We start from the raw sequence: 72,089 nt of genomic DNA, 5'->3' as shown, positions 1-72,089 counted from the left end.
GGCAACTGTGCTGCGAGTATCTAAGTAGTCGTCGTGCATGGATAAAATGCAATGTTTCAAACAGATCTGATGAATTCACCTACTTTGAAAAAGTGTGAGTTAGGAAGTTCTTTTGACACAAAGCGAAAATCTACAGTCAAGCGTCAATCAGCAGACAGCCGTGTGTTCTTTAGTCATGAGCCTGTTGTCAAAACGGCAGAAAAAAATGGTCACAAACGAAATATTGTTTCTACACTTAAAATGAACAAAGAAAAAATGAGCTAGCCTGATATAAGTCATGTTCATGACGATGCAAATGTAACGAGATTTCGAACTGTTCTGTTGCACACGTTGGGACTCATTTTATTTTTCTACAAAAAACATTTGCCATGACGGGAATCGAACCCGGGCCGCCCTGCGTTACAAGGTAGATGCCTATCCGCTAGACCATTTGGGAAAACTTGATATGTACACCCTAAGATATCTAAGTGTGATTTCGATGAGGTCTGTAGCAGAGGCCATAGAGCACAGCAAACAAATAATCATGTGTTTAAATATCCTTGTCGTTTTGAAAAATTACCATTGTCACCTGCACAGGAATGCCATGCGGCCAACATTGAAGAAATGTGCTTCTCAAATCTGTCATTAACACTGTTTTCCACACGCTTTTTTCATTGCATTGCCATATAATCAATTGGTCATTGATGCGTCACGAATAACGACAATGCGTCGAAAATTAAAGAAATGTAAACATGAATTATGTTATTACTGTCTAAGCATCGCAAAGCTGTATGCGTAAAGGCGTCTGACGTCACAGTGGCTTGCCTGAAACAAAGGAATTAGAGAAACATGTGCTTACAGGGGCGTCGAACCGCCTTCTCCCGCTGATGGAGCAAAGTTGCTACAGTGACAAAGACAAGCTCCGCGCTCATGGGCAATTTATATGAGGCAACTGTGCTGCGAGTATCTAAGTAGTCGTCGTGCATGGATAAAATGCAATGTTTCAAACAGATCTGATGAATTCACCTACTTTGAAAAAGTGTGCGTTAGGAAGTTCTTTTGACACAAAGCGAAAATCTACAGTCAAGCGTCAATCAGCAGACAGCCGTGTGTTCTTTAGTCATGAGCCTGTTGTCAAAACGGCAGAAAAAAATGGTCACAAACGAAATATTGTTTCTACACTTAAAATGAACAAAGAAAAAATGAGCTAGCCTGATATAAGTCATGTTCATGACGATGCAAATGTAACGAGATTTCGAACTGTTCTGTTGCACACGTTGGGACTCATTTTATTTTTCTACAAAAAACATTTGCCATGACGGGAATCGAACCCGGTCCGCCCTGCGTTACAAGGTAGATGCCTATCCGCTAGACCATTTGGGAAAACTTGATATGTACACCCTAAGATATCTAAGTGTCATTTCGATGAGGTCTGTAGCAGAGGCCATAGAGCACAGCAAACAAATAATCATGTGTTTAAATATCCTTGTCGTTTTGAAAAATTACCATTGTCACCTGCACAGGAATGCCATGCGGCCAACATTGAAGAAATGTGCTTCTCAAATCTGTCATTAACACTGTTTTCCACACGCTTTTTTCATTGCATTGCCATATAATCAATTGGTCATTGATGCGTCACGAATAACGACAATGCGTCGAAAATTAAAGAAATGTAAACATGAATTATGTTATTACTGTCTAAGCATCGCAAAGCTGTATGCGTAAAGGCGTCTGACGTCACAGTGGCTTGCCTGAAACAAAGGAATCAGAGAAACATGTGCTTACAGGGGCGTCGAAGCGCCTTCTCCCGCTGATGGAGCAAAGTTGCTACAGTGACAAAGACAAGCTCTGCGCTCATGGGCAATGTATATGGGGCAACTGTGCTGCGAGTATCTAAGCAGTCGTCGTGCATGGATAAAATGCAATGTTTCAAACAGATCTGATGAATTCACCTACTTTGAAAAAGTGTGCGTTAGGAAGTTCTTTTGACACAAAGCGAAAATCTACAGTCAAGCGTCAATCAGCAGACAGCCGTGTGTTCTTTAGTCATGAGCCTGTTGTCAAAACGGCAGAAAAAAATGGTCACAAACGAAATATTGTTTCTACACTTAAAATGAACAAAGAAAAAATGAGCTAGCCTGATATAAGTCATGTTCATGACGATGCAAATGTAACGAGATTTCGAACTGTTCTGTTGCACACGTTGGGACTCATTTTATTTTTCTACAAAAAACATTTGCCATGACGGGAATCGAACCCGGGCCGCCCTGCGTTACAAGGTAGATGCCTATCCGCTAGACCATTTGGGAAAACTTGATATGTACACCCTAAGATATCTAAGTGTGATTTCGATGAGGTCTGTAGCAGAGGCCATAGAGCACAGCAAACAAATAATCATGTGTTTAAATATCCTTGTCGTTTTGAAAAATTACCATTGTCACCTGCACAGGAATGCCATGCGGCCAACATTGAAGAAATGTGCTTCTCAAATCTGTCATTAACACTGTTTTCCACACGCTTTTTTCATTGCATTGCCATATAATCAATTGGTCATTGATGCGTCACGAATAACGACAATGCGTCGAAAATTAAAGAAATGTAAACATGAATTATGTTATTACTGTCTAAGCATCGCAAAGCTGTATGCGTAAAGGCGTCTGACGTCACAGTGGCTTGCCTGAAACAAAGGAATTAGAGAAACATGTGCTTACAGGGGCGTCGAACCGCCTTCTCCCGCTGATGGAGCAAAGTTGCTACAGTGACAAAGACAAGCTCCGCGCTCATGGGCAATTTATATGAGGCAACTGTGCTGCGACTATCTAAGTAGTCGTCGTGCATGGATAAAATGCAATGTTTCAAACAGATCTGATGAATTCACCTACTTTGAAAAAGTGTGCGTTAGGAAGTTCTTTTGACACAAAGCGAAAATCTACAGTCAAGCGTCAATCAGCAGACAGCCGTGTGTTCTTTAGTCATGAGCCTGTTGTCAAAACGGCAGAAAAAAATGGTCACAAACGAAATATTGTTTCTACACTTAAAATGAACAAAGAAAAAATGAGCTAGCCTGATATAAGTCATGTTCATGACGATGCAAATGTAACGAGATTTCGAACTGTTCTGTTGCACACGTTGGGACTCATTTTATTTTTCTACAAAAAACATTTGCCATGACGGGAATCGAACCCGGGCCGCCCTGCGTTACAAGGTAGATGCCTATCCGCTAGACCATTTGGGAAAACTTGATATGTACACCCTAAGATATCTAAGTGTGATTTCGATGAGGTCTGTAGCAGAGGCCATAGAGCACAGCAAACAAATAATCATGTGTTTAAATATCCTTGTCGTTTTGAAAAATTACCATTGTCACCTGCACAGGAATGCCATGCGGCCAACATTGAAGAAATGTGCTTCTCAAATCTGTCATTAACACTGTTTTCCACACGCTTTTTTCATTGCATTGCCATATAATCAATTGGTCATTGATGCGTCACGAATAACGACAATGCGTCGAAAATTAAAGAAATGTAAACATGAATTATGTTATTACTGTCTAAGCATCGCAAAGCTGTATGCGTAAAGGCGTCTGACGTCACAGTGGCTTGCCTGAAACAAAGGAATCAGAGAAACATGTGCTTACAGGGGCGTCGAAGCGCCTTCTCCCGCTGATGGAGCAAAGTTGCTACAGTGACAAAGACAAGCTCTGCGCTCATGGGCAATGTATATGGGGCAACTGTGCTGCGAGTATCTAAGCAGTCGTCGTGCATGGATAAAATGCAATGTTTCAAACAGATCTGATGAATTCACCTACTTTGAAAAAGTGTGCGTTAGGAAGTTCTTTTGACACAAAGCGAAAATCTACAGTCAAGCGTCAATCAGCAGACAGCCGTGTGTTCTTTAGTCATGAGCCTGTTGTCAAAACGGCAGAAAAAAATGGTCACAAACGAAATATTGTTTCTACACTTAAAATGAACAAAGAAAAAATGAGCTAGCCTGATATAAGTCATGTTCATGACGATGCAAATGTAACGAGATTTCGAACTGTTCTGTTGCACACGTTGGGACTCATTTTATTTTTCTACAAAAAACATTTGCCATGACGGGAATCGAACCCGGGCCGCCCTGCGTTACAAGGTAGATGCCTATCCGCTAAACCATTTGGGAAGACTTGATATGTACACCCTAAGATATCTAAGTGTCATTTCGATGAGGTCTGTAGCAGAGGCCATAGAGCACAGCAAACAAATAATCATGTGTTTAAATATCCTTGTCGTTTTGAAAAATTACCATTGTCACCTGCACAGGAATGCCATGCGGCCAACATTGAAGAAATGTGCTTCTCAAATCTGTCATTAACACTGTTTTCCACACGCTTTTTTCATTGCATTGCCATATAATCAATTGGTCATTGATGCGTCACGAATAACGACAATGCGTCGAAAATTAAAGAAATGTAAACATGAATTATGTTATTACTGTCTAAGCATCGCAAAGCTGTATGCGTAAAGGCGTCTGACGTCACAGTGGCTTGCCTGAAACAAAGGAATCAGAGAAACATGTGCTTACAGGGGCGTCGAAGCGCCTTCTCCCGCTGATGGAGCAAAGTTGCTACAGTGACAAAGACAAGCTCCGCGCTCATGGGCAATGTATATGGGGCAACTGTGCTGCGAGTATCTAAGCAGTCGTCGTGCATGGATAAAATGCAATGTTTCAAACAGATCTGATGAATTCACCTACTTTGAAAAAGTGTGCGTTAGGAAGTTCTTTTGACACAAAGCGAAAATCTACAGTCAAGCGTCAATCAGCAGACAGCCGTGTGTTCTTTAGTCATGAGCCTGTTGTCAAAACGGCAGAAAAAAATGGTCACAAACGAAATATTGTTTCTACACTTAAAATGAACAAAGAAAAAATGAGCTAGCCTGATATAAGTCATGTTCATGACGATGCAAATGTAACGAGATTTCGAACTGTTCTGTTGCACACGTTGGGACTCATTTTATTTTTCTACAAAAAACATTTGCCATGACGGGAATCGAACCCGGGCCGCCCTGCGTTACAAGGGAGATGCCTATCCGCTAGACCATTTGGGAAAACTTGATATGTACACCCTAAGATATCTAAGTGTGATTTCGATGAGGTCTGTAGCAGAGGCCATAGAGCACAGCAAACAAATAATCATGTGTTTAAATATCCTTGTCGTTTTGAAAAATTACCATTGTCACCTGCACAGGAATGCCATGCGGCCAACATTGAAGAAATGTGCTTCTCAAATCTGTCATTAACACTGTTTTCCACACGCTTTTTTCATTGCATTGCCATATAATCAATTGGTCATTGATGCGTCACGAATAACGACAATGCGTCGAAAATTAAAGAAATGTAAACATGAATTATGTTATTACTGTCTAAGCATCGCAAAGCTGTATGCGTAAAGGCGTCTGACGTCACAGTGGCTTGCCTGAAACAAAGGAATTAGAGAAACATGTGCTTACAGGGGCGTCGAACCGCCTTCTCCCGCTGATGGAGCAAAGTTGCTACAGTGACAAAGACAAGCTCCGCGCTCATGGGCAATTTATATGAGGCAACTGTGCTGCGAGTATCTAAGTAGTCGTCGTGCATGGATAAAATGCAATGTTTCAAACAGATCTGATGAATTCACCTACTTTGAAAAAGTGTGCGTTAGGAAGTTCTTTTGACACAAAGCGAAAATCTACAGTCAAGCGTCAATCAGCAGACAGCCGTGTGTTCTTTAGTCATGAGCCTGTTGTCAAAACGGCAGAAAAAAATGGTCACAAACGAAATATTGTTTCTACACTTAAAATGAACAAAGAAAAAATGAGCTAGCCTGATATAAGTCATGTTCATGACGATGCAAATGTAACGAGATTTCGAACTGTTCTGTTGCACACGTTGGGACTCATTTTATTTTTCTACAAAAAACATTTGCCATGACGGGAATCGAACCCGGGCCGCCCTGCGTTACAAGGTAGATGCCTATCCGCTAGACCATTTGGGAAAACTTGATATGTACACCCTAAGATATCTAAGTGTGATTTCGATGAGGTCTGTAGCAGAGGCCATAGAGCACAGCAAACAAATAATCATGTGTTTAAATATCCTTGTCGTTTTGAAAAATTACCATTGTCACCTGCACAGGAATGCCATGCGGCCAACATTGAAGAAATGTGCTTCTCAAATCTGTCATTAACACTGTTTTCCACACGCTTTTTTCATTGCATTGCCATATAATCAATTGGTCATTGATGCGTCACGAATAACGACAATGCGTCGAAAATTAAAGAAATGTAAACATGAATTATGTTATTACTGTCTAAGCATCGCAAAGCTGTATGCGTAAAGGCGTCTGACGTCACAGTGGCTTGCCTGAAACAAAGGAATTAGAGAAACATGTGCTTACAGGGGCGTCGAACCGCCTTCTCCCGCTGATGGAGCAAAGTTGCTACAGTGACAAAGACAAGCTCCGCGCTCATGGGCAATTTATATGAGGCAACTGTGCTGCGAGTATCTAAGTAGTCGTCGTGCATGGATAAAATGCAATGTTTCAAACAGATCTGATGAATTCACCTACTTTGAAAAAGTGTGCGTTAGGAAGTTCTTTTGACACAAAGCGAAAATCTACAGTCAAGCGTCAATCAGCAGACAGCCGTGTGTTCTTTAGTCATGAGCCTGTTGTCAAAACGGCAGAAAAAAATGGTCACAAACGAAATATTGTTTCTACACTTAAAATGAACAAAGAAAAAATGAGCTAGCCTGATATAAGTCATGTTCATGACGATGCAAATGTAACGAGATTTCGAACTGTTCTGTTGCACACGTTGGGACTCATTTTATTTTTCTACAAAAAACATTTGCCATGACGGGAATCGAACCCGGGCCGCCCTGCGTTACAAGGTAGATGCCTATCCGCTAGACCATTTGGGAAAACTTGATATGTACACCCTAAGATATCTAAGTGTGATTTCGATGAGGTCTGTAGCAGAGGCCATAGAGCACAGCAAACAAATAATCATGTGTTTAAATATCCTTGTCGTTTTGAAAAATTACCATTGTCACCTGCACAGGAATGCCATGCGGCCAACATTGAAGAAATGTGCTTCTCAAATCTGTCATTAACACTGTTTTCCACACGCTTTTTTCATTGCATTGCCATATAATCAATTGGTCATTGATGCGTCACGAATAACGACAATGCGTCGAAAATTAAAGAAATGTAAACATGAATTATGTTATTACTGTCTAAGCATCGCAAAGCTGTATGCGTAAAGGCGTCTGACGTCACAGTGGCTTGCCTGAAACAAAGGAATTAGAGAAACATGTGCTTACAGGGGCGTCGAACCGCCTTCTCCCGCTGATGGAGCAAAGTTGCTACAGTGAGAAAGACAAGCTCCGCGCTCATGGGCAATTTATATGAGGCAACTGTGCTGCGAGTATCTAAGTAGTCGTCGTGCATGGATAAAATGCAATGTTTCAAACAGATCTGATGAATTCACCTACTTTGAAAAAGTGTGCGTTAGGAAGTTCTTTTGACACAAAGCGAAAATCTACAGTCAAGCGTCAATCAGCAGACAGCCGTGTGTTCTTTAGTCATGAGCCTGTTGTCAAAACGGCAGAAAAAAATGGTCACAAACGAAATATTGTTTCTACACTTAAAATGAACAAAGAAAAAATGAGCTAGCCTGATATAAGTCATGTTCATGACGATGCTAATGTAACGAGATTTCGAACTGTTCTGTTGCACACGTTGGGACTCATTTTATTTTTCTACAAAAAACATTTGCCATGACAGGAATCGAACCCGGGCCGCCCTGCGTTACAAGGTAGATGCCTATCCGCTAGACCATTTGGGAAAACTTGATATGTACACCCTAAGATATCTAAGTGTGATTTCGATGAGGTCTGTAGCAGAGGCCATAGAGCACAGCAAACAAATAATCATGTGTTTAAATATCCTTGTCGTTTTGAAAAATTACCATTGTCACCTGCACAGGAATGCCATGCGGCCAACATTGAAGAAATGTGCTTCTCAAATCTGTCATTAACACTGTTTTCCACACGCTTTTTTCATTGCATTGCCATATAATCAATTGGTCATTGATGCGTCACGAATAACGACAATGCGTCGAAAATTAAAGAAATGTAAACATGAATTATGTTATTACTGTCTAAGCATCGCAAAGCTGTATGCGTAAAGGCGTCTGACGTCACAGTGGCTTGCCTGAAACAAAGGAATTAGAGAAACATGTGCTTACAGGGGCGTCGAACCGCCTTCTCCCGCTGATGGAGCAAAGTTGCTACAGTGACAAAGACAAGCTCCGCGCTCATGGGCAATTTATATGAGGCAACTGTGCTGCGAGTATCTAAGTAGTCGTCGTGCATGGATAAAATGCAATGTTTCAAACAGATCTGATGAATTCACCTACTTTGAAAAAGTGTGCGTTAGGAAGTTCTTTTGACACAAAGCGAAAATCTACAGTCAAGCGTCAATCAGCAGACAGCCGTGTGTTCTTTAGTCATGAGCCTGTTGTCAAAACGGCAGAAAAAAATGGTCACAAACGAAATATTGTTTCTACACTTAAAATGAACAAAGAAAAAATGAGCTAGCCTGATATAAGTCATGTTCATGACGATGCAAATGTAACGAGATTTCGAACTGTTCTGTTGCACACGTTGGGACTCATTTTATTTTTCTACAAAAAACATTTGCCATGACGGGAATCGAACCCGGGCCGCCCTGCGTTACAAGGTAGATGCCTATCCGCTAAACCATTTGGGAAGACTTGATATGTACACCCTAAGATATCTAAGTGTCATTTCGATGAGGTCTGTAGCAGAGGCCATAGAGCACAGCAAACAAATAATCATGTGTTTAAATATCCTTGTCGTTTTGAAAAATTACCATTGTCACCTGCACAGGAATGCCATGCGGCCAACATTGAAGAAATGTGCTTCTCAAATCTGTCATTAACACTGTTTTCCACACGCTTTTTTCATTGCATTGCCATATAATCAATTGGTCATTGATGCGTCACGAATAACGACAATGCGTCGAAAATTAAAGAAATGTAAACATGAATTATGTTATTACTGTCTAAGCATCGCAAAGCTGTATGCGTAAAGGCGTCTGACGTCACAGTGGCTTGCCTGAAACAAAGGAATTAGAGAAACATGTGCTTACAGGGGCGTCGAACCGCCTTCTCCCGCTGATGGAGCAAAGTTGCTACAGTGACAAAGACAAGCTCCGCGCTCATGGGCAATTTATATGAGGCAACTGTGCTGCGAGTATCTAAGTAGTCGTCGTGCATGGATAAAATGCAATGTTTCAAACAGATCTGATGAATTCACCTACTTTGAAAAAGTGTGCGTTAGGAAGTTCTTTTGACACAAAGCGAAAATCTACAGTCAAGCGTCAATCAGCAGACAGCCGTGTGTTCTTTAGTCATGAGCCTGTTGTCAAAACGGCAGAAAAAAATGGTCACAAACGAAATATTGTTTCTACACTTAAAATGAACAAAGAAAAAATGAGCTAGCCTGATATAAGTCATGTTCATGACGATGCAAATGTAACGAGATTTCGAACTGTTCTGTTGCACACGTTGGGACTCATTTTATTTTTCTACAAAAAACATTTGCCATGACGGGAATCGAACCCGGGCCGCCCTGCGTTACAAGGTAGATGCCTATCCGCTAGACCATTTGGGAAAACTTGATATGTACACCCTAAGATATCTAAGTGTGATTTCGATGAGGTCTGTAGCAGAGGCCATAGAGCACAGCAAACAAATAATCATGTGTTTAAATATCCTTGTCGTTTTGAAAAATTACCATTGTCACCTGCACAGGAATGCCATGCGGCCAACATTGAAGAAATGTGCTTCTCAAATCTGTCATTAACACTGTTTTCCACACGCTTTTTTCATTGCATTGCCATATAATCAATTGGTCATTGATGCGTCACGAATAACGACAATGCGTCGAAAATTAAAGAAATGTAAACATGAATTATGTTATTACTGTCTAAGCATCGCAAAGCTGTATGCGTAAAGGCGTCTGACGTCACAGTGGCTTGCCTGAAACAAAGGAATTAGAGAAACATGTGCTTACAGGGGCGTCGAACCGCCTTCTCCCGCTGATGGAGCAAAGTTGCTACAGTGACAAAGACAAGCTCCGCGCTCATGGGCAATTTATATGAGGCAACTGTGCTGCGAGTATCTAAGTAGTCGTCGTGCATGGATAAAATGCAATGTTTCAAACAGATCTGATGAATTCACCTACTTTGAAAAAGTGTGCGTTAGGAAGTTCTTTTGACACAAAGCGAAAATCTACAGTCAAGCGTCAATCAGCAGACAGCCGTGTGTTCTTTAGTCATGAGCCTGTTGTCAAAACGGCAGAAAAAAATGGTCAAAAAAGAAATATTGTTTCTACACTTAAAATGAACAAAGAAAAAATGAGCTAGCCTGATATAAGTCATGTTCATGACGATGCAAATGTAACGAGATTTCGAACTGTTCTGTTGCACACGTTGGGACTCATTTTATTTTTCTACAAAAAACATTTGCCATGACGGGAATCGAACCCGGGCCGCCCTGCGTTACAAGGTAGATGCCTATCCGCTAGACCATTTGGGAAAACTTGATATGTACACCCTAAGATATCTAAGTGTGATTTCGATGAGGTCTGTAGCAGAGGCCATAGAGCACAGCAAACAAATAATCATGTGTTTAAATATCCTTGTCGTTTTGAAAAATTACCATTGTCACCTGCACAGGAATGCCATGCGGCCAACATTGAAGAAATGTGCTTCTCAAATCTGTCATTAACACTGTTTTCCACACGCTTTTTTCATTGCATTGCCATATAATCAATTGGTCATTGATGCGTCACGAATAACGACAATGCGTCGAAAATTAAAGAAATGTAAACATGAATTATGTTATTACTGTCTAAGCATCGCAAAGCTGTATGCGTAAAGGCGTCTGACGTCACAGTGGCTTGCCTGAAACAAAGGAATTAGAGAAACATGTGCTTACAGGGGCGTCGAACCGCCTTCTCCCGCTGATGGAGCAAAGTTGCTACAGTGAGAAAGACAAGCTCCGCGCTCATGGGCAATTTATATGAGGCAACTGTGCTGCGAGTATCTAAGTAGTCGTCGTGCATGGATAAAATGCAATGTTTCAAACAGATCTGATGAATTCACCTACTTTGAAAAAGTGTGCGTTAGGAAGTTCTTTTGACACAAAGCGAAAATCTACAGTCAAGCGTCAATCAGCAGACAGCCGTGTGTTCTTTAGTCATGAGCCTGTTGTCAAAACGGCAGAAAAAAATGGTCACAAACGAAATATTGTTTCTACACTTAAAATGAACAAAGAAAAAATGAGCTAGCCTGATATAAGTCATGTTCATGACGATGCTAATGTAACGAGATTTCGAACTGTTCTGTTGCACACGTTGGGACTCATTTTATTTTTCTACAAAAAACATTTGCCATGACAGGAATCGAACCCGGGCCGCCCTGCGTTACAAGGTAGATGCCTATCCGCTAGACCATTTGGGAAAACTTGATATGTACACCCTAAGATATCTAAGTGTGATTTCGATGAGGTCTGTAGCAGAGGCCATAGAGCACAGCAAACAAATAATCATGTGTTTAAATATCCTTGTCGTTTTGAAAAATTACCATTGTCACCTGCACAGGAATGCCATGCGGCCAACATTGAAGAAATGTGCTTCTCAAATCTGTCATTAACACTGTTTTCCACACGCTTTTTTCATTGCATTGCCATATAATCAATTGGTCATTGATGCGTCACGAATAACGACAATGCGTCGAAAATTAAAGAAATGTAAACATGAATTATGTTATTACTGTCTAAGCATCGCAAAGCTGTATGCGTAAAGGCGTCTGACGTCACAGTGGCTTGCCTGAAACAAAGGAATTAGAGAAACATGTGCTTACAGGGGCGTCGAACCGCCTTCTCCCGCTGATGGAGCAAAGTTGCTACAGTGACAAAGACAAGCTCCGCGCTCATGGGCAATTTATATGAGGCAACTGTGCTGCGAGTATCTAAGTAGTCGTCGTGCATGGATAAAATGCAATGTTTCAAACAGATCTGATGAATTCACCTACTTTGAAAAAGTGTGCGTTAGGAAGTTCTTTTGACACAAAGCGAAAATCTACAGTCAAGCGTCAATCAGCAGACAGCCGTGTGTTCTTTAGTCATGAGCCTGTTGTCAAAACGGCAGAAAAAAATGGTCACAAACGAAATATTGTTTCTACACTTAAAATGAACAAAGAAAAAATGAGCTAGCCTGATATAAGTCATGTTCATGACGATGCAAATGTAACGAGATTTCGAACTGTTCTGTTGCACACGTTGGGACTCATTTTATTTTTAAACAAAAAACATTTGCCATGACGGGAATCGAACCCGGGCCGCCCTGCGTTACAAGGTAGATGCCTATCCGCTAGACCATTTGGGAAAACTTGATATGTACACCCTAAGATATCTAAGTGTGATTTCGATGAGGTCTGTAGCAGAGGCCATAGAGCACAGCAAACAAATAATCATGTGTTTAAATATCCTTGTCGTTTTGAAAAATTACCATTGTCACCTGCACAGGAATGCCATGCGGCCAACATTGAAGAAATGTGCTTCTCAAATCTGTCATTAACACTGTTTTCCACACGCTTTTTTCATTGCATTGCCATATAATCAATTGGTCATTGATGCGTCACGAATAACGACAATGCGTCGAAAATTAAAGAAATGTAAACATGAATTATGTTATTACTGTCTAAGCATCGCAAAGCTGTATGCGTAAAGGCGTCTGACGTCACAGTGGCTTGCCTGAAACAAAGGAATCAGAGAAACATGTGCTTACAGGGGCGTCGAAGCGCCTTCTCCCGCTGATGGAGCAAAGTTGCTACAGTGACAAAGACAAGCTACGCGCTCATGGGCAATGTATATGGGGCAACTGTGCTGCGAGTATCTAAGCAGTCGTCGTGCATGGATAAAATGCAATGTTTCAAACAGATCTGATGAATTCACCTACTTTGAAAAAGTGTGCGTTAGGAAGTTCTTTTGACACAAAGCGAAAATCTACAGTCAAGCGTCAATCAGCAGACAGCCGTGTGTTCTTTAGTCATGAGCCTGTTGTCAAAACGGCAGAAAAAAATGGTCACAAACGAAATATTGTTTCTACACTTAAAATGAACAAAGAAAAAATGAGCTAGCCTGATATAAGTCATGTTCATGACGATGCAAATGTAACGAGATTTCGAACTGTTCTGTTGCACACGTTGGGACTCATTTTATTTTTCTACAAAAAACATTTGCCATGACGGGAATCGAACCCGGGCCGCCCTGCGTTACAAGGTAGATGCCTATCCGCTAAACCATTTGGGAAGACTTGATATGTACACCCTAAGATATCTAAGTGTCATTTCGATGAGGTCTGTAGCAGAGGCCATAGAGCACAGCAAACAAATAATCATGTGTTTAAATATCCTTGTCGTTTTGAAAAATTACCATTGTCACCTGCACAGGAATGCCATGCGGCCAACATTGAAGAAATGTGCTTCTCAAATCTGTCATTAACACTGTTTTCCACACGCTTTTTTCATTGCATTGCCATATAATCAATTGGTCATTGATGCGTCACGAATAACGACAATGCGTCGAAAATTAAAGAAATGTAAACATGAATTATGTTATTACTGTCTAAGCATCGCAAAGCTGTATGCGTAAAGGCGTCTGACGTCACAGTGGCTTGCCTGAAACAAAGGAATTAGAGAAACATGTGCTTACAGGGGCGTCGAACCGCCTTCTCCCGCTGATGGAGCAAAGTTGCTACAGTGACAAAGACAAGCTCCGTGCTCATGGGCAATTTATATGAGGCAACTGTGCTGCGAGTATCTAAGTAGTCGTCGTGCATGGATAAAATGCAATGTTTCAAACAGATCTGATGAATTCACCTACTTTGAAAAAGTGTGCGTTAGGAAGTTCTTTTGACACAAAGCGAAAATCTACAGTCAAGCGTCAATCAGCAGACAGCCGTGTGTTCTTTAGTCATGAGCCTGTTGTCAAAACGGCAGAAAAAAATGGTCACAAACGAAATATTGTTTCTACACTTAAAATGAACAAAGAAAAAATGAGCTAGCCTGATATAAGTCATGTTCATGACGATGCAAATGTAACGAGATTTCGAACTGTTCTGTTGCACACGTTGGGACTCATTTTATTTTTCTACAAAAAACATTTGCCATGACGGGAATCGAACCCGGGCCGCCCTGCGTTACAAGGTAGATGCCTATCCGCTAGACCATTTGGGAAAACTTGATATGTACACCCTAAGATATCTAAGTGTGATTTCGATGAGGTCTGTAGCAGAGGCCATAGAGCACAGCAAACAAATAATCATGTGTTTAAATATCCTTGTCGTTTTGAAAAATTACCATTGTCACCTGCACAGGAATGCCATGCGGCCAACATTGAAGAAATGTGCTTCTCAAATCTGTCATTAACACTGTTTTCCACACGCTTTTTTCATTGCATTGCCATATAATCAATTGGTCATTGATGCGTCACGAATAACGACAATGCGTCGAAAATTAAAGAAATGTAAACATGAATTATGTTATTACTGTCTAAGCATCGCAAAGCTGTATGCGTGAAGGCGTCTGACGTCACAGTGGCTTGCCTGAAACAAAGGAATTAGAGAAACATGTGCTTACAGGGGCGTCGAACCGCCTTCTCCCGCTGATGGAGCAAAGTTGCTACAGTGACAAAGACAAGCTCCGCGCTCATGGGCAATTGATATGGGGCAACTGTGCTGCGAGTATCTAAGTAGTCGTCGTGCATGGATAAAATGCAATGTTTCAAACAGATCTGATGAATTCACCTACTTTGAAAAAGTGTGCGTTAGGGAGTTCTTTTGACACAAAGCGAAAATCTACAGTCAAGAGTCAATCAGCAGACAGCCGTGTGTTCTATAGTAATGAGCCTGTTGTCAAAACGGCAGAAAAAAATGTTCACAAACGAAATATTGTTTCTACACTTAAAATGAACAAAGAAAAAATTGGCTAGCCTGATATAAGTCATGTTCATGACGATGCAAATGTAACGAGATTTCGAACTGTTCTGTTGCACACGTTGGGACTCATTTTAATTTTCTACAAAAATCATTTGCCATGACGGGAATCGAACCCGGGCCGCCCTGCGTGACAAGGCAGATTCCTATCCGCTAGACCATTTGGGAAGACTTGATATGTACACCCTAAGATATCTAAGTGTGATTTCGATGAGGTCTGTAGCAGAGGCCATAGAGCACAGCAAACAAATAATCATGTGTTTAAATATCCTTGTCTTTTTGAAAAATTACCATTGTCACCTGCACAGGAATGCCATGCGGCCAACATTGAAGAAATGTGCTTCTCAAATCTGTCATTAACACTGTTTTCCACACGCTTTTTTCATTGCATTGCCATATAATCAATTGGTCATTGATGCGTCACGAATAACGACAATGCGTCGAAAATTAAAGAAATGTAAACATGAATTATGTTATTACTGTCTAAGCATCGCAAAGCTGTATGCGTAAAGGCGTCTGACGTCACAGTGGCTTGCCTGAAACAAAGGAATTAGAGAAACATGTGCTTACAGGGGCGTCGAACCGCCTTCTCCCGCTGATGGAGCAAAGTTGCTACAGTGACAAAGACAAGCTCCGCGCACATGGGCAATTTATATGAGGCAACTGTGCTGCGAGTATCTAAGTAGTCGTCGTGCATGGATAAAATGCAATGTTTCAAACAGATCTGATGAATTCACCTACTTTGAAAAAGTGTGCGTTAGGGAGTTCTTTTGACACAAAGCGAAAATCTACAGTCAAGCGTCAATCAGCAGACAGCCGTGTGTTCTTTAGTAATGAGTCTGTTGTCAAAACGGCAGAAAAAAATGTTCACAAACGAAATATTGTTTCTACACTTAAAATGAACAAAGAAAAAATTAGCTAGCCTGATATAAGTCATGTTCATGACGATGCAAATGTAACGAGATTTCGAACTGTTCTGTTGCACACGTTGGGACTCATTTTATTTTTCTACAAAAAAAATTTGCCATGACGGGAATCGAACCCGGGCCGCCCTGCGTGACAAGGCAGATTCCTATACGATAGACCATTTGGGAAGACTTGATATGTACACCCTAAGATATCTAAGTGTCATTTCGATGAGGTCTGTAGCAGAGGCCATAGAGCACAGCAAACAAATAATCATGTGTTTAAATATCCTTGTCGTTTTGAAAAATTACCATTGTCACCTGCACAGGAATGCCATGCGGCCAACATTGAAGAAATGTGCTTCTCAAATCTGTCATTAACACTGTTTTCCACACGCTTTTTTCATTGCATTGCCATATAATCAATTGGTCATTGATGCGTCACGAATAACGACAATGCGTCGAAAATTAAAGAAATGTAAACATGAATTATGTTATTACTGTCTAAGCATCGCAAAGCTGTATGCGTAAAGGCGTCTGACGTCACAGTGGCTTGCCTGAAACAAAGGAATTAGACAAACATGTGCTTACAGGGGCGTCGAACCGCCTTCTCCCGCTGATGGAGCAAAGTTGCTACAGTGACAAAGACAAGCTCCACGCTCATGGGCAATTTATATGAGGCAACTGTGCTGCGAGTATCTAAGTAGTCGTCGTGCATGGATAAAATGCAATGTTTCAAACAGATCTGATGAATTCACCTACTTTGAAAAAGTGTGCGTTAGGGAGTTCTTTTGACACAAAGCGAAAATCTACAGTCAAGCGTCAATCAGCAGACAGCCGTGTGTTCTTTAGTAATGAGCCTGTTGTCAAAACGGCAGAAAAAAATGTTCACAAACGAAATATTGTTTCTACACTTAAAATGAACAAAGAAAAAATTGGCTAGCCTGATACAAGTCATGTTCATGACGATGCAAATGTAACGAGATTTCGAACTGTTCTGTTGCACACGTTGGGACTCATTTTATTTTTCTACAAAAAACATTTGCCATGACGGGAATCGAACCCGGGCCGCCCTGCGTTACAAGGTAGATGCCTATCCGCTAAACCATTTGGGAAGACTTGATATGTACACCCTAAGATATCTAAGTGTCATTTCGATGAGGTCTGTAGCAGAGGCCATAGAGCACAGCAAACAAATAATCATGTGTTTAAATATCCTTGTCGTTTTGAAAAATTACCATTGTCACCTGCACAGGAATGCCATGCGGCCAACATTGAAGAAATGTGCTTCTCAAATCTGTCATTAACACTGTTTTCCACACGCTTTTTTCATTGCATTGCCATATAATCAATTGGTCATTGATGCGTCACGAATAACGACAATGCGTCGAAAATTAAAGAAATGTAAACATGAATTATGTTATTACTGTCTAAGCATCGCAAAGCTGTATGCGTAAAGGCGTCTGACGTCACAGTGGCTTGCCTGAAACAAAGGAATCAGAGAAACATGTGCTTACAGGGGCGTCGAAGCGCCTTCTCCCGCTGATGGAGCAAAGTTGCTACAGTGACAAAGACAAGCTCCGCGCTCATGGGCAATGTATATGGGGCAACTGTGCTGCGAGTATCTAAGCAGTCGTCGTGCATGGATAAAATGCAATGTTTCAAACAGATCTGATGAATTCACCTACTTTGAAAAAGTGTGCGTTAGGAAGTTCTTTTGACACAAAGCGAAAATCTACAGTCAAGCGTCAATCAGCAGACAGCCGTGTGTTCTTTAGTCATGAGCCTGTTGTCAAAACGGCAGAAAAAAATGGTCACAAACGAAATATTGTTTCTACACTTAAAATGAACAAAGAAAAAATGAGCTAGCCTGATATAAGTCATGTTCATGACGATGCAAATGTAACGAGATTTCGAACTGTTCTGTTGCACACGTTGGGACTCATTTTATTTTTCTACAAAAATCCTTTGCCATGACGGGAATCGAACCCAGGCCGCCCTGCGTTACAAGGCAGATTCCTATCCGCTAGACCATTTGGGAAGACTTGATATGTACACCCTAAGATATCTAAGTGTCATTTCGATGAGGTCTGTAGCAGAGGCCATAGAGCACAGCAAACAAATAATCATGTGTTTAAATATCCTTGTCGTTTTGAAAAAATTACCATTGTCACCTGCACAGGAATGCCATGCGGCCAACATTGAAGAAATGTGCTTCTCAAATCTGTCATTAACACTGTTTTCCACACGCTTTTTTCATTGCATTGCCATATAATCAATTGGTCATTGATGCGTCACGAATAACGACAATGCGTCGAAAATTAAAGAAATGTAAACATGAATTATGTTATTACTGTCTAAGCATCGCAAAGCTGTATGCGTGAAGGCGTCTGACGTCACAGTGGCTTGCCTGAAACAAAGGAATTAGAGAAACATGTGCTTACAGGGGCGTCGAACCGCCTTCTCCCGCTGATGGAGCAAAGTTGCTACAGTGACAAAGACAAGCTCCGCGCTCATGGGCAATTGATATGGGGCAACTGTGCTGCGAGTATCTAAGTAGTCGTCGTGCATGGATAAAATGCAATGTTTCAAACAGATCTGATGAATTCACCTACTTTGAAAAAGTGTGCGTTAGGGAGTTCTTTTGACACAAAGCGAAAATCTACAGTCAAGAGTCAATCAGCAGACAGCCGTGTGTTCTATAGTAATGAGCCTGTTGTCAAAACGGCAGAAAAAAATGTTCACAAACGAAATATTGTTTCTACACTTAAAATGAACAAAGAAAAAATTGGCTAGCCTGATATAAGTCATGTTCATGACGATGCAAATGTAACGAGATTTCGAACTGTTCTGTTGCACACGTTGGGACTCATTTTAATTTAATACAAAAATCATTTGCCATGACGGGAATCGAACCCGGGCCGCCCTGCGTGACAAGGCAGATTCCTATCCGCTAGACCATTTGGGAAGACTTGATATGTACACCCTAAGATATCTAAGTGTGATTTCGATGAGGTCTGTAGCAGAGGCCATAGAGCACAGCAAACAAATAATCATGTGTTTAAATATCCTTGTCTTTTTGAAAAATTACCATTGTCACCTGCACAGGAATGCCATGCGGCCAACATTGAAGAAATGTGCTTCTCAAATCTGTCATTAACACTGTTTTCCACACGCTTTTTTCATTGCATTGCCATATAATCAATTGGTCATTGATGCGTCACGAATAACGACAATGCGTCGAAAATTAAAGAAATGTAAACATGAATTATGTTATTACTGTCTAAGCATCGCAAAGCTGTATGCGTAAAGGCGTCTGACGTCACAGTGGCTTGCCTGAAACAAAGGAATTAGAGAAACATGTGCTTACAGGGGCGTCGAACCGCCTTCTCCCGCTGATGGAGCAAAGTTGCTACAGTGACAAAGACAAGCTCCGCGCACATGGGCAATTTATATGAGGCAACTGTGCTGCGAGTATCTAAGTAGTCGTCGTGCATGGATAAAATGCAATGTTTCAAACAGATCTGATGAATTCACCTACTTTGAAAAAGTGTGCGTTAGGGAGTTCTTTTGACACAAAGCGAAAATCTACAGTCAAGCGTCAATCAGCAGACAGCCGTGTGTTCTTTAGTAATGAGTCTGTTGTCAAAACGGCAGAAAAAAATGTTCACAAACGAAATATTGTTTCTACACTTAAAATGAACAAAGAAAAAATTAGCTAGCCTGATATAAGTCATGTTCATGACGATGCAAATGTAACGAGATTTCGAACTGTTCTGTTGCACACGTTGGGACTCATTTTATTTTTCTACAAAAAAAATTTGCCATGACGGGAATCGAACCCGGGCCGCCCTGCGTGACAAGGCAGATTCCTATACGATAGACCATTTGGGAAGACTTGATATGTACACCCTAAGATATCTAAGTGTCATTTCGATGAGGTCTGTAGCAGAGGCCATAGAGCACAGCAAACAAATAATCATGTGTTTAAATATCCTTGTCGTTTTGAAAAATTACCATTGTCACCTGCACAGGAATGCCATGCGGCCAACATTGAAGAAATGTGCTTCTCAAATCTGTCATTAACACTGTTTTCCACACGCTTTTTTCATTGCATTGCCATATAATCAATTGGTCATTGATGCGTCACGAATAACGACAATGCGTCGAAAATTAAAGAAATGTAAACATGAATTATGTTATTACTGTCTAAGCATCGCAAAGCTGTATGCGTAAAGGCGTCTGACGTCACAGTGGCTTGCCTGAAACAAAGGAATTAGACAAACATGTGCTTACAGGGGCGTCGAACCGCCTTCTCCCGCTGATGGAGCAAAGTTGCTACAGTGACAAAGACAAGCTCCACGCTCATGGGCAATTTATATGAGGCAACTGTGCTGCGAGTATCTAAGTAGTCGTCGTGCATGGATAAAATGCAATGTTTCAAACAGATCTGATGAATTCACCTACTTTGAAAAAGTGTGCGTTAGGGAGTTCTTTTGACACAAAGCGAAAATCTACAGTCAAGCGTCAATCAGCAGACAGCCGTGTGTTCTTTAGTAATGAGCCTGTTGTCAAAACGGCAGAAAAAAATGTTCACAAACGAAATATTGTTTCTACACTTAAAATGAACAAAGAAAAAATTGGCTAGCCTGATACAAGTCATGTTCATGACGATGCAAATGTAACGAGATTTCGAACTGTTCTGTTGCACACGTTGGGACTCATTTTATTTTTCTACAAAAAACATTTGCCATGACGGGAATCGAACCCGGGCCGCCCTGCGTTACAAGGTAGATGCCTATCCGCTAAACCATTTGGGAAGACTTGATATGTACACCCTAAGATATCTAAGTGTCATTTCGATGAGGTCTGTAGCAGAGGCCATAGAGCACAGCAAACAAATAATCATGTGTTTAAATATCCTTGTCGTTTTGAAAAATTACCATTGTCACCTGCACAGGAATGCCATGCGGCCAACATTGAAGAAATGTGCTTCTCAAATCTGTCATTAACACTGTTTTCCACACGCTTTTTTCATTGCATTGCCATATAATCAATTGGTCATTGATGCGTCACGAATAACGACAATGCGTCGAAAATTAAAGAAATGTAAACATGAATTATGTTATTACTGTCTAAGCATCGCAAAGCTGTATGCGTAAAGGCGTCTGACGTCACAGTGGCTTGCCTGAAACAAAGGAATCAGAGAAACATGTGCTTACAGGGGCGTCGAAGCGCCTTCTCCCGCTGATGGAGCAAAGTTGCTACAGTGACAAAGACAAGCTCCGCGCTCATGGGCAATGTATATGGGGCAACTGTGCTGCGAGTATCTAAGCAGTCGTCGTGCATGGATAAAATGCAATGTTTCAAACAGATCTGATGAATTCACCTACTTTGAAAAAGTGTGCGTTAGGAAGTTCTTTTGACACAAAGCGAAAATCTACAGTCAAGCGTCAATCAGCAGACAGCCGTGTGTTCTTTAGTCATGAGCCTGTTGTCAAAACGGCAGAAAAAAATGGTCACAAACGAAATATTGTTTCTACACTTAAAATGAACAAAGAAAAAATGAGCTAGCCTGATATAAGTCATGTTCATGACGATGCAAATGTAACGAGATTTCGAACTGTTCTGTTGCACACGTTGGGACTCATTTTATTTTTCTACAAAAATCCTTTGCCATGACGGGAATCGAACCCAGGCCGCCCTGCGTTACAAGGCAGATTCCTATCCGCTAGACCATTTGGGAAGACTTGATATGTACACCCTAAGATATCTAAGTGTCATTTCGATGAGGTCTGTAGCAGAGGCCATAGAGCACAGCAAACAAATAATCATGTGTTTAAATATCCTTGTCGTTTTGAAAAAATTACCATTGTCACCTGCACAGGAATGCCATGCGGCCAACATTGAAGAAATGTGCTTCTCAAATCTGTCATTAACACTGTTTTCCACACGCTTTTTTCATTGCATTGCCATATAATCAATTGGTCATTGATGCGTCACGAATAACGACAATGCGTCGAAAATTAAAGAAATGTAAACATGAATTATGTTATTACTGTCTAAGCATCGCAAAGCTGTATGCGTAAAGGCGTCTGACGTCACAGTGGCTTGCCTGAAACAAAGGAATTAGAGAAACATGTGCTTACAGGGGCGTCGAACCGCCTTCTCCCGCTGATGGAGCAAAGTTGCTACAGTGACAAAGACAAGCTCCGCGCTCATGGGCAATTTATATGAGGCAACTGTGCTGCGAGTATCTAAGTAGTAGTCGTGCATGGATAAAATGCAATGTTTCAAACAGATCTGATGAATTCACCTACTTTGAAAAAGTGTGCGTTAGGGAGTTCTTTTGACACAAAGCGAAAATCTACAGTCAAGCGTCAATCAGCAGACAGCCGTGTGTTCTTTAGTAATGAGCCTGTTGTCAAAACGGCAGAAAAAAATGTTCACAAACGAAATATTGTTTCTACACCTAAAATGAACAAAGAAAAAATTGGCTAGCCTGATATAAGTCATGTTCATGAAGATGCAAATGTAACGAGATTTCGAACTGTTCTGTTGCACACGTTGGGACTCATTTTATTTTTCTACAAAAAACATTTGCCATGACGGGAATCGAACCCGGGCCGCCCCGCGTTACAAGGTAGATGCCTATCCGCTAAACCATTTGGGAAGACTTGATATGTACACCCTAAGATATCTAAGTGTGATTTCGATGAGGTCTGTAGCAGAGGCCATAGAGCACAGCAAACAAATAATCATGTGTTTAAATATCCTTGTCGTTTTGAAAAATTACCATTGTCACCTGCACAGGAATGCCATGCGGCCAACATTGAAGAAATGTGCTTCTCAAATCTGTCATTAACACTGTTTTCCACACGCTTTTTTCATTGCATTGCCATATAATCAATTGGTCATTGATGCGTCACGAATAACGACAATGCGTCGAAAATTAAAGAAATGTAAACATGAATTATGTTATTACTGTCTAAGCATCGCAAAGCTGTATGCGTGAAGGCGTCTGACGTCACAGTGGCTTGCCTGAAACAAAGGAATTAGAGAAACATGTGCTTACAGGGGCGTCGAACCGCCTTCTCCCGCTGATGGAGCAAAGTTGCTACAGTGACAAAGACAAGCTCCGCGCTCATGGGCAATTGATATGGGGCAACTGTGCTGCGAGTATCTAAGTAGTCGTCGTGCATGGATAAAATGCAATGTTTCAAACAGATCTGATGAATTCACCTACTTTGAAAAAGTGTGCGTTAGGGAGTTCTTTTGACACAAAGCGAAAATCTACAGTCAAGAGTCAATCAGCAGACAGCCGTGTGTTCTATAGTAATGAGCCTGTTGTCAAAACGGCAGAAAAAAATGTTCACAAACGAAATATTGTTTCTACACTTAAAATGAACAAAGAAAAAATTGGCTAGCCTGATATAAGTCATGTTCATGACGATGCAAATGTAACGAGATTTCGAACTGTTCTGTTGCACACGTTGGGACTCATTTTAATTTTCTACAAAAATCATTTGCCATGACGGGAATCGAACCCGGGCCGCCCTGCGTGACAAGGCAGATTCCTATCCGCTAGACCATTTGGGAAGACTTGATATGTACACCCTAAGATATCTAAGTGTGATTTCGATGAGGTCTGTAGCAGAGGCCATAGAGCACAGCAAACAAATAATCATGTGTTTAAATATCCTTGTCTTTTTGAAAAATTACCATTGTCACCTGCACAGGAATGCCATGCGGCCAACATTGAAGAAATGTGCTTCTCAAATCTGTCATTAACACTGTTTTCCACACGCTTTTTTCATTGCATTGCCATATAATCAATTGGTCATTGATGCGTCACGAATAACGACAATGCGTCGAAAATTAAAGAAATGTAAACATGAATTATGTTATTACTGTCTAAGCATCGCAAAGCTGTATGCGTAAAGGCGTCTGACGTCACAGTGGCTTGCCTGAAACAAAGGAATTAGAGAAACATGTGCTTACAGGGGTGTCGAACCGCCTTCTCCCGCTGATGGAGCAAAGTTGCTACAGTGACAAAGACAAGCTCCGCGCACATGGGCAATTTATATGAGGCAACTGTGCTGCGAGTATCTAAGTAGTCGTCGTGCATGGATAAAATGCAATGTTTCAAACAGATCTGATGAATTCACCTACTTTGAAAAAGTGTGCGTTAGGGAGTTCTTTTGACACAAAGCGAAAATCTACAGTCAAGCGTCAATCAGCAGACAGCCGTGTGTTCTTTAGTAATGAGTCTGTTGTCAAAACGGCAGAAAAAAATGTTCACAAACGAAATATTGTTTCTACACTTAAAATGAACAAAGAAAAAATTAGCTAGCCTGATATAAGTCATGTTCATGACGATGCAAATGTAACGAGATTTCGAACTGTTCTGTTGCACACGTTGGGACTCATTTTATTTTTCTACAAAAAAAATTTGCCATGACGGGAATCGAACCCGGGCCGCCCTGCGTGACAAGGCAGATTCCTATACGATAGACCATTTGGGAAGACTTGATATGTACACCCTAAGATATCTAAGTGTCATTTCGATGAGGTCTGTAGCAGAGGCCATAGAGCACAGCAAACAAATAATCATGTGTTTAAATATCCTTGTCGTTTTGAAAAATTACCATTGTCACCTGCACAGGAATGCCATGCGGCCAACATTGAAGAAATGTGCTTCTCAAATCTGTCATTAACACTGTTTTCCACACGCTTTTTTCATTGCATTGCCATATAATCAATTGGTCATTGATGCGTCACGAATAACGACAATGCGTCGAAAATTAAAGAAATGTAAACATGAATTATGTTATTACTGTCTAAGCATCGCAAAGCTGTATGCGTAAAGGCGTCTGACGTCACAGTGGCTTGCCTGAAACAAAGGAATTAGACAAACATGTGCTTACAGGGGCGTCGAACCGCCTTCTCCCGCTGATGGAGCAAAGTTGCTACAGTGACAAAGACAAGCTCCACGCTCATGGGCAATTTATATGAGGCAACTGTGCTGCGAGTATCTAAGTAGTCGTCGTGCATGGATAAAATGCAATGTTTCAAACAGATCTGATGAATTCACCTACTTTGAAAAAGTGTGCGTTAGGGAGTTCTTTTGACACAAAGCGAAAATCTACAGTCAAGCGTCAATCAGCAGACAGCCGTGTGTTCTTTAGTAATGAGCCTGTTGTCAAAACGGCAGAAAAAAATGTTCACAAACGAAATATTGTTTCTACACTTAAAATGAACAAAGAAAAAATTGGCTAGCCTGATACAAGTCATGTTCATGACGATGCAAATGTAACGAGATTTCGAACTGTTCTGTTGCACACGTTGGGACTCATTTTATTTTTCTACAAAAAACATTTGCCATGACGGGAATCGAACCCGGGCCGCCCTGCGTTACAAGGTAGATGCCTATCCGCTAAACCATTTGGGAAGACTTGATATGTACACCCTAAGATATCTAAGTGTCATTTCGATGAGGTCTGTAGCAGAGGCCATAGAGCACAGCAAACAAATAATCATGTGTTTAAATATCCTTGTCGTTTTGAAAAATTACCATTGTCACCTGCACAGGAATGCCATGCGGCCAACATTGAAGAAATGTGCTTCTCAAATCTGTCATTAACACTGTTTTCCACACGCTTTTTTCATTGCATTGCCATATAATCAATTGGTCATTGATGCGTCACGAATAACGACAATGCGTCGAAAATTAAAGAAATGTAAACATGAATTATGTTATTACTGTCTAAGCATCGCAAAGCTGTATGCGTAAAGGCGTCTGACGTCACAGTGGCTTGCCTGAAACAAAGGAATCAGAGAAACATGTGCTTACAGGGGCGTCGAAGCGCCTTCTCCCGCTGATGGAGCAAAGTTGCTACAGTGACAAAGACAAGCTCCGCGCTCATGGGCAATGTATATGGGGCAACTGTGCTGCGAGTATCTAAGCAGTCGTCGTGCATGGATAAAATGCAATGTTTCAAACAGATCTGATGAATTCACCTACTTTGAAAAAGTGTGCGTTAGGAAGTTCTTTTGACACAAAGCGAAAATCTACAGTCAAGCGTCAATCAGCAGACAGCCGTGTGTTCTTTAGTCATGAGCCTGTTGTCAAAACGGCAGAAAAAAATGGTCACAAACGAAATATTGTTTCTACACTTAAAATGAACAAAGAAAAAATGAGCTAGCCTGATATAAGTCATGTTCATGACGATGCAAATGTAACGAGATTTCGAACTGTTCTGTTGCACACGTTGGGACTCATTTTATTTTTCTACAAAAATCCTTTGCCATGACGGGAATCGAACCCAGGCCGCCCTGCGTTACAAGGCAGATTCCTATCCGCTAGACCATTTGGGAAGACTTGATATGTACACCCTAAGATATCTAAGTGTCATTTCGATGAGGTCTGTAGCAGAGGCCATAGAGCACAGCAAACAAATAATCATGTGTTTAAATATCCTTGTCGTTTTGAAAAAATTACCATTGTCACCTGCACAGGAATGCCATGCGGCCAACATTGAAGAAATGTGCTTCTCAAATCTGTCATTAACACTGTTTTCCACACGCTTTTTTCATTGCATTGCCATATAATCAATTGGTCATTGATGCGTCACGAATAACGACAATGCGTCGAAAATTAAAGAAATGTAAACATGAATTATGTTATTACTGTCTAAGCATCGCAAAGCTGTATGCGTAAAGGCGTCTGACGTCACAGTGGCTTGCCTGAAACAAAGGAATTAGAGAAACATGTGCTTACAGGGGCGTCGAACCGCCTTCTCCCGCTGATGGAGCAAAGTTGCTACAGTGACAAAGACAAGCTCCGCGCTCATGGGCAATTTATATGAGGCAACTGTGCTGCGAGTATCTAAGTAGTAGTCGTGCATGGATAAAATGCAATGTTTCAAACAGATCTGATGAATTCACCTACTTTGAAAAAGTGTGCGTTAGGGAGTTCTTTTGACACAAAGCGAAAATCTACAGTCAAGCGTCAATCAGCAGACAGCCGTGTGTTCTTTAGTAATGAGCCTGTTGTCAAAACGGCAGAAAAAAATGTTCACAAACGAAATATTGTTTCTACACCTAAAATGAACAAAGAAAAAATTGGCTAGCCTGATATAAGTCATGTTCATGAAGATGCAAATGTAACGAGATTTCGAACTGTTCTGTTGCACACGTTGGGACTCATTTTATTTTTCTACAAAAAACATTTGCCATGACGGGAATCGAACCCGGGCCGCCCCGCGTTACAAGGTAGATGCCTATCCGCTAAACCATTTGGGAAGACTTGATATGTACACCCTAAGATATCTAAGTGTCATTTCGATGAGGTCTGTAGCAGAGGCCATAGAGCACAGCAAACAAATAATCATGTGTTTAAATATCCTTGTCGTTTTGAAAAATTACCATTGTCACCTGCACAGGAATGCCATGCGGCCAACAATGAAGAAATGTGCTTCTCAAATCTGTCATTAACACTGTTTTCCACACGCTTTTTTCATTGCATTGCCATATAATCAATTGGTCATTGATGCGTCACGAATAACGACAATGCGTCGAAAATTAAAGAAATGTAAACATGAATTATGTTATTACTGTCTAAGCATCGCAAAGCTGTATGCGTAAAGGCGTCTGACGTCACAGTGGCTTGCCTGAAACAAAGGAATTAGAGAAACATGTGCTTACAGGGGCGTCGAACCGCCTTCTCCCGCTGATGGAGCAAAGTTGCTACAGTGACAAAGACAAGCTCCGCGCTCATGGGCAATTTATATGAGGCAACTGTGCTGCGAGTATCTAAGTAGTCGTCGTGCATGGATAAAATGCAATGTTTCAAACAGATCTGATGAATTCACCTACTTTGAAAAAGTGTGCGTTAGGAAGTTCTTTTGACACAAAGCGAAAATCTACAGTCAAGCGTCAATCAGCAGACAGCCGTGTGTTCTTTAGTCATGAGCCTGTTGTCAAAACGGCAGAAAAAAATGGTCACAAACGAAATATTGTTTCTACACTTAAAATGAACAAAGAAAAAATGAGCTAGCCTGATATAAGTCATGTTCATGACGATGCAAATGTAACGAGATTTCGAACTGTTCTGTTGCACACGTTGGGACTCATTTTATTTTTCTACAAAAAACATTTGCCATGACGGGAATCGAACCCGGGCCACCCTGCGTTACAAGGTAGATGCCTATCCGCTAGACCATTTGGGAAAACTTGATATGTACACCCTAAGATATCTAAGTGTCATTTCGATGAGGTCTGTAGCAGAGGCCATAGAGCACAGCAAACAAATAATCATGTGTTTAAATATCCTTGTCGTTTTGAAAAATTACCATTGTCACCTGCACAGGAATGCCATGCGGCCAACATTGAAGAAATGTGCTTCTCAAATCTGTCATTAACACTGTTTTCCACACGCTTTTTTCATTGCATTGCCATATAATCAATTGGTCATTGATGCGTCACGAATAACGACAATGCGTCGAAAATTAAAGAAATGTAAACATGAATTATGTTATTACTGTCTAAGCATCGCAAAGCTGTATGCGTGAAGGCGTCTGACGTCACAGTGGCTTGCCTGAAACAAAGGAATTAGAGAAACATGTGCTTACAGGGGCGTCGAACCGCCTTCTCCCGCTGATGGAGCAAAGTTGCTACAGTGACAAAGACAAGCTCCGCGCTCATGGGCAATTTATATGGGGCAACTGTGCTGCGAGTATCTAAGCAGTCGTCGTGCATGGATAAAATGCAATGTTTCAAACAGATCTGATGAATTCACCTACTTTGAAAAAGTGTGCGTTAGGAAGTTCTTTTGACACAAAGCGAAAATCTACAGTCAAGCGTCAATCAGCAGACAGCCGTGTGTTCTTTAGTCATGAGCCTGTTGTCAAAACGGCAGAAAAAAATGGTCACAAACGAAATATTGTTTCTACACTTAAAATGAACAAAGAAAAAATGAGCTAGCCTGATATAAGTCATGTTCATGACGATGCAAATGTAACGAGATTTCGAACTGTTCTGTTGCACACGTTGGGACTCATTTTATTTTTCTACAAAAAACATTTGCCATGACGGGAATCGAACCCGGGCCACCCTGCGTTACAAGGTAGATGCCTATCCGCTAGACCATTTGGGAAAACTTGATATGTACACCCTAAGATATCTAAGTGTCATTTCGATGAGGTCTGTAGCAGAGGCCATAGAGCACAGCAAACAAATAATCATGTGTTTAAATATCCTTGTCGTTTTGAAAAATTACCATTGTCACCTGCACAGGAATGCCATGCGGCCAACATTGAAGAAATGTGCTTCTCAAATCTGTCATTAACACTGTTTTCCACACGCTTTTTTCATTGCATTGCCATATAATCAATTGGTCATTGATGCGTCACGAATAACGACAATGCGTCGAAAATTAAAGAAATGTAAACATGAATTATGTTATTACTGTCTAAGCATCGCAAAGCTGTATGCGTGAAGGCGTCTGACGTCACAGTGGCTTGCCTGAAACAAAGGAATTAGAGAAACATGTGCTTACAGGGGCGTCGAACCGCCTTCTCCCGCTGATGGAGCAAAGTTGCTACAGTGACAAAGACAAGCTCCGCGCTCATGGGCAATTTATATGGGGCAACTGTGCTGCGAGTATCTAAGCAGTCGTCGTGCATGGATAAAATGCAATGTTTCAAACAGATCTGATGAATTCACCTACTTTGAAAAAGTGTGCGTTAGGAAGTTCTTTTGACACAAAGCGAAAATCTACAGTCAAGCGTCAATCAGCAGACAGCCGTGTGTTCTTTAGTCATGAGCCTGTTGTCAAAACGGCAGAAAAAAATGTTCACAAACGAAATATTGTTTCTACACTTAAAATGAACAAAGAAAAAATGAGCTAGCCTGATATAAGTCATGTTCATGACGATGCAAATGTAACGAGATTTCGAACTGTTCTGTTGCACACGTTGGGACTCATTTTATTTTTCTACAAAAATCCTTTGCCATGACGGGAATCGAACCCAGGCCGCCCTGCGTTACAAGGCAGATTCCTATCCGCTAGACCATTTGGGAAGACTTGATATGTACACCCTAAGATATCTAAGTGTCATTTCGATGAGGTCTGTAGCAGAGGCCATAGAGCACAGCAAACAAATAATCATGTGTTTAAATATCCTTGTCGTTTTGAAAAAATTACCATTGTCACCTGCACAGGAATGCCATGCGGCCAACATTGAAGAAATGTGCTTCTCAAATCTGTCATTAACACTGTTTTCCACACGCTTTTTTCATTGCATTGCCATATAATCAATTGGTCATTGATGCGTCACGAATAACGACAATGCGTCGAAAATTAAAGAAATGTAAACATGAATTATGTTATTACTGTCTAAGCATCGCAAAGCTGTATGCGTAAAGGCGTCTGACGTCACAGTGGCTTGCCTGAAACAAAGGAATTAGAGAAACATGTGCTTACAGGGGCGTCGAACCGCCTTCTCCCGCTGATGGAGCAAAGTTGCTACAGTGACAAAGACAAGCTCCACGCTCATGGGCAATTTATATGAGGCAACTGTGCTGCGAGTATCTAAGTAGTCGTCGTGCATGGATAAAATGCAATGTTTCAAACAGATCTGATGAATTCACCTACTTTGAAAAAGTGTGCGTTAGGGAGTTCTTTTGACACAAAGCGAAAATCTACAGTCAAGAGTCAATCAGCAGACAGCCGTGTGTTCTATAGTAATGAGCCTGTTGTCAAAACGGCAGAAAAAAATGTTCACAAACGAAATATTGTTTCTACACTTAAAATGAACAAAGAAAAAATTGGCTAGCCTGATATAAGTCATGTTCATGACGATGCAAATGTAACGAGATTTCGAACTGTTCTGTTGCACACGTTGGGACTCATTTTAATTTTCTACAAAAATCATTTGCCATGACGGGAATCGAACCCGGGCCGCCCTGCGTGACAAGGCAGATTCCTATCCGCTAGACCATTTGGGAAGACTTGATATGTACACCCTAAGATATCTAAGTGTGATTTCGATGAGGTCTGTAGCAGAGGCCATAGAGCACAGCAAACAAATAATCATGTGTTTAAATATCCTTGTCTTTTTGAAAAATTACCATTGTCACCTGCACAGGAATGCCATGCGGCCAACATTGAAGAAATGTGCTTCTCAAATCTGTCATTAACACTGTTTTCCACACGCTTTTTTCATTGCATTGCCATATAATCAATTGGTCATTGATGCGTCACGAATAACGACAATGCGTCGAAAATTAAAGAAATGTAAACATGAATTATGTTATTACTGTCTAAGCATCGCAAAGCTGTATGCGTAAAGGCGTCTGACGTCACAGTGGCTTGCCTGAAACAAAGGAATTAGAGAAACATGTGCTTACAGGGGCGTCGAACCGCCTTCTCCCGCTGATGGAGCAAAGTTGCTACAGTGACAAAGACAAGCTCCGCGCACATGGGCAATTTATATGAGGCAACTGTGCTGCGAGTATCTAAGTAGTCGTCGTGCATGGATAAAATGCAATGTTTCAAACAGATCTGATGAATTCACCTACTTTGAAAAAGTGTGCGTTAGGGAGTTCTTTTGACACAAAGCGAAAATCTACAGTCAAGCGTCAATCAGCAGACAGCCGTGTGTTCTTTAGTAATGAGTCTGTTGTCAAAACGGCAGAAAAAAATGTTCACAAACGAAATATTGTTTCTACACTTAAAATGAACAAAGAAAAAATTAGCTAGCCTGATATAAGTCATGTTCATGACGATGCAAATGTAACGAGATTTCGAACTGTTCTGTTGCACACGTTGGGACTCATTTTATTTTTCTACAAAAAAAATTTGCCATGACGGGAATCGAACCCGGGCCGCCCTGCGTGACAAGGCAGATTCCTATACGATAGACCATTTGGGAAGACTTGATATGTACACCCTAAGATATCTAAGTGTCATTTCGATGAGGTCTGTAGCAGAGGCCATAGAGCACAGCAAACAAATAATCATGTGTTTAAATATCCTTGTCGTTTTGAAAAATTACCATTGTCACCTGCACAGGAATGCCATGCGGCCAACATTGAAGAAATGTGCTTCTCAAATCTGTCATTAACACTGTTTTCCACACGCTTTTTTCATTGCATTGCCATATAATCAATTGGTCATTGATGCGTCACGAATAACGACAATGCGTCGAAAATTAAAGAAATGTAAACATGAATTATGTTATTACTGTCTAAGCATCGCAAAGCTGTATGCGTAAAGGCGTCTGACGTCACAGTGGCTTGCCTGAAACAAAGGAATTAGACAAACATGTGCTTACAGGGGCGTCGAACCGCCTTCTCCCGCTGATGGAGCAAAGTTGCTACAGTGACAAAGACAAGCTCCACGCTCATGGGCAATTTATATGAGGCAACTGTGCTGCGAGTATCTAAGTAGTCGTCGTGCATGGATAAAATGCAATGTTTCAAACAGATCTGATGAATTCACCTACTTTGAAAAAGTGTGCGTTAGGGAGTTCTTTTGACACAAAGCGAAAATCTACAGTCAAGCGTCAATCAGCAGACAGCCGTGTGTTCTTTAGTAATGAGCCTGTTGTCAAAACGGCAGAAAAAAATGTTCACAAACGAAATATTGTTTCTACACTTAAAATGAACAAAGAAAAAATTGGCTAGCCTGATACAAGTCATGTTCATGACGATGCAAATGTAACGAGATTTCGAACTGTTCTGTTGCACACGTTGGGACTCATTTTATTTTTCTACAAAAAACATTTGCCATGACGGGAATCGAACCCGGGCCGCCCTGCGTTACAAGGTAGATGCCTATCCGCTAAACCATTTGGGAAGACTTGATATGTACACCCTAAGATATCTAAGTGTCATTTCGATGAGGTCTGTAGCAGAGGCCATAGAGCACAGCAAACAAATAATCATGTGTTTAAATATCCTTGTCGTTTTGAAAAATTACCATTGTCACCTGCACAGGAATGCCATGCGGCCAACATTGAAGAAATGTGCTTCTCAAATCTGTCATTAACACTGTTTTCCACACGCTTTTTTCATTGCATTGCCATATAATCAATTGGTCATTGATGCGTCACGAATAACGACAATGCGTCGAAAATTAAAGAAATGTAAACATGAATTATGTTATTACTGTCTAAGCATCGCAAAGCTGTATGCGTAAAGGCGTCTGACGTCACAGTGGCTTGCCTGAAACAAAGGAATCAGAGAAACATGTGCTTACAGGGGCGTCGAAGCGCCTTCTCCCGCTGATGGAGCAAAGTTGCTACAGTGACAAAGACAAGCTCCGCGCTCATGGGCAATGTATATGGGGCAACTGTGCTGCGAGTATCTAAGCAGTCGTCGTGCATGGATAAAATGCAATGTTTCAAACAGATCTGATGAATTCACCTACTTTGAAAAAGTGTGCGTTAGGAAGTTCTTTTGACACAAAGCGAAAATCTACAGTCAAGCGTCAATCAGCAGACAGCCGTGTGTTCTTTAGTCATGAGCCTGTTGTCAAAACGGCAGAAAAAAATGGTCACAAACGAAATATTGTTTCTACACTTAAAATGAACAAAGAAAAAATGAGCTAGCCTGATATAAGTCATGTTCATGACGATGCAAATGTAACGAGATTTCGAACTGTTCTGTTGCACACGTTGGGACTCATTTTATTTTTCTACAAAAATCCTTTGCCATGACGGGAATCGAACCCAGGCCGCCCTGCGTTACAAGGCAGATTCCTATCCGCTAGACCATTTGGGAAGACTTGATATGTACACCCTAAGATATCTAAGTGTCATTTCGATGAGGTCTGTAGCAGAGGCCATAGAGCACAGCAAACAAATAATCATGTGTTTAAATATCCTTGTCGTTTTGAAAAAATTACCATTGTCACCTGCACAGGAATGCCATGCGGCCAACATTGAAGAAATGTGCTTCTCAAATCTGTCATTAACACTGTTTTCCACACGCTTTTTTCATTGCATTGCCATATAATCAATTGGTCATTGATGCGTCACGAATAACGACAATGCGTCGAAAATTAAAGAAATGTAAACATGAATTATGTTATTACTGTCTAAGCATCGCAAAGCTGTATGCGTAAAGGCGTCTGACGTCACAGTGGCTTTCCTGAAACAAAGGAATTAGAGAAACATGTGCTTACAGGGGCGTCGAACCGCCTTCTCCCGCTGATGGAGCAAAGTTGCTACAGTGACAAAGACAAGCTCCGCGCTCATGGGCAATTTATATGAGGCAACTGTGCTGCGAGTATCTAAGTAGTAGTCGTGCATGGATAAAATGCAATGTTTCAAACAGATCTGATGAATTCACCTACTTTGAAAAAGTGTGCGTTAGGGAGTTCTTTTGACACAAAGCGAAAATCTACAGTCAAGCGTCAATCAGCAGACAGCCGTGTGTTCTTTAGTAATGAGCCTGTTGTCAAAACGGCAGAAAAAAATGTTCACAAACGAAATATTGTTTCTACACCTAAAATGAACAAAGAAAAAATTGGCTAGCCTGATATAAGTCATGTTCATGAAGATGCAAATGTAACGAGATTTCGAACTGTTCTGTTGCACACGTTGGGACTCATTTTATTTTTCTACAAAAAACATTTGCCATGACGGGAATCGAACCCGGGCCGCCCCGCGTTACAAGGTAGATGCCTATCCGCTAAACCATTTGGGAAGACTTGATATGTACACCCTAAGATATCTAAGTGTGATTTCGATGAGGTCTGTAGCAGAGGCCATAGAGCACAGCAAACAAATAATCATGTGTTTAAATATCCTTGTCGTTTTGAAAAATTACCATTGTCACCTGCACAGGAATGCCATGCGGCCAACATTGAAGAAATGTGCTTCTCAAATCTGTCATTAACACTGTTTTCCACACGCTTTTTTCATTGCATTGCCATATAATCAATTGGTCATTGATGCGTCACGAATAACGACAATGCGTCGAAAATTAAAGAAATGTAAACATGAATTATGTTATTACTGTCTAAGCATCGCAAAGCTGTATGCGTGAAGGCGTCTGACGTCACAGTGGCTTGCCTGAAACAAAGGAATTAGAGAAACATGTGCTTACAGGGGCGTCGAACCGCCTTCTCCCGCTGATGGAGCAAAGTTGCTACAGTGACAAAGACAAGCTCCGCGCTCATGGGCAATTGATATGGGGCAACTGTGCTGCGAGTATCTAAGTAGTCGTCGTGCATGGATAAAATGCAATGTTTCAAACAGATCTGATGAATTCACCTACTTTGAAAAAGTGTGCGTTAGGGAGTTCTTTTGACACAAAGCGAAAATCTACAGTCAAGAGTCAATCAGCAGACAGCCGTGTGTTCTATAGTAATGAGCCTGTTGTCAAAACGGCAGAAAAAAATGTTCACAAACGAAATATTGTTTCTACACTTAAAATGAACAAAGAAAAAATTGGCTAGCCTGATATAAGTCATGTTCATGACGATGCAAATGTAACGAGATTTCGAACTGTTCTGTTGCACACGTTGGGACTCATTTTAATTTTCTACAAAAATCATTTGCCATGACGGGAATCGAACCCGGGCCGCCCTGCGTGACAAGGCAGATTCCTATCCGCTAGACCATTTGGGAAGACTTGATATGTACACCCTAAGATATCTAAGTGTGATTTCGATGAGGTCTGTAGCAGAGGCCATAGAGCACAGCAAACAAATAATCATGTGTTTAAATATCCTTGTCTTTTTGAAAAATTACCATTGTCACCTGCACAGGAATGCCATGCGGCCAACATTGAAGAAATGTGCTTCTCAAATCTGTCATTAACACTGTTTTCCACACGCTTTTTTCATTGCATTGCCATATAATCAATTGGTCATTGATGCGTCACGAATAACGACAATGCGTCGAAAATTAAAGAAATGTAAACATGAATTATGTTATTACTGTCTAAGCATCGCAAAGCTGTATGCGTAAAGGCGTCTGACGTCACAGTGGCTTGCCTGAAACAAAGGAATTAGAGAAACATGTGCTTACAGGGGTGTCGAACCGCCTTCTCCCGCTGATGGAGCAAAGTTGCTACAGTGACAAAGACAAGCTCCGCGCACATGGGCAATTTATATGAGGCAACTGTGCTGCGAGTATCTAAGTAGTCGTCGTGCATGGATAAAATGCAATGTTTCAAACAGATCTGATGAATTCACCTACTTTGAAAAAGTGTGCGTTAGGGAGTTCTTTTGACACAAAGCGAAAATCTACAGTCAAGCGTCAATCAGCAGACAGCCGTGTGTTCTTTAGTAATGAGTCTGTTGTCAAAACGGCAGAAAAAAATGTTCACAAACGAAATATTGTTTCTACACTTAAAATGAACAAAGAAAAAATTAGCTAGCCTGATATAAGTCATGTTCATGACGATGCAAATGTAACGAGATTTCGAACTGTTCTGTTGCACACGTTGGGACTCATTTTATTTTTCTACAAAAAAAATTTGCCATGACGGGAATCGAACCCGGGCCGCCCTGCGTGACAAGGCAGATTCCTATACGATAGACCATTTGGGAAGACTTGATATGTACACCCTAAGATATCTAAGTGTCATTTCGATGAGGTCTGTAGCAGAGGCCATAGAGCACAGCAAACAAATAATCATGTGTTTAAATATCCTTGTCGTTTTGAAAAATTACCATTGTCACCTGCACAGGAATGCCATGCGGCCAACATTGAAGAAATGTGCTTCTCAAATCTGTCATTAACACTGTTTTCCACACGCTTTTTTCATTGCATTGCCATATAATCAATTGGTCATTGATGCGTCACGAATAACGACAATGCGTCGAAAATTAAAGAAATGTAAACATGAATTATGTTATTACTGTCTAAGCATCGCAAAGCTGTATGCGTAAAGGCGTCTGACGTCACAGTGGCTTGCCTGAAACAAAGGAATTAGACAAACATGTGCTTACAGGGGCGTCGAACCGCCTTCTCCCGCTGATGGAGCAAAGTTGCTACAGTGACAAAGACAAGCTCCACGCTCATGGGCAATTTATATGAGGCAACTGTGCTGCGAGTATCTAAGTAGTCGTCGTGCATGGATAAAATGCAATGTTTCAAACAGATCTGATGAATTCACCTACTTTGAAAAAGTGTGCGTTAGGGAGTTCTTTTGACACAAAGCGAAAATCTACAGTCAAGCGTCAATCAGCAGACAGCCGTGTGTTCTTTAGTAATGAGCCTGTTGTCAAAACGGCAGAAAAAAATGTTCACAAACGAAATATTGTTTCTACACTTAAAATGAACAAAGAAAAAATTGGCTAGCCTGATACAAGTCATGTTCATGACGATGCAAATGTAACGAGATTTCGAACTGTTCTGTTGCACACGTTGGGACTCATTTTATTTTTCTACAAAAAACATTTGCCATGACGGGAATCGAACCCGGGCCGCCCTGCGTTACAAGGTAGATGCCTATCCGCTAAACCATTTGGGAAGACTTGATATGTACACCCTAAGATATCTAAGTGTCATTTCGATGAGGTCTGTAGCAGAGGCCATAGAGCACAGCAAACAAATAATCATGTGTTTAAATATCCTTGTCGTTTTGAAAAATTACCATTGTCACCTGCACAGGAATGCCATGCGGCCAACATTGAAGAAATGTGCTTCTCAAATCTGTCATTAACACTGTTTTCCACACGCTTTTTTCATTGCATTGCCATATAATCAATTGGTCATTGATGCGTCACGAATAACGACAATGCGTCGAAAATTAAAGAAATGTAAACATGAATTATGTTATTACTGTCTAAGCATCGCAAAGCTGTATGCGTAAAGGCGTCTGACGTCACAGTGGCTTGCCTGAAACAAAGGAATCAGAGAAACATGTGCTTACAGGGGCGTCGAAGCGCCTTCTCCCGCTGATGGAGCAAAGTTGCTACAGTGACAAAGACAAGCTCCGCGCTCATGGGCAATGTATATGGGGCAACTGTGCTGCGAGTATCTAAGCAGTCGTCGTGCATGGATAAAATGCAATGTTTCAAACAGATCTGATGAATTCACCTACTTTGAAAAAGTGTGCGTTAGGAAGTTCTTTTGACACAAAGCGAAAATCTACAGTCAAGCGTCAATCAGCAGACAGCCGTGTGTTCTTTAGTCATGAGCCTGTTGTCAAAACGGCAGAAAAAAATGGTCACAAACGAAATATTGTTTCTACACTTAAAATGAACAAAGAAAAAATGAGCTAGCCTGATATAAGTCATGTTCATGACGATGCAAATGTAACGAGATTTCGAACTGTTCTGTTGCACACGTTGGGACTCATTTTATTTTTCTACAAAAATCCTTTGCCATGACGGGAATCGAACCCAGGCCGCCCTGCGTTACAAGGCAGATTCCTATCCGCTAGACCATTTGGGAAGACTTGATATGTACACCCTAAGATATCTAAGTGTCATTTCGATGAGGTCTGTAGCAGAGGCCATAGAGCACAGCAAACAAATAATCATGTGTTTAAATATCCTTGTCGTTTTGAAAAAATTACCATTGTCACCTGCACAGGAATGCCATGCGGCCAACATTGAAGAAATGTGCTTCTCAAATCTGTCATTAACACTGTTTTCCACACGCTTTTTTCATTGCATTGCCATATAATCAATTGGTCATTGATGCGTCACGAATAACGACAATGCGTCGAAAATTAAAGAAATGTAAACATGAATTATGTTATTACTGTCTAAGCATCGCAAAGCTGTATGCGTAAAGGCGTCTGACGTCACAGTGGCTTGCCTGAAACAAAGGAATTAGAGAAACATGTGCTTACAGGGGCGTCGAACCGCCTTCTCCCGCTGATGGAGCAAAGTTGCTACAGTGACAAAGACAAGCTCCGCGCTCATGGGCAATTTATATGAGGCAACTGTGCTGCGAGTATCTAAGTAGTAGTCGTGCATGGATAAAATGCAATGTTTCAAACAGATCTGATGAATTCACCTACTTTGAAAAAGTGTGCGTTAGGGAGTTCTTTTGACACAAAGCGAAAATCTACAGTCAAGCGTCAATCAGCAGACAGCCGTGTGTTCTTTAGTAATGAGCCTGTTGTCAAAACGGCAGAAAAAAATGTTCACAAACGAAATATTGTTTCTACACCTAAAATGAACAAAGAAAAAATTGGCTAGCCTGATATAAGTCATGTTCATGAAGATGCAAATGTAACGAGATTTCGAACTGTTCTGTTGCACACGTTGGGACTCATTTTATTTTTCTACAAAAAACATTTGCCATGACGGGAATCGAACCCGGGCCGCCCCGCGTTACAAGGTAGATGCCTATCCGCTAAACCATTTGGGAAGACTTGATATGTACACCCTAAGATATCTAAGTGTCATTTCGATGAGGTCTGTAGCAGAGGCCATAGAGCACAGCAAACAAATAATCATGTGTTTAAATATCCTTGTCGTTTTGAAAAATTACCATTGTCACCTGCACAGGAATGCCATGCGGCCAACAATGAAGAAATGTGCTTCTCAAATCTGTCATTAACACTGTTTTCCACACGCTTTTTTCATTGCATTGCCATATAATCAATTGGTCATTGATGCGTCACGAATAACGACAATGCGTCGAAAATTAAAGAAATGTAAACATGAATTATGTTATTACTGTCTAAGCATCGCAAAGCTGTATGCGTAAAGGCGTCTGACGTCACAGTGGCTTGCCTGAAACAAAGGAATTAGAGAAACATGTGCTTACAGGGGCGTCGAACCGCCTTCTCCCGCTGATGGAGCAAAGTTGCTACAGTGACAAAGACAAGCTCCGCGCTCATGGGCAATTTATATGAGGCAACTGTGCTGCGAGTATCTAAGTAGTCGTCGTGCATGGATAAAATGCAATGTTTCAAACAGATCTGATGAATTCACCTACTTTGAAAAAGTGTGCGTTAGGAAGTTCTTTTGACACAAAGCGAAAATCTACAGTCAAGCGTCAATCAGCAGACAGCCGTGTGTTCTTTAGTCATGAGCCTGTTGTCAAAACGGCAGAAAAAAATGGTCACAAACGAAATATTGTTTCTACACTTAAAATGAACAAAGAAAAAATGAGCTAGCCTGATATAAGTCATGTTCATGACGATGCAAATGTAACGAGATTTCGAACTGTTCTGTTGCACACGTTGGGACTCATTTTATTTTTCTACAAAAAACATTTGCCATGACGGGAATCGAACCCGGGCCACCCTGCGTTACAAGGTAGATGCCTATCCGCTAGACCATTTGGGAAAACTTGATATGTACACCCTAAGATATCTAAGTGTCATTTCGATGAGGTCTGTAGCAGAGGCCATAGAGCACAGCAAACAAATAATCATGTGTTTAAATATCCTTGTCGTTTTGAAAAATTACCATTGTCACCTGCACAGGAATGCCATGCGGCCAACATTGAAGAAATGTGCTTCTCAAATCTGTCATTAACACTGTTTTCCACACGCTTTTTTCATTGCATTGCCATATAATCAATTGGTCATTGATGCGTCACGAATAACGACAATGCGTCGAAAATTAAAGAAATGTAAACATGAATTATGTTATTACTGTCTAAGCATCGCAAAGCTGTATGCGTGAAGGCGTCTGACGTCACAGTGGCTTGCCTGAAACAAAGGAATTAGAGAAACATGTGCTTACAGGGGCGTCGAACCGCCTTCTCCCGCTGATGGAGCAAAGTTGCTACAGTGACAAAGACAAGCTCCGCGCTCATGGGCAATTTATATGGGGCAACTGTGCTGCGAGTATCTAAGCAGTCGTCGTGCATGGATAAAATGCAATGTTTCAAACAGATCTGATGAATTCACCTACTTTGAAAAAGTGTGCGTTAGGAAGTTCTTTTGACACAAAGCGAAAATCTACAGTCAAGCGTCAATCAGCAGACAGCCGTGTGTTCTTTAGTCATGAGCCTGTTGTCAAAACGGCAGAAAAAAATGGTCACAAACGAAATATTGTTTCTACACTTAAAATGAACAAAGAAAAAATGAGCTAGCCTGATATAAGTCATGTTCATGACGATGCAAATGTAACGAGATTTCGAACTGTTCTGTTGCACACGTTGGGACTCATTTTATTTTTCTACAAAAAACATTTGCCATGACGGGAATCGAACCCGGGCCACCCTGCGTTACAAGGTAGATGCCTATCCGCTAGACCATTTGGGAAAACTTGATATGTACACCCTAAGATATCTAAGTGTCATTTCGATGAGGTCTGTAGCAGAGGCCATAGAGCACAGCAAACAAATAATCATGTGTTTAAATATCCTTGTCGTTTTGAAAAATTACCATTGTCACCTGCACAGGAATGCCATGCGGCCAACATTGAAGAAATGTGCTTCTCAAATCTGTCATTAACACTGTTTTCCACACGCTTTTTTCATTGCATTGCCATATAATCAATTGGTCATTGATGCGTCACGAATAACGACAATGCGTCGAAAATTAAAGAAATGTAAACATGAATTATGTTATTACTGTCTAAGCATCGCAAAGCTGTATGCGTGAAGGCGTCTGACGTCACAGTGGCTTGCCTGAAACAAAGGAATTAGAGAAACATGTGCTTACAGGGGCGTCGAACCGCCTTCTCCCGCTGATGGAGCAAAGTTGCTACAGTGACAAAGACAAGCTCCGCGCTCATGGGCAATTTATATGGGGCAACTGTGCTGCGAGTATCTAAGCAGTCGTCGTGCATGGATAAAATGCAATGTTTCAAACAGATCTGATGAATTCACCTACTTTGAAAAAGTGTGCGTTAGGAAGTTCTTTTGACACAAAGCGAAAATCTACAGTCAAGCGTCAATCAGCAGACAGCCGTGTGTTCTTTAGTCATGAGCCTGTTGTCAAAACGGCAGAAAAAAATGTTCACAAACGAAATATTGTTTCTACACTTAAAATGAACAAAGAAAAAATGAGCTAGCCTGATATAAGTCATGTTCATGACGATGCAAATGTAACGAGATTTCGAACTGTTCTGTTGCACACGTTGGGACTCATTTTATTTTTCTACAAAAATCCTTTGCCATGACGGGAATCGAACCCAGGCCGCCCTGCGTTACAAGGCAGATTCCTATCCGCTAGACCATTTGGGAAGACTTGATATGTACACCCTAAGATATCTAAGTGTCATTTCGATGAGGTCTGTAGCAGAGGCCATAGAGCACAGCAAACAAATAATCATGTGTTTAAATATCCTTGTCGTTTTGAAAAAATTACCATTGTCACCTGCACAGGAATGCCATGCGGCCAACATTGAAGAAATGTGCTTCTCAAATCTGTCATTAACACTGTTTTCCACACGCTTTTTTCATTGCATTGCCATATAATCAATTGGTCATTGATGCGTCACGAATAACGACAATGCGTCGAAAATTAAAGAAATGTAAACATGAATTATGTTATTACTGTCTAAGCATCGCAAAGCTGTATGCGTAAAGGCGTCTGACGTCACAGTGGCTTGCCTGAAACAAAGGAATTAGAGAAACATGTGCTTACAGGGGCGTCGAACCGCCTTCTCCCGCTGATGGAGCAAAGTTGCTACAGTGACAAAGACAAGCTCCGCGCTCATGGGCAATTTATATGAGGCAACTGTGCTGCGAGTATCTAAGTAGTCGTCGTGCATGGATAAAATGCAATGTTTCAAACAGATCTGATGAATTCACCTACTTTGAAAAAGTGTGCGTTAGGAAGTTCTTTTGACACAAAGCGAAAATCTACAGTCAAGCGTCAATCAGCAGACAGCCGTGTGTTCTTTAGTCATGAGCCTGTTGTCAAAACGGCAGAAAAAAATGGTCACAAACGAAATATTGTTTCTACACTTAAAATGAACAAAGAAAAAATGAGCTAGCCTGATATAAGTCATGTTCATGACGATGCAAATGTAACGAGATTTCGAACTGTTCTGTTGCACACGTTGGGACTCATTTTATTTTTCTACAAAAAACATTTGCCATGACGGGAATCGAACCCGGGCCACCCTGCGTTACAAGGTAGATGCCTATCCGCTAGACCATTTGGGAAAACTTGATATGTACACCCTAAGATATCTAAGTGTCATTTCGATGAGGTCTGTAGCAGAGGCCATAGAGCACAGCAAACAAATAATCATGTGTTTAAATATCCTTGTCGTTTTGAAAAATTACCATTGTCACCTGCACAGGAATGCCATGCGGCCAACATTGAAGAAATGTGCTTCTCAAATCTGTCATTAACACTGTTTTCCACACGCTTTTTTCATTGCATTGCCATATAATCAATTGGTCATTGATGCGTCACGAATAACGACAATGCGTCGAAAATTAAAGAAATGTAAACATGAATTATGTTATTACTGTCTAAGCATCGCAAAGCTGTATGCGTGAAGGCGTCTGACGTCACAGTGGCTTGCCTGAAACAAAGGAATTAGAGAAACATGTGCTTACAGGGGCGTCGAACCGCCTTCTCCCGCTGATGGAGCAAAGTTGCTACAGTGACAAAGACAAGCTCCGCGCTCATGGGCAATTTATATGGGGCAACTGTGCTGCGAGTATCTAAGCAGTCGTCGTGCATGGATAAAATGCAATGTTTCAAACAGATCTGATGAATTCACCTACTTTGAAAAAGTGTGCGTTAGGAAGTTCTTTTGACACAAAGCGAAAATCTACAGTCAAGCGTCAATCAGCAGACAGCCGTGTGTTCTTTAGTCATGAGCCTGTTGTCAAAACGGCAGAAAAAAATGGTCACAAACGAAATATTGTTTCTACACTTAAAATGAACAAAGAAAAAATGAGCTAGCCTGATATAAGTCATGTTCATGACGATGCAAATGTAACGAGATTTCGAACTGTTCTGTTGCACACGTTGGGACTCATTTTTTTTTTCTACAAAAAACATTTGCCATGACGGGAATCGAACCCGGGCCGCCTTGCGTTACAAGGTAGATGCCTATCCGCTAGACCATTTGGGAAAACTTGATATGTACACCCTAAGATATCTAAGTGTGATTTCGATGAGGTCTGTAGCAGAGGCCATAGAGCACAGCAAACAAATAATCATGTGTTTAAATATCCTTGTCGTTTTGAAAAATTACCATTGTCACCTGCACAGGAATGCCATGCGGCCAACATTGAAGAAATGTGCTTCTCAAATCTGTCATTAACACTGTTTTCCACACGCTTTTTTCATTGCATTGCCATATAATCAATTGGTCATTGATGCGTCACGAATAACGACAATGCGTCGAAAATTAAAGAAATGTAAACATGAATTATGTTATTACTGTCTAAGCATCGCAAAGCTGTATGCGTAAAGGCGTCTGACGTCACAGTGGCTTGCCTGAAACAAAGGAATCAGAGAAACATGTGCTTACAGGGGCGTCGAAGCGCCTTCTCCCGCTGATGGAGCAAAGTTGCTACAGTGACAAAGACAAGCTCCGCGCTCATGGGCAATGTATATGGGGCAACTGTGCTGCGAGTATCTAAGCAGTCGTCGTGCATGGATAAAATGCAATGTTTCAAACAGATCTGATGAATTCACCTACTTTGAAAAAGTGTGCGTTAGAAAGTTCTTTTGACACAAAGCGAAAATCTACAGTCAAGCGTCAATCAGCAGACAGCCGTGTGTTCTTTAGTCATGAGCCTGTTGTCAAAACGGCAGAAAAAAATGGTCACAAACGAAATATTGTTTCTACACTTAAAATGAACAAAGAAAAAATGAGCTAGCCTGATATAAGTCATGTTCATGACGATGCAAATGTAACGAGATTTCGAACTGTTCTGTTGCACACGTTGGGACTCATTTTATTTTTCTACAAAAAACATTTGCCATGACGGGAATCGAACCCGGGCCGCCCTGCGTTACAAGGTAGATGCCTATCCGCTAGACCATTTGGGAAAACTTGATATGTACACCCTAAGATATCTAAGTGTCATTTCGATGAGGTCTGTAGCAGAGGCCATAGAGCACAGCAAACAAATAATCATGTGTTTAAATATCCTTGTCGTTTTGAAAAATTACCATTGTCACCTGCACAGGAATGCCATGCGGCCAACATTGAAGAAATGTGCTTCTCAAATCTGTCATTAACACTGTTTTCCACACGCTTTTTTCATTGCATTGCCATATAATCAATTGGTCATTGATGCGTCACGAATAACGACAATGCGTCGAAAATTAAAGAAATGTAAACATGAATTATGTTATTACTGTCTAAGCATCGCAAAGCTGTATGCGTAAAGGCGTCTGACGTCACAGTGGCTTGCCTGAAACAAAGGAATCAGAGAAACATGTGCTTACAGGGGCGTCGAAGCGCCTTCTCCCGCTGATGGAGCAAAGTTGCTACAGTGACAAAGACAAGCTCCGCGCTCATGGGCAATGTATATGGGGCAACTGTGCTGCGAGTATCTAAGCAGTCGTCGTGCATGGATAAAATGCAATGTTTCAAACAGATCTGATGAATTCACCTACTTTGAAAAAGTGTGCGTTAGGAAGTTCTTTTGACACAAAGCGAAAATCTACAGTCAAGCGTCAATCAGCAGACAGCCGTGTGTTCTTTAGTCATGAGCCTGTTGTCAAAACGGCAGAAAAAAATGGTCACAAACGAAATATTGTTTCTACACTTAAAATGAACAAAGAAAAAATGAGCTAGCCTGATATAAGTCATGTTCATGACGATGCAAATGTAACGAGATTTCGAACTGTTCTGTTGCACACGTTGGGACTCATTTTATTTTTCTACAAAAAACATTTGCCATGACGGGAATCGAACCCGGGCCGCCCTGCGTTACAAGGTAGATGCCTATCCGCTAGACCATTTGGGAAAACTTGATATGTACACCCTAAGATATCTAAGTGTCATTTCGATGAGGTCTGTAGCAGAAGCCATAGAGCACAGCAAACAAATAATCATGTGTTTAAATATCCTTGTCGTTTTGAAAAATTACCATTGTCACCTGCACAGGAATGCCATGCGGCCAACATTGAAGAAATGTGCTTCTCAAATCTGTCATTAACACTGTTTTCCACACGCTTTTTTCATTGCATTGCCATATAATCAATTGGTCATTGATGCGTCACGAATAACGACAATGCGTCGAAAATTAAAGAAATGTAAACATGAATTATGTTATTACTGTCTAAGCATCGCAAAGCTGTATGCGTAAAGGCGTCTGACGTCACAGTGGCTTGCCTGAAACAAAGGAATCAGAGAAACATGTGCTTACAGGGGCGTCGAACCGCCTTCTCCCGCTGATGGAGCAAAGTTGCTACAGTAACAAAGACAAGCTCCGCGCTCATGGGCAATTTATATGAGGCAACTGTGCTGCGAGTATCTAAGTAGTCGTCGTGCATGGATAAAATGCAATGTTTCAAACAGATCTGATGAATTCACCTACTTTGAAAAAGTGTGCGTTAGGAAGTTCTTTTGACACAAAGCGAAAATCTACAGTCAAGCGTCAATCAGCAGACAGCCATGTGTTCTTTAGTCATGAGCCTGTTGTCAAAACGGCAGAAAAAAATGGTCACAAACGAAATATTGTTTCTACATTTAAAATGAACAAAGAAAAAATGAGCAAGCCTGATATAAGTCATGTTCATGAAGATGCAAATGTAACGAGATTTCGAACTGTTCTGTTGCACACGTTGGGACTCATTTTATTTTTCTACAAAAAACATTTGCCATGACGGGAATCGAACCCGGGCCGCCCTGCGTTACAAGGTAGATGCCTATCCGCTAGACCATTTGGGAAAACTTGATATGTACACCCTAAGATATCTAAGTGTCATTTCGATGAGGTCTGTAGCAGAGGCCATAGAGCACAGCAAACAAATAATCATGTGTTTAAATATCCTTGTCGTTTTGAAAAATTACCATTGTCACCTGCACAGGAATGCCATGCGGCCAACATTGAAGAAATGTGCTTCTCAAATCTGTCATTAACACTGTTTTCCACACGCTTTTTTCATTGCATTGCCATATAATCAATTGGTCATTGATGCGTCACGAATAACGACAATGCGTCGAAAATTAAAGAAATGTAAACATGAATTATGTTATTACTGTCTAAGCATCGCAAAGCTGTATGCGTAAAGGCGTCTGACGTCACAGTGGCTTGCCTGAAACAAAGGAATTAGAGAAACATGTGCTTACAGGGGCGTCGAACCGCCTTCTCCCGCTGATGGAGCAAAGTTGCTACAGTGACAAAGACAAGCTCCGCGCTCATGGGCAATTTATATGAGGCAACTGTGCTGCGAGTATCTAAGTAGTCGTCGTGCATGGATAAAATGCAATGTTTCAAACAGATCTGATGAATTCACCTACTTTGAAAAAGTGTGCGTTAGGAAGTTCTTTTGACACAAAGCGAAAATCTACAGTCAAGCGTCAATCAGCAGACAGCCGTGTGTTCTTTAGTCATGAGCCTGTTGTCAAAACGGCAGAAAAAAATGGTCACAAACGAAATATTGTTTCTACACTTAAAATGAACAAAGAAAAAATGAGCTAGCCTGATATAAGTCATGTTCATGACGATGCAAATGTAACGAGATTTCGAACTGTTCTGTTGCACACGTTGGGACTCATTTTTTTTTTCTACAAAAAACATTTGCCATGACGGGAATCGAACCCGGGCCGCCTTGCGTTACAAGGTAGATGCCTATCCGCTAGACCATTTGGGAAAACTTGATATGTACACCCTAAGATATCTAAGTGTGATTTCGATGAGGTCTGTAGCAGAGGCCATAGAGCACAGCAAACAAATAATCATGTGTTTAAATATCCTTGTCGTTTTGAAAAATTACCATTGTCACCTGCACAGGAATGCCATGCGGCCAACATTGAAGAAATGTGCTTCTCAAATCTGTCATTAACACTGTTTTCCACACGCTTTTTTCATTGCATTGCCATATAATCAATTGGTCATTGATGCGTCACGAATAACGACAATGCGTCGAAAATTAAAGAAATGTAAACATGAATTATGTTATTACTGTCTAAGCATCGCAAAGCTGTATGCGTAAAGGCGTCTGACGTCACAGTGGCTTGCCTGAAACAAAGGAATCAGAGAAACATGTGCTTACAGGGGCGTCGAAGCGCCTTCTCCCGCTGATGGAGCAAAGTTGCTACAGTGACAAAGACAAGCTCCGCGCTCATGGGCAATGTATATGGGGCAACTGTGCTGCGAGTATCTAAGCAGTCGTCGTGCATGGATAAAATGCAATGTTTCAAACAGATCTGATGAATTCACCTACTTTGAAAAAGTGTGCGTTAGAAAGTTCTTTTGACACAAAGCGAAAATCTACAGTCAAGCGTCAATCAGCAGACAGCCGTGTGTTCTTTAGTCATGAGCCTGTTGTCAAAACGGCAGAAAAAAATGGTCACAAACGAAATATTGTTTCTACACTTAAAATGAACAAAGAAAAAATGAGCTAGCCTGATATAAGTCATGTTCATGACGATGCAAATGTAACGAGATTTCGAACTGTTCTGTTGCACACGTTGGGACTCATTTTATTTTTCTACAAAAAACATTTGCCATGACGGGAATCGAACCCGGGCCGCCCTGCGTTACAAGGTAGATGCCTATCCGCTAGACCATTTGGGAAAACTTGATATGTACACCCTAAGATATCTAAGTGTCATTTCGATGAGGTCTGTAGCAGAGGCCATAGAGCACAGCAAACAAATAATCATGTGTTTAAATATCCTTGTCGTTTTGAAAAATTACCATTGTCACCTGCACAGGAATGCCATGCGGCCAACATTGAAGAAATGTGCTTCTCAAATCTGTCATTAACACTGTTTTCCACACGCTTTTTTCATTGCATTGCCATATAATCAATTGGTCATTGATGCGTCACGAATAACGACAATGCGTCGAAAATTAAAGAAATGTAAACATGAATTATGTTATTACTGTCTAAGCATCGCAAAGCTGTATGCGTAAAGGCGTCTGACGTCACAGTGGCTTGCCTGAAACAAAGGAATCAGAGAAACATGTGCTTACAGGGGCGTCGAAGCGCCTTCTCCCGCTGATGGAGCAAAGTTGCTACAGTGACAAAGACAAGCTCCGCGCTCATGGGCAATGTATATGGGGCAACTGTGCTGCGAGTATCTAAGCAGTCGTCGTGCATGGATAAAATGCAATGTTTCAAACAGATCTGATGAATTCACCTACTTTGAAAAAGTGTGCGTTAGGAAGTTCTTTTGACACAAAGCGAAAATCTACAGTCAAGCGTCAATCAGCAGACAGCCGTGTGTTCTTTAGTCATGAGCCTGTTGTCAAAACGGCAGAAAAAAATGGTCACAAACGAAATATTGTTTCTACACTTAAAATGAACAAAGAAAAAATGAGCTAGCCTGATATAAGTCATGTTCATGACGATGCAAATGTAACGAGATTTCGAACTGTTCTGTTGCACACGTTGGGACTCATTTTATTTTTCTACAAAAAACATTTGCCATGACGGGAATCGAACCCGGGCCGCCCTGCGTTACAAGGTAGATGCCTATCCGCTAGACCATTTGGGAAAACTTGATATGTACACCCTAAGATATCTAAGTGTCATTTCGATGAGGTCTGTAGCAGAAGCCATAGAGCACAGCAAACAAATAATCATGTGTTTAAATATCCTTGTCGTTTTGAAAAATTACCATTGTCACCTGCACAGGAATGCCATGCGGCCAACATTGAAGAAATGTGCTTCTCAAATCTGTCATTAACACTGTTTTCCACACGCTTTTTTCATTGCATTGCCATATAATCAATTGGTCATTGATGCGTCACGAATAACGACAATGCGTCGAAAATTAAAGAAATGTAAACATGAATTATGTTATTACTGTCTAAGCATCGCAAAGCTGTATGCGTAAAGGCGTCTGACGTCACAGTGGCTTGCCTGAAACAAAGGAATCAGAGAAACATGTGCTTACAGGGGCGTCGAACCGCCTTCTCCCGCTGATGGAGCAAAGTTGCTACAGTAACAAAGACAAGCTCCGCGCTCATGGGCAATTTATATGAGGCAACTGTGCTGCGAGTATCTAAGTAGTCGTCGTGCATGGATAAAATGCAATGTTTCAAACAGATCTGATGAATTCACCTACTTTGAAAAAGTGTGCGTTAGGAAGTTCTTTTGACACAAAGCGAAAATCTACAGTCAAGCGTCAATCAGCAGACAGCCATGTGTTCTTTAGTCATGAGCCTGTTGTCAAAACGGCAGAAAAAAATGGTCACAAACGAAATATTGTTTCTACATTTAAAATGAACAAAGAAAAAATGAGCAAGCCTGATATAAGTCATGTTCATGAAGATGCAAATGTAACGAGATTTCGAACTGTTCTGTTGCACACGTTGGGACTCATTTTATTTTTCTACAAAAAACATTTGCCATGACGGGAATCGAACCCGGGCCGCCCTGCGTTACAAGGTAGATGCCTATCCGCTAGACCATTTGGGAAAACTTGATATGTACACCCTAAGATATCTAAGTGTCATTTCGATGAGGTCTGTAGCAGAGGCCATAGAGCACAGCAAACAAATAATCATGTGTTTAAATATCCTTGTCGTTTTGAAAAATTACCATTGTCACCTGCACAGGAATGCCATGCGGCCAACATTGAAGAAATGTGCTTCTCAAATCTGTCATTAACACTGTTTTCCACACGCTTTTTTCATTGCATTGCCATATAATCAATTGGTCATTGATGCGTCACGAATAACGACAATGCGTCGAAAATTAAAGAAATGTAAACATGAATTATGTTATTACTGTCTAAGCATCGCAAAGCTGTATGCGTAAAGGCGTCTGACGTCACAGTGGCTTGCCTGAAACAAAGGAATTAGAGAAACATGTGCTTACAGGGGCGTCGAACCGCCTTCTCCCGCTGATGGAGCAAAGTTGCTACAGTGACAAAGACAAGCTCCGCGCTCATGGGCAATTTATATGAGGCAACTGTGCTGCGAGTATCTAAGTAGTCGTCGTGCATGGATAAAATGCAATGTTTCAAACAGATCTGATGAATTCACCTACTTTGAAAAAGTGTGCGTTAGGAAGTTCTTTTGACACAAAGCGAAAATCTACAGTCAAGCGTCAATCAGCAGACAGCCGTGTGTTCTTTAGTCATGAGCCTGTTGTCAAAACGGCAGAAAAAAATGGTCACAAACGAAATATTGTTTCTACACTTAAAATGAACAAAGAAAAAATGAGCTAGCCTGATATAAGTCATGTTCATGACGATGCAAATGTAACGAGATTTCGAACTGTTCTGTTGCACACGTTGGGACTCATTTTATTTTTCTACAAAAAACATTTGCCATGACGGGAATCGAACCCGGGCCGCCCTGCGTTACAAGGTAGATGCCTATCCGCTAGACCATTTGGGAAAACTTGATATGTACACCCTAAGATATCTAAGTGTCATTTCGATGAGGTCTGTAGCAGAGGCCATAGAGCACAGCAAACAAATAATCATGTGTTTAAATATCCTTGTCGTTTTGAAAAATTACCATTGTCACCTGCACAGGAATGCCATGCGGCCAACATTGAAGAAATGTGCTTCTCAAATCTGTCATTAACACTGTTTTCCACACGCTTTTTTCATTGCATTGCCATATAATCAATTGGTCATTGATGCGTCACGAATAACGACAATGCGTCGAAAATTAAAGAAATGTAAACATGAATTATGTTATTACTGTCTAAGCATCGCAAAGCTGTATGCGTAAAGGCGTCTGACGTCACAGTGGCTTGCCTGAAACAAAGGAATCAGAGAAACATGTGCTTACAGGGGCGTCGAAGCGCCTTCTCCCGCTGATGGAGCAAAGTTGCTACAGTGACAAAGACAAGCTCCGCGCTCATGGGCAATGTATATGGGGCAACTGTGCTGCGAGTATCTAAGCAGTCGTCGTGCATGGATAAAATGCAATGTTTCAAACAGATCTGATGAATTCACCTACTTTGAAAAAGTGTGCGTTAGGAAGTTCTTTTGACACAAAGCGAAAATCTACAGTCAAGCGTCAATCAGCAGACAGCCGTGTGTTCTTTAGTCATGAGCCTGTTGTCAAAACGGCAGAAAAAAATGGTCACAAACGAAATATTGTTTCTACACTTAAAATGAACAAAGAAAAAATGAGCTAGCCTGATATAAGTCATGTTCATGACGATGCAAATGTAACGAGATTTCGAACGGTTCTGTTGCACACGTTGGGACTCATTTTATTTTTCTACAAAAAACATTTGCCATGACGGGAATCGAACCCGGGCCGCCCTGCGTTACAAGGTAGATGCCTATCCGCTAGACCATTTGGGAAAACTTGATATGTACACCCTAAGATATCTAAGTGTCATTTCGATGAGGTCTGTAGCAGAAGCCATAGAGCACAGCAAACAAATAATCATGTGTTTAAATATCCTTGTCGTTTTGAAAAATTACCATTGTCACCTGCACAGGAATGCCATGCGGCCAACATTGAAGAAATGTGCTTCTCAAATCTGTCATTAACACTGTTTTCCACACGCTTTTTTCATTGCATTGCCATATAATCAATTGGTCATTGATGCGTCACGAATAACGACAATGCGTCGAAAATTAAAGAAATGTAAACATGAATTATGTTATTACTGTCTAAGCATCGCAAAGCTGTATGCGTAAAGGCGTCTGACGTCACAGTGGCTTGCCTGAAACAAAGGAATTAGAGAAACATGTGCTTACAGGGGCGTCGAACCGCCTTCTCCCGCTGATGGAGCAAAGTTGCTACAGTGACAAAGACAAGCTCCGCGCTCATGGGCAATTTATATGAGGCAACTGTGCTGCGAGTATCTAAGTAGTCGTCGTGCATGGATAAAATGCAATGTTTCAAACAGATCTGATGAATTCACCTACTTTGAAAAAGTGTGCGTTAGGAAGTTCTTTTGACACAAAGCGAAAATCTACAGTCAAGCGTCAATCAGCAGACAGCCGTGTGTTCTTTAGTCATGAGCCTGTTGTCAAAACGGCAGAAAAAAATGGTCACAAACGAAATATTGTTTCTACACTTAAAATGAACAAAGAAAAAATGAGCTAGCCTGATATAAGTCATGTTCATGACGATGCAAATGTAACGAGATTTCGAACTGTTCTGTTGCACACGTTGGGACTCATTTTATTTTTCTACAAAAAACATTTGCCATGACGGGAATCGAACCCGGGCCGCCCTGCGTTACAAGGTAGATGCCTATCCGCTAGACCATTTGGGAAAACTTGATATGTACACCCTAAGATATCTAAGTGTCATTTCGATGAGGTCTGTAGCAGAGGCCATAGAGCACAGCAAACAAATAATCATGTGTTTAAATATCCTTGTCGTTTTGAAAAATTACCATTGTCACCTGCACAGGAATGCCATGCGGCCAACATTGAAGAAATGTGCTTCTCAAATCTGTCATTAACACTGTTTTCCACACGCTTTTTTCATTGCATTGCCATATAATCAATTGGTCATTGATGCGTCACGAATAACGACAATGCGTCGAAAATTAAAGAAATGTAAACATGAATTATGTTATTACTGTCTAAGCATCGCAAAGCTGTATGCGTAAAGGCGTCTGACGTCACAGTGGCTTGCCTGAAACAAAGGAATCAGAGAAACATGTGCTTACAGGGGCGTCGAAGCGCCTTCTCCCGCTGATGGAGCAAAGTTGCTACAGTGACAAAGACAAGCTCCGCGCTCATGGGCAATGTATATGGGGCAACTGTGCTGCGAGTATCTAAGCAGTCGTCGTGCATGGATAAAATGCAATGTTTCAAACAGATCTGATGAATTCACCTACTTTGAAAAAGTGTGCGTTAGGAAGTTCTTTTGACACAAAGCGAAAATCTACAGTCAAGCGTCAATCAGCAGACAGCCGTGTGTTCTTTAGTCATGAGCCTGTTGTCAAAACGGCAGAAAAAAATGGTCACAAACGAAATATTGTTTCTACACTTAAAATGAACAAAGAAAAAATGAGCTAGCCTGATATAAGTCATGTTCATGACGATGCAAATGTAACGAGATTTCGAACGGTTCTGTTGCACACGTTGGGACTCATTTTATTTTTCTACAAAAAACATTTGCCATGACGGGAATCGAACCCGGGCCGCCCTGCGTTACAAGGTAGATGCCTATCCGCTAGACCATTTGGGAAAACTTGATATGTACACCCTAAGATATCTAAGTGTCATTTCGATGAGGTCTGTAGCAGAAGCCATAGAGCACAGCAAACAAATAATCATGTGTTTAAATATCCTTGTCGTTTTGAAAAATTACCATTGTCACCTGCACAGGAATGCCATGCGGCCAACATTGAAGAAATGTGCTTCTCAAATCTGTCATTAACACTGTTTTCCACACGCTTTTTTCATTGCATTGCCATATAATCAATTGGTCATTGATGCGTCACGAATAACGACAATGCGTCGAAAATTAAAGAAATGTAAACATGAATTATGTTATTACTGTCTAAGCATCGCAAAGCTGTATGCGTAAAGGCGTCTGACGTCACAGTGGCTTGCCTGAAACAAAGGAATCAGAGAAACATGTGCTTACAGGGGCGTCGAAGCGCCTTCTCCCGCTGATGGAGCAAAGTTGCTACAGTGACAAAGACAAGCTCCGCGCTCATGGGCAATGTATATGGGGCAACTGTGCTGCGAGTATCTAAGCAGTCGTCGTGCATGGATAAAATGCAATGTTTCAAACAGATCTGATGAATTCACCTACTTTGAAAAAGTGTGCGTTAGGAAGTTCTTTTGACACAAAGCGAAAATCTACAGTCAAGCGTCAATCAGCAGACAGCCGTGTGTTCTTTAGTCATGAGCCTGTTGTCAAAACGGCAGAAAAAAATGGTCACAAACGAAATATTGTTTCTACATTTAAAATGAACAAAGAAAAAATGAGCAAGCCTGATATAAGTCATGTTCATGACGATGCAAATGTAACGAGATTTCGAACTGTTCTGTTGCACACGTTGGGACTCATTTTATTTTTCTACAAAAAACATTTGCCATGACGGGAATCGAACCCGGGCCGCCCTGCGTGACAAGGCAGATTCCTATCCGCTAGACCATTTGGGAAGACTTGATATGTACACCCTAAGATATCTAAGTGTCATTTCGATGAGGTCTGTAGCAGAGGCCATAGAGCACAGCAAACAAATAATCATGTGTTTAAATATCCTTGTCGTTTTGAAAAATTACCATTGTCACCTGCACAGGAATGCCATGCGGCCAACATTGAAGAAATGTGCTTCTCAAATCTGTCATTAACACTGTTTTCCACACGCTTTTTTCATTGCATTGCCATATAATCAATTGGTCATTGATGCGTCACGAATAACGACAATGCGTCGAAAATTAAAGAAATGTAAACATGAATTATGTTATTACTGTCTAAGCATCGCAAAGCTGTATGCGTAAAGGCGTCTGACGTCACAGTGGCTTGACTGAAACAAAGGAATTAGAGAAACATTTGCTTACAGGGGCGTCGAAGCGCCTTCTCCCGCTGATGGAGCAAAGTTGCTACAGTGACAAAGACAAGCTCCGCGCTCATGAGCAGTTTATATGAGGCAACTGTGCTGCGAGTATCTAAGTAGTCGTCGTGCATGGATAAAATGCAATGTTTCAAACAGATCTGATGAATTCACCTACTTTGAAAAAGTGTGCGTTAGGAAGTTCTTTTGACACAAAGCGAAAATCTACAGTCAAGCGTCAATCAGCAGACAGCCGTGTGTTCTTTAGTCATGAGCCTGTTGTCAAAACGGCAGAAAAAAATGGTCACAAACGAAATATTGTTTCTACATTTAAAATGAACAAAGAAAAAATGAGCAAGCCTGATATAAGTCATGTTCATGACGATGCAAATGTAACGAGATTTCGAACTGTTCTGTTGCACACGTTGGGACTCATTTTATTTTTCTACAAAAAACATTTGCCATGACGGGAATCGAACCCGGGCCGCCCTGCGTGACAAGGCAGATTCCTATCCGCTAGACCATTTGGGAAGACTTGATATGTACACCCTAAGATATCTAAGTGTCATTTCGATGAGGTCTGTAGCAGAGGCCATAGAGCACAGCAAACAAATAATCATGTGTTTAAATATCCTTGTCGTTTTGAAAAATTACCATTGTCACCTGCACAGGAATGCCATGCGGCCAACATTGAAGAAATGTGCTTCTCAAATCTGTCATTAACACTGTTTTCCACACGCTTTTTTCATTGCATTGCCATATAATCAATTGGTCATTGATGCGTCACGAATAACGACAATGCGTCGAAAATTAAAGAAATGTAAACATGAATTATGTTATTACTGTCTAAGCATCGCAAAGCTGTATGCGTAAAGGCGTCTGACGTCACAGTGGCTTGACTGAAACAAAGGAATTAGAGAAACATTTGCTTACAGGGGCGTCGAAGCGCCTTCTCCCGCTGATGGAGCAAAGTTGCTACAGTGACAAAGACAAGCTCCGCGCTCATGAGCAGTTTATATGAGGCAACTGTGCTGCGAGTATCTAAGTAGTCGTCGTGCATGGATAAAATGCAATGTTTCAAACAGATCTGATGAATTCACCTACTTTGAAAAAGAGTGCGTTTGAAAGTTCTTTTGACACAAAGCGAAAATCTACAGTCAAGCGTCAATCAGCAGACAGCCGTGTGTTCTTTAGTCATGAGCCTGTTGTCAAAACGGCAGAAAAAAATGTTCACAAACGAAATATTGTTTCTACACCTAAAATGAACAAAGAAAAAATGAGCTAGCCTGATATAAGTCATGTTCATGACGATGCAAATGTAACGAGATTTCGAACTGTTCTGTTGCACACGTTGGGACTCATTTTATTTTTCTACAAAAAACATTTGCCATGACGGGAATCGAACCCGGGCCGCCCTGCGTTACAAGGTAGATGCCTATCCGCTAGACCATTTGGGAAAACTTGATATGTACACCCTAAGATATCTAAGTGTCATTTCGATGAGGTCTGTAGCAGAAGCCATAGAGCACAGCAAACAAATAATCATGTGTTTAAATATCCTTGTCGTTTTGAAAAATTACCATTGTCACCTGCACAGGAATGCCATGCGGCCAACATTGAAGAAATGTGCTTCTCAAATCTGTCATTAACACTGTTTTCCACACGCTTTTTTCATTGCATTGCCATATAATCAATTGGTCATTGATGCGTCACGAATAACGACAATGCGTCGAAAATTAAAGAAATGTAAACATGAATTATGTTATTACTGTCTAAGCATCGCAAAGCTGTATGCGTAAAGGCGTCTGACGTCACAGTGGCTTGCCTGAAACAAAGGAATCAGAGAAACATGTGCTTACAGGGGCGTCGAAGCGCCTTCTCCCGCTGATGGAGCAAAGTTGCTACAGTGACAAAGACAAGCTCCGCGCTCATGGGCAATGTATATGGGGCAACTGTGCTGCGAGTATCTAAGCAGTCGTCGTGCATGGATAAAATGCAATGTTTCAAACAGATCTGATGAATTCACCTACTTTGAAAAAGTGTGCGTTAGGAAGTTCTTTTGACACAAAGCGAAAATCTACAGTCAAGCGTCAATCAGCAGACAGCCGTGTGTTCTTTAGTCATGAGCCTGTTGTCAAAACGGCAGAAAAAAATGGTCACAAACGAAATATTGTTTCTACACTTAAAATGAACAAAGAAAAAATGAGCTAGCCTGATATAAGTCATGTTCATGACGATGCAAATGTAACGAGATTTCGAACTGTTCTGTTGCACACGTTGGGACTCATTTTATTTTTCTACAAAAAACATTTGCCATGACGGGAATCAAACCCGGGCCACCCTGCGTTACAAGGTAGATGCCTATCCGCTAGACCATTTGGGAAAACTTGATATGTACACCCTAAGATATCTAAGTGTCATTTCGATGAGGTCTGTAGCAGAGGCCATAGAGCACAGCAAACAAATAATCATGTGTTTAAATATCCTTGTCGTTTTGAAAAATTACCATTGTCACCTGCACAGGAATGCCATGCGGCCAACATTGATGAAATGTGCTTCTCAAATCTGTCATTAACACTGTTTTCCACACGCTTTTTTCATTGCATTGCCATAAAATCAATTGGTCATTGATGCGTCACGAATAACGACAATGCGTCGAAAATTAAAGAAATGTAAACATGAATTATGTTATTACTGTCTAAGCATCGCAAAGCTGTATGCGTAAAGGCGTCTGACGTCACAGTGGCTTGCCTGAAACAAAGGAATTAGAGAAACATGTGCTTACAGGGGCGTCGAAGCGCCTTCTCCCGCTGATGGAGCAAAGTTGCTACGGTGACAAAGAGAAGCTCCGCGCTCATGGGCAATTTATATGAGGCAACTGTGCTGCGAGTATCTAAGTAGTCGTCGTGCATGGATAAAATGCAATGTTTCAAACAGATCTGATGAATTCACCTACTTTGAAAAAGTGTGCGTTAGGGACTTCTTTTGACACAAAGCGAAAATCTACAGTCAAGCGTCAATCAGCAGACAGCCGTGTGTTCTTTAGTCATGAGCCTGTTGTCAAAACGGCAGAAAAAAATGTTCACAAACGAAATATTGTTTCTACACTTAAAATGAACAAAGAAAAAATGAGCTAGCCTGATATAAGTCATGTTCATGACGATGCAAATGTAACGAGATTTCGAACTGTTCTGTTGCACACGTTGGGACTCATTTTATTTTTCTAAAAAAACATTTGCCATGACGGGAATCGAACCCGGGCCGCCCTGCGTTACAAGGTAGATGCGTATCCGCTAGACCATTTGGGAAAACTTGATATGTACACCCTAAGATATCTAAGTGTAATTTCGATGAGGTCTGTAGCAGAGGCCATAGAGCACAGCAAACAAATAATCATGTGTTGAAATATCCTTGTCGTTTTGAAAAATTACCATTGTCACCTGCACAGGAATGCCATGCGGCCAACATTGAAGAAATGTGCTTCTCAAATCTGTCATTAACACTGTTTTCCACACGCTTTTTTCATTGCATTGCCATATAATCAATTGGTCATTGATGCGTCACGAATAACGACAATGCGTCGAAAATTAAAGAAATGTAAACATGAATTATGTTATTACTGTCTAAGCATCGCAAAGCTGTATGCGTAAAGGCGTCTGACGTCACAGTGGCTTGCCTGAAACAAAGGAATTAGAGAAACATGTGCTTACAGGGGCGTCGAACCGCCTTCTCCCGCTGATGGAGCAAAGTTGCTACAGTGACAAAGACAAGCTCCGTGCTCATGGGCAATTTATATGGGGCAACTGTGCTGCGAGTATCTAAGCAGTCGTCGTGCATGGATAAAATGCAATGTTTCAAACAGATCTGATGAATTCACCTACTTTGAAAAAGTGTGCGTTAGGAAGTTCTTTTGACACAAAGCGAAAATCTACAGTCAAGCGTCAATCAGCAGACAGCCGTGTGTTCTTTAGTCATGAGCCTGTTGTCAAAACGGCAGAAAAAAATGTTCACAAACGAAATATTGTTTCTACACTTAAAATGAACAAAGAAAAAATTAGCTAGCCTGATATAAGTCATGTTCATGACGATGCAAATGTAACGAGATTTCGAACTGTTCTGTTGCACACGTTGGGACTCATTTTATTTTTCTACAAAAAACATTTGCCATGACGGGAATCGAACCCGTGCCGCCCTGCGTTTCAAGGTAGATGCCTATCCGCTAGACCATTTGGGAAAACTTGATATGTACACCCTAAGATATCTAAGTGTCATTTCGATGAGGTCTGTAGCAGAGGCCATAGAGCACAGCCAACAAATAATCATGTGTTTAAATATCCTTGTCGTTTTGAAAAATTACCATTGTCACCTGCACAGGAATGCCATGCCGCCAACATTGAAGAAATGTGCTTCTCAAATCTGTCATGAACACTGTTTTCCACACGCTTTTTTCATTGCATTGCCATATAATCAATTGGTCATTGATGCGTCACGAATAACGACAATGCGTCGAAAATTAAAGAAATGTAAACATGAATTATGTTATTACTGTCTAAGCATCGCAAAGCTGTATGCGTTAAGGCGTCTGACGTCACAGTGGCTTGCCTGAAACAAAGGAATCAGAGAAACATGTGCTTACAGGGGCGTCGAAGCGCCTTCTCCCGCTGATGGAGCAAAGTTGCTACAGTGACAAAGACAAGCTCCGCGCTCATGGGCAATTTATATGGGGCAACTGTGCTGCGAGTATCTAAGCAGTCGTCGTGCATGGATAAAATGCAATGTTTCAAACAGATCTGATGAATTCACCTATTTTGAAAAAGTGTGCGTTAGGAAGTTCTTTTGACACAAAGCGAAAATCTACAGTCAAGCGTCAATCAGCAGACAGCCGTGTGTTCTTTAGTCATGAGCCTGTTGTCAAAACGGCAGAAAAAAATGTTCACAAACGAAATATTGTTTCTACACTTAAAATGAACAAAGAAAAAATGAGCTAGCCTGATATAAGTCATGTTCATGACGATGCAAATGTAACGAGATTTCGAACTGTTCTGTTGCACACGTTGGGACTCATTTTATTTTTCTACAAAAATCATTTGCCATGACGGGAATCGAACCCGGGCCGCCCTGCGTGACAAGGCAGATTCCTATCCGCTAGACCATTTGGGAAGACTTGATATGTACACCCTAAGATATCTAAGTGTCATTTCGATGAGGTCTGTAGCAGAGGCCATAGAGCACAGCAAACAAATAATCATGTGTTTAAATATCCTTGTCGTTTTGAAAAATTACCATTGTCACCTGCACAGGAATGCCATGCGGCCAACATTGAAGAAATGTGCTTCTCAAATCTGTCATTAACACTGTTTTCCACACGCTTTTTTCATTGCATTGCCATATAATCAATTGGTCATTGATGCGTCACGAATAACGACAATGCGTCGAAAATTAAAGAAATGTAAACATGAATTATGTTATTACTGTCTAAGCATCGCAAAGCTGTATGCGTAAAGGCGTCTGACGTCACAGTGGCTTGCCTGAAACAAAGGAATTAGAGAAACATGTGCTTACAGGGGCGTCGAACCGCCTTCTCCCGCTGATGGAGCAAAGTTGCTACAGTGACAAAGACAAGCTCCGTGCTCATGGGCAATTTATATGGGGCAACTGTGCTGCGAGTATCTAAGCAGTCGTCGTGCATGGATAAAATGCAATGTTTCAAACAGATCTGATGAATTCACCTACTTTGAAAAAGTGTGCGTTAGGAAGTTCTTTTGACACAAAGCGAAAATCTACAGTCAAGCGTCAATCAGCAGACAGCCGTGTGTTCTTTAGTCATGAGCCTGTTGTCAAAACGGCAGAAAAAAATGTTCACAAACGAAATATTGTTTCTACACTTAAAATGAACAAAGAAAAAATTAGCTAGCCTGATATAAGTCATGTTCATGACGATGCAAATGTAACGAGATTTCGAACTGTTCTGTTGCACACGTTGGGACTCATTTTATTTTTCTACAAAAAACATTTGCCATGACGGGAATCGAACCCGGGCCGCCCTGCGTTACAAGGTAGATGCCTATCCGCTAGACCATTTGGGAAAACTTGATATGTACACCCTAAGATATCTAAGTGTCATTTCGATGAGGTCTGTAGCAGAGGCCATAGAGCACAGCCAACAAATAATCATGTGTTTAAATATCCTTGTCGTTTTGAAAAATTACCATTGTCACCTGCACAGGAATGCCATGCCGCCAACATTGAAGAAATGTGCTTCTCAAATCTGTCATGAACACTGTTTTCCACACGCTTTTTTCATTGCATTGCCATATAATCAATTGGTCATTGATGCGTCACGAATAACGACAATGCGTCGAAAATTAAAGAAATGTAAACATGAATTATGTTATTACTGTCTAAGCATCGCAAAGCTGTATGCGTTAAGGCGTCTGACGTCACAGTGGCTTGCCTGAAACAAAGGAATCAGAGAAACATGTGCTTACAGGGGCGTCGAAGCGCCTTCTCCCGCTGATGGAGCAAAGTTGCTACAGTGACAAAGACAAGCTCCGCGCTCATGGGCAATTTATATGGGGCAACTGTGCTGCGAGTATCTAAGCAGTCGTCGTGCATGGATAAAATGCAATGTTTCAAACAGATCTGATGAATTCACCTATTTTGAAAAAGTGTGCGTTAGGAAGTTCTTTTGACACAAAGCGAAAATCTACAGTCAAGCGTCAATCAGCAGACAGCCGTGTGTTCTTTAGTCATGAGCCTGTTGTCAAAACGGCAGAAAAAAATGTTCACAAACGAAATATTGTTTCTACACTTAAAATGAACAAAGAAAAAATGAGCTAGCCTGATATAAGTCATGTTCATGACGATGCAAATGTAACGAGATTTCGAACTGTTCTGTTGCACACGTTGGGACTCATTTTATTTTTCTACAAAAATCATTTGCCATGACGGGAATCGAACCCGGGCCGCCCTGCGTGACAAGGCAGATTCCTATCCGCTAGACCATTTGGGAAGACTTGATATGTACACCCTAAGATATCTAAGTGTCATTTCGATGAGGTCTGTAGCAGAGGCCATAGAGCACAGCAAACAAATAATCATGTGTTTAAATATCCTTGTCGTTTTGAAAAATTACCATTGTCACCTGCACAGGAATGCCATGCGGCCAACATTGAAGAAATGTGCTTCTCAAATCTGTCATTAACACTGTTTTCCACACGCTTTTTTCATTGCATTGCCATATAATCAATTGGTCATTGATGCGTCACGAATAACGACAATGCGTCGAAAATTAAAGAAATGTAAACATGAATTATGTTATTACTGTCTAAGCATCGCAAAGCTGTATGCGTTAAGGCGTCTGACGTCACAGTGGCTTGCCTGAAACAAAGGAATCAGAGAAACATGTGCTTACAGGGGCGTCGAAGCGCCTTCTCCCGCTGATGGAGCAAAGTTGCTACAGTGACAAAGACAAGCTCCGCGCTCATGGGCAATTTATATGGGGCAACTGTGCTGCGAGTATCTAAGCAGTCGTCGTGCATGGATAAAATGCAATGTTTCAAACAGATCTGATGAATTCACCTATTTTGAAAAAGTGTGCGTTAGGAAGTTCTTTTGACACAAAGCGAAAATCTACAGTCAAGCGTCAATCAGCAGACAGCCGTGTGTTCTTTAGTCATGAGCCTGTTGTCAAAACGGCAGAAAAAAATGGTCACAAACGAAATATTGTTTCTACACTTAAAATGAACAAAGAAAAAATGAGCTAGCCTGATATAAGTCATGTTCATGACGATGCAAATGTAACGAGATTTCGAACTGTTCTGTTGCACACGTTGGGACTCATTTTATTTTTCTACAAAAATCATTTGCCATGACGGGAATCGAACCCGGGCCGCCCTGCGTGACAAGGCAGATTCCTATCCGCTAGACCATTTGGGAAGACTTGATATGTACACCCTAAGATATCTAAGTGTCATTTCGATGAGGTCTGTAGCAGAGGCCATAGAGCACAGCAAACAAATAATCATGTGTTTAAATATCCTTGTCGTTTTGAAAAATTACCATTGTCACCTGTACAGGAATGCCATGCGGACAACATTGAAGAAATGTGCTTCTCAAATCTGTCATTAACACTGTTTTCCACACGCTTTTTTCATTGCATTGCCATATAATCAATTGGTCATTGATGCGTCACGAATAACGACAATGCGTCGAAAATTAAAGAAATGTAAACATGAATTATGTTATTACTGTCTAAGCATCGCAAAGCTGTATGCGTAAAGGCGTCTGACGTCACAGTGGCTTGCCTGAAACAAAGGAATTAGAGAAACATGTGCTTACAGGGGCGTCGAACCGCCTTCTCCCGCTGATGGAGCAAAGTTGCTACAGTGACAAAGACAAGCTCCGCGGTCATGGGCAATTTATATGAGGCAACTGTGCTGCGAGTATCTAAGTAGTCGTCGTGCATGGATAAAATGCAATGTTTCAAACAGATCTGATGAATTCACCTACTTTGAAAAAGTGTGCGTTAGGGAGTTCTTTTGACACAAAGCGAAAATCGACAGTCAAGCGTCAATCAGCAGACAGCCGTGTGTTCTTTAGTAATGAGCCTGTTGTCAAAACGGCAGAAAAAAATGTTCACAAACGAAATATTGTTTCTACACTTAAAATGAACAAAGAAAAAATTAGGTAGCCAGATATAAGTCATGTTCATGACGATGCAAATGTAACGAGATTTCGAAATGTTCTGTTGCACACGTTGGGACTCATTTTATTTTTCTACAAAAATCATTTGCCATTACGGGAATCGAACCCGGGCCGCCCTGCGTGACAAGGCAGATTCCTATCAGCTAGACCATTTGGGAAGACTTGATATGTACACCCTAAGATATCTAAGTGTCATTTCGATGAGGTCTGTAGCAGAGGCCATAGAGCACAGCAAACAAATAATCATGTGTTGAAATATCCTTGTCGTTTTGAAAAATTACCATTGTCACCTGCACAGGAATGCCATGCGGCCAACATTGAAGAAATGTGCTTCTCAAATCTGTCATTAACACTGTTTTCCACACGCTTTTTTCATTGCATTGCCATATAATCAATTGGTCATTGATGCGTCACGAATAACGACAATGCGTCGAAAATTAAAGAAATGTAAACATGAATTATGTTATTACTGTCTAAGCATCGCAAAGCTGTATGCGTAAAGGCGTCTGACGTCACAGTGGCTTGCCTGGAACAAAGGAATTAGAGAAACATGTGCTGACAGGGGCGTCGAACCGCCTTCTCCCGCTGATGGAGCAAAGTTGCTACAGTGACAAAGACAAGCTCCGCACTCATGGGCAATTTATATGGGGCAACTGTGTATCTAAGCAGTCGTCGTGCATGGATAAAATGCAATGTTTCAAACAGATCTGATGAATTCACCTACTTTGAAAAAGTGTGCGTTAGGAAGTTCTTTTGACACAAAGCGAAAATCTACAGTCAAGCGTCAATCAGCAGACAGCCGTGTGTTCTTTAGTCATGAGCCTGTTGTCAAAACGGCAGAAAAAAATGTTCACAAACGAAATATTGTTTCTACACTTAAAATGAACAAAGAAAAAATTAGGTAGCCAGATATAAGTCATGTTCATGACGATGCAAATGTAACGAGATTTCGAAATGTTCTGTTGCACACGTTGGGACTCATTTTATTTTTCTACAAAAATCATTTGCCATTACGGGAATCGAACCCGGGCCGCCCTGCGTGACAAGGCAGATTCCTATCAGCTAGACCATTTGGGAAGACTTGATATGTACACCCTAAGATATCTAAGTGTCATTTCGATGAGGTCTGTAGCAGAGGCCATAGAGCACAGCAAACAAATAATCATGTGTTGAAATATCCTTGTCGTTTTGAAAAATTACCATTGTCACCTGCACAGGAATGCCATGCGGCCAACATTGAAGAAATGTGCTTCTCAAATCTGTCATTAACACTGTTTTCCACACGCTTTTTTCATTGCATTGCCATATAATCAATTGGTCATTGATGCGTCACGAATAACGACAATGCGTCGAAAATTAAAGAAATGTAAACATGAATTATGTTATTACTGTCTAAGCATCGCAAAGCTGTATGCGTAAAGGCGTCTGACGTCACAGTGGCTTGCCTGAAACAAAGGAATTAGAGAAACATGTGCTGACAGGGGCGTCGAACCGCCTTCTCCCGCTGATGGAGCAAAGTTGCTGCAGTGACAAAGACAAGCTCCGCGCTCATGGGCAATTTATATGAGGCAACTGTGCTGCGAGTATCTAAGTAGTCGTCGTGCATGGATAAAATGCAATGTTTCAAACAGATCTGATGAATTCACCTACTTTGAAAAAGTGTGCGTTAGGGAGTTCTTTTGACACAAAGCGAAAATCTACAGTCAAGCGTCAATCAGCAGACAGCCGTGTGTTCTTTAGTCATGAGCCTGTTGTCAAAACGGCAGAAAAAAATGTTCACAAACGAAATATTGTTTCTACACTTAAAATGAACAAAGAAAAAATGAGCTAGCCTGATATAAGTCATGTTCATGACGATGCAAATGTAACGAGATTTCGAACTGTTCTGTTGCACACGTTGGGACTCATTTTATTTTTCTACAAAAATCATTTGCCATGACGGGAATCGAACCCGGGCCGCCCTGCGTGACAAGGCAGATTCCTATCCGCTAGACCATTTGGGAAGACTTGATATGTACACCCTAAGATATCTAAGTGTCATTTCGATGAGGTCTGTAGCAGAGGCCATAGAGCACAGCAAACAAATAATCATGTGTTTAAATATCCTTGTCGTTTTGAAAAATTACCATTGTCACCTGCACAGGAATGCCATGCGGCCAACATTGAAGAAATGTGCTTCTCAAATCTGTCATTAACACTGTTTTCCACACGCTTTTTTCATTGCATTGCCATATAATCAATTGGTCATTGATGCGTCACGAATAACGACAATGCGTCGAAAATTAAAGAAATGTAAACATGAATTATGTTATTACTGTCTAAGCATCGCAAAGCTGTATGCGTAAAGGCGTCTGACGTCACAGTGGCTTGCCTGAAACAAAGGAATTAGAGAAACATGTGCTTACAGGGGCGTCGAACCGCCTTCTCCCGCTGATGGAGCAAAGTTGCTACAGTGACAAAGACAAGCTCCGTGCTCATGGGCAATTTATATGGGGCAACTGTGCTGCGAGTATCTAAGCAGTCGTCGTGCATGGATAAAATGCAATGTTTCAAACAGATCTGATGAATTCACCTACTTTGAAAAAGTGTGCGTTAGGAAGTTCTTTTGACACAAAGCGAAAATCTACAGTCAAGCGTCAATCAGCAGACAGCCGTGTGTTCTTTAGTCATGAGCCTGTTGTCAAAACGGCAGAAAAAAATGTTCACAAACGAAATATTGTTTCTACACTTAAAATGAACAAAGAAAAAATTAGCTAGCCTGATATAAGTCATGTTCATGACGATGCAAATGTAACGAGATTTCGAACTGTTCTGTTGCACACGTTGGGACTCATTTTATTTTTCTACAAAAAACATTTGCCATGACGGGAATCGAACCCGGGCCGCCCTGCGTTACAAGTTAGATGCCTATCCGCTAGACCATTTGGGAAAACTTGATATGTACACCCTAAGATATCTAAGTGTCATTTCGATGAGGTCTGTAGCAGAGGCCATAGAGCACAGCCAACAAATAATCATGTGTTTAAATATCCTTGTCGTTTTGAAAAATTACCATTGTCACCTGCACAGGAATGCCATGCCGCCAACATTGAAGAAATGTGCTTCTCAAATCTGTCATGAACACTGTTTTCCACACGCTTTTTTCATTGCATTGCCATATAATCAATTGGTCATTGATGCGTCACGAATAACGACAATGCGTCGAAAATTAAAGAAATGTAAACATGAATTATGTTATTACTGTCTAAGCATCGCAAAGCTGTATGCGTTAAGGCGTCTGACGTCACAGTGGCTTGCCTGAAACAAAGGAATCAGAGAAACATGTGCTTACAGGGGCGTCGAAGCGCCTTCTCCCGCTGATGGAGCAAAGTTGCTACAGTGACAAAGACAAGCTCCGCGCTCATGGGCAATTTATATGGGGCAACTGTGCTGCGAGTATCTAAGCAGTCGTCGTGCATGGATAAAATGCAATGTTTCAAACAGATCTGATGAATTCACCTATTTTGAAAAAGTGTGCGTTAGGAAGTTCTTTTGACACAAAGCGAAAATCTACAGTCAAGCGTCAATCAGCAGACAGCCGTGTGTTCTTTAGTCATGAGCCTGTTGTCAAAACGGCAGAAAAAAATGTTCACAAACGAAATATTGTTTCTACACTTAAAATGAACAAAGAAAAAATGAGCTAGCCTGATATAAGTCATGTTCATGACGATGCAAATGTAACGAGATTTCGAACTGTTCTGTTGCACACGTTGGGACTCATTTTATTTTTCTACAAAAATCATTTGCCATGACGGGAATCGAACCCGGGCCGCCCTGCGTGACAAGGCAGATTCCTATCCGCTAGACCATTTGGGAAGACTTGATATGTACACCCTAAGATATCTAAGTGTCATTTCGATGAGGTCTGTAGCAGAGGCCATAGAGCACAGCAAACAAATAATCATGTGTTTAAATATCCTTGTCGTTTTGAAAAATTACCATTGTCACCTGCACAGGAATGCCATGCGGCCAACATTGAAGAAATGTGCTTCTCAAATCTGTCATTAACACTGTTTTCCACACGCTTTTTTCATTGCATTGCCATATAATCAATTGGTCATTGATGCGTCACGAATAACGACAATGCGTCGAAAATTAAAGAAATGTAAACATGAATTATGTTATTACTGTCTAAGCATCGCAAAGCTGTATGCGTTAAGGCGTCTGACGTCACAGTGGCTTGCCTGAAACAAAGGAATCAGAGAAACATGTGCTTACAGGGGCGTCGAAGCGCCTTCTCCCGCTGATGGAGCAAAGTTGCTACAGTGACAAAGACAAGCTCCGCGCTCATGGGCAATTTATATGGGGCAACTGTGCTGCGAGTATCTAAGCAGTCGTCGTGCATGGATAAAATGCAATGTTTCAAACAGATCTGATGAATTCACCTATTTTGAAAAAGTGTGCGTTAGGAAGTTCTTTTGACACAAAGCGAAAATCTACAGTCAAGCGTCAATCAGCAGACAGCCGTGTGTTCTTTAGTCATGAGCCTGTTGTCAAAACGGCAGAAAAAAATGGTCACAAACGAAATATTGTTTCTACACTTAAAATGAACAAAGAAAAAATGAGCTAGCCTGATATAAGTCATGTTCATGACGATGCAAATGTAACGAGATTTCGAACTGTTCTGTTGCACACGTTGGGACTCATTTTATTTTTCTACAAAAATCATTTGCCATGACGGGAATCGAACCCGGGCCGCCCTGCGTGACAAGGCAGATTCCTATCCGCTAGACCATTTGGGAAGACTTGATATGTACACCCTAAGATATCTAAGTGTCATTTCGATGAGGTCTGTAGCAGAGGCCATAGAGCACAGCAAACAAATAATCATGTGTTTAAATATCCTTGTCGTTTTGAAAAATTACCATTGTCACCTGTACAGGAATGCCATGCGGACAACATTGAAGAAATGTGCTTCTCAAATCTGTCATTAACACTGTTTTCCACACGCTTTTTTCATTGCATTGCCATATAATCAATTGGTCATTGATGCGTCACGAATAACGACAATGCGTCGAAAATTAAAGAAATGTAAACATGAATTATGTTATTACTGTCTAAGCATCGCAAAGCTGTATGCGTAAAGGCGTCTGACGTCACAGTGGCTTGCCTGAAACAAAGGAATTAGAGAAACATGTGCTTACAGGGGCGTCGAACCGCCTTCTCCCGCTGATGGAGCAAAGTTGCTACAGTGACAAAGACAAGCTCCGCGGTCATGGGCAATTTATATGAGGCAACTGTGCTGCGAGTATCTAAGTAGTCGTCGTGCATGGATAAAATGCAATGTTTCAAACAGATCTGATGAATTCACCTACTTTGAAAAAGTGTGCGTTAGGGAGTTCTTTTGACACAAAGCGAAAATCGACAGTCAAGCGTCAATCAGCAGACAGCCGTGTGTTCTTTAGTAATGAGCCTGTTGTCAAAACGGCAGAAAAAAATGTTCACAAACGAAATATTGTTTCTACACTTAAAATGAACAAAGAAAAAATTAGGTAGCCAGATATAAGTCATGTTCATGACGATGCAAATGTAACGAGATTTCGAAATGTTCTGTTGCACACGTTGGGACTCATTTTATTTTTCTACAAAAATCATTTGCCATTACGGGAATCGAACCCGGGCCGCCCTGCGTGACAAGGCAGATTCCTATCAGCTAGACCATTTGGGAAGACTTGATATGTACACCCTAAGATATCTAAGTGTCATTTCGATGAGGTCTGTAGCAGAGGCCATAGAGCACAGCAAACAAATAATCATGTGTTGAAATATCCTTGTCGTTTTGAAAAATTACCATTGTCACCTGCACAGGAATGCCATGCGGCCAACATTGAAGAAATGTGCTTCTCAAATCTGTCATTAACACTGTTTTCCACACGCTTTTTTCATTGCATTGCCATATAATCAATTGGTCATTGATGCGTCACGAATAACGACAATGCGTCGAAAATTAAAGAAATGTAAACATGAATTATGTTATTACTGTCTAAGCATCGCAAAGCTGTATGCGTAAAGGCGTCTGACGTCACAGTGGCTTGCCTGAAACAAAGGAATTAGAGAAACATGTGCTGACAGGGGCGTCGAACCGCCTTCTCCCGCTGATGGAGCAAAGTTGCTACAGTGACAAAGACAAGCTCCGCACTCATGGGCAATTTATATGGGGCAACTGTGTATCTAAGCAGTCGTCGTGCATGGATAAAATGCAATGTTTCAAACAGATCTGATGAATTCACCTACTTTGAAAAAGTGTGCGTTAGGAAGTTCTTTTGACACAAAGCGAAAATCTACAGTCAAGCGTCAATCAGCAGACAGCCGTGTGTTCTTTAGTCATGAGCCTGTTGTCAAAACGGCAGAAAAAAATGTTCACAAACGAAATATTGTTTCTACACTTAAAATGAACAAAGAAAAAATTAGGTAGCCAGATATAAGTCATGTTCATGACGATGCAAATGTAACGAGATTTCGAAATGTTCTGTTGCACACGTTGGGACTCATTTTATTTTTCTACAAAAATCATTTGCCATTACGGGAATCGAACCCGGGCCGCCCTGCGTGACAAGGCAGATTCCTATCAGCTAGACCATTTGGGAAGACTTGATATGTACACCCTAAGATATCTAAGTGTCATTTCGATGAGGTCTGTAGCAGAGGCCATAGAGCACAGCAAACAAATAATCATGTGTTGAAATATCCTTGTCGTTTTGAAAAATTACCATTGTCACCTGCACAGGAATGCCATGCGGCCAACATTGAAGAAATGTGCTTCTCAAATCTGTCATTAACACTGTTTTCCACACGCTTTTTTCATTGCATTGCCATATAATCAATTGGTCATTGATGCGTCACGAATAACGACAATGCGTCGAAAATTAAAGAAATGTAAACATGAATTATGTTATTACTGTCTAAGCATCGCAAAGCTGTATGCGTAAAGGCGTCTGACGTCACAGTGGCTTGCCTGAAACAAAGGAATTAGAGAAACATGTGCTGACAGGGGTGTCGAACCGCCTTCTCCCGCTGATGGAGCAAAGTTGCTACAGTGACAAAGACAAGCTCCGCACTCATGGGCAATTTATATGGGGCAACTGTGTATCTAAGCAGTCGTCGTGCATGGATAAAATGCAATGTTTCAAACAGATCTGATGAATTCACCTACTTTGAAAAAGTGTGCGTTAGGAAGTTCTTTTGACACAAAGCGAAAATCTACAGTCAAGCGTCAATCAGCAGACAGCCGTGTGTTCTTTAGTCATGAGCCTGTTGTCAAAACGGCAGAAAAAAATGTTCACAAACGAAATATTGTTTCTACACTTAAAATGAACAAAGAAAAAATTAGCTAGCCTGATATAAGTCATGTTCATGACGATGAAAATGTAACGAGATTTCGAACTGTTCTGTTGCACACGTTGGGACTCATTTTATTTTTCTACAAAAAACATTTGCCATGACGGGAATCGAACCCGGGCCGCCCTGCGTTACAAGGTAGATGCCTATCCGCTAGACCATTTGGGAAGACTTGATATGTACACCCTAAGATATCTAAGTGTCATTTCGATGAGGTCTGTAGCAGAGGCCATAGAGCACAGCAAACAAATAATCATGTGTTTAAATATCCTTGTCGTTTTGAAAAATTACCATTGTCACCTGCACAGGAATGCCATGCGGCCAACATTGAAGAAATGTGCTTCTCAAATCTGTCATTAACACTGTTTTCCACACGCTTTTTTCATTGCATTGCCATATAATCAATTGGTCATTGATGCGTCACGAATAACGACAATGCGTCGAAAATTAAAGAAATGTAAACATGAATTATGTTATTACTGTCTAAGCATCGCAAAGCTGTATGCGTAAAGGCGTCTGACGTCACAGTGGCTT

This window comes from Argentina silus, assembly GCF_951799395.1.
Source record: "Argentina silus genome assembly, chromosome: 1".
Taxonomy (NCBI): domain Eukaryota; kingdom Metazoa; phylum Chordata; class Actinopteri; order Argentiniformes; family Argentinidae; genus Argentina; species Argentina silus.
The sequence above is the reverse complement of the archived record's forward strand: the minus strand, read 5'-3'. Positions refer to the sequence as shown.